The 72089-nt window shown below is 39.0% G+C and overlaps 1 long non-coding RNA gene across 1 annotated transcript; it reads left to right on the forward strand.

Annotated features, from left to right (window-relative positions):
* The first annotated feature begins 33402 nt into the window (after positions 1-33402).
* LOC131506539 (uncharacterized) lies at positions 33403-52579 on the forward strand. The gene is made up of 3 exons (XR_009259007.1): positions 33403-33541; positions 45684-45793; positions 52516-52579. It is a non-coding gene; the product is annotated as an uncharacterized LOC131506539 (long non-coding RNA).
* The last annotated feature ends 19510 nt before the right edge of the window (positions 52580-72089 follow it).

Consider the following 72089-nt stretch of genomic DNA (forward strand, 5'->3'; position numbering starts at 1 on the left):
GATGAGACTAAAGAAAAGAAGGTGGGAGTGTAGAAATCACTGGACCTCTCAGGGAAATGACAAATGATTAGGTGGACACGATAGCATTTTATTAAAACCTCCCATCTCGGCTTCTTTACATTACTCTCCATGAGGGAAGACTTTTTTTTTAATTTTTAAAAATGTTTTTATTTTTGAGACAGAGACAGAGCATGAGCAGGGGAGGGGCAGGGAGAGAGGGAGACACAGAATCTCCAGGCTCTGAGCTGTTAGCACAGAGCCCGACATGGGGCTCGAACTCATGGACTGTGAGATCATGGCCTGAGCCGAAGTCAGACGCTTAACCGACTGAGCCACCCAGGCACCCCCATGAGGGAAGATTTTATACAGGGGTTTACTGCACACCCGCTTCCTGCCTGGATGGAAGACCCAAAGATACCTGGGTGTGGATTTCTCCCACCAGCTTCTATGAACATTTTTACTTTAAGAGGCGTTTTTCGGATTAAAAGACATAACAAACATCTTCGATCATTATTTGGATGTAGTGAAATAAATCTATAGAGATTTCTCACCTTCAGAGAATCTTGGAAGAACTGTGAAACATGTTCTCTGAATTCACCTGATCTTTGCTGAGAAATCGATACTTTGAAATTTTGTTGTCATACGTATTGGTTAGGTTGTAAGCAATAGGATCTGACTTAATTGACACAATGTGCGGTGGCCCACAGCCCACAGAGAAGTAGTAGTTGAAAAATGGCCTTTGAAGGTAGTGGGAGGTCCAGGAGAACCAGGTAGCAGGAATAAATGAAGAGTGTCAGAGACACCACTGCTGCTGGGTTGAATCAACTCTAATCACTTGTTTTTCTACCCATCCTTGCAAAAAGTTCCCTGAAAATTCCAAGTCCTGACCAATGATCTCTGGCTTTATTGGGACCATGTGCAGTTGGCTAGAGGAAGACAGCATGATTGACCACACAGTGAATGAAAGGCAATCCCTCCAAAGGATACCTGGATACTTAGCCAGGCTTCTCTAGAGAAATAGAACCGGTACAGTAGATATAGATATAGGTATGTAGATCTGTATGAGGAGATTTACTATAGGAATTGGCTCATGTGGTTATAGGGGTCAAGAAGTCTGCAATATAAAGAATAAGGACGGGTAGTGATGTACTTAGGAGGAGAATGAGGGAATTGATGGTATGAGTCTTGGTCTGAGTCTGACAGCCTGAGAACTAGGAACCATGATGTCTGAAGGTGGGAGAAGATGGATGTCTCAGCTCAAGCAGAGAGAGCAAATTCAATCTTCCTTTGCCTTTTTGTTCTTTTTGGGCCCTCAACGGTTTGGATAGTGCCCACTGCCACTGGATATGCCCTCTGCTTACTCAGCTCACCAGTTCAAATGCTAATGTCTTCCAGAAACCTCTTCCACAGATACCCCCAGAAATACTGTTTTATCGGCTCTGGTCATCCCTTAGTCCAGTCAGGTTGACACATGGTACACCATCCTAGTACTGTCACTAGAGAGATATGAAATAGATGCTGAGCAGGCCCAGACAACAGATGTCCACTAGAGTCTATGTATGGAGCACCCACTAGCTATGTGTGGTTATTTAAATTTAAGTTAAAATTAAGTAAAAGTCAAGAAAATTAAAAATTTGATTCCTCTGTTGTAGTAGACACATTTCAAATGTTCCAGTCCCATGTGGCCAGTGGCTTCTGTTGGGTAGCACATATATAGAACATTTCTATAGGCATAGAAAGCGCTTTTGGACAGCCCTGGTGTATATAGTGATGGTAATAAACCTGCATTAATCTTTAAGTACTTTATAGTAATTTTCAATACACTCTCACTTTCATTGCATTATTTAACTCCCGTTTCTGCCTTTTGATGTGGATAGAGAGTATAATATCATTTCAAGAGAAAACTGAGGCAGGAAAGGTTGAGCGACTAGCAGTAAAGATCACCCAGCCAGTACAAGGTCACATAGCCAATAGTGGCACTAGGGCCACCTGTCTCCCAGCACAGGGACCCTCATACTGATCCTAATGTAGAAGCTCAGATACTGCATAATTTGGTGTGAAGTCACTTCTCAAGCTGTTAGAACACAGGAACAGTCATTTTTGTTGTCACAGTTTGAGTCATTGTAAATTTCCCCATCAAAGAAATAACCATGCAGCTCTAGCAAGTTATCTTTTATGGGGGGCTTTTAAAGTCTCCTGAACTAAAGGGAACTATATACCCATAACATAAATATGAGGATGGATTGACAGGAAATACTTTATCACAGACTGGAGAAAAATGGGGGAAAGAAATCCCCCCAGGCTGCCTTCCTACAGTGACATGGATCCTGGAAGTACGCTGTCCCAGAGCATGCACTGAGTCGTGTCGCCCCGGGCCCTTGGGTCTTGCAATTGTTGGGAGTAGACACTTTCCCAGGGGTGTGATTTAAGATGGAACTTGTAGGCTTATAAAGCTTAAGCTCTTATCACCACACTGCAGAGCCCTTATAATGCAATTATAAAGACATTAGACTTGTTTCTATAAGCTGTACATAAGTTCAGGCCCTCTGAGTTGTGGGACCTGGGGCAAGACTCTGAGTGTGATCTCATTCCCCTTATGTCTAAATGTTTCAAAGTTACAAATCAAGAATGGCCCAAGGCCTGAACCATGGTCCCACTTGGCTCAGGTGGGTGGCTCCTTTCATAATTTCTTGAAGGTCTACAGTGAAAGGAGCCTCGCCCTCCAGACCATCCCTGCTACCTAAGAATCTAAGTGGTCCCAAATCTGCTGGGTCAGAGAGTGGAGGGGGCTGGGGGCAGTGAGCTGGGTCTAGCTCAGCTAGGCCTTGGAGGTGATCCTTGGGGGTGACCAGACACTCCTCCATCTGGGACAGACTGACTTAGTCAAGTGCCTCAAAGGACCCAGGTGTAGTTCCTTGCCTCCACAAGTTGCTTTTCTCATTAAGGGTTTCCAAAAAGTTTTAGGCAGTTTTCAAACAAAACTTCTGGAGCAAATGAAGGGAACAAACTTCTTATGTTGGAAATACAGCTGTCCAGACATCCACTTCAGGGTGATTCGGAGCAGTCACTTTTTCTCATTTCCCTGGGACAGGAGCTGCCTTTTCTTTGCTCCCTTATGTGTCCTTACCCCAACACACATTCATCAGCTGTCGGTCTACCACCCTCTGGCCTGCCGGACCTCCTTATCCTCTGTCCCTCTCCCATAAATTCTTTTGCTCACTAAATACTGAACTTGCGAAAAATTTCTTATAAGGCCAAACCAAACCAAAGAAAGGATGTAACAATCACCTGGTATTTCAGAGGTTGTATTATGTGGCACCTGAGGGAAGGATCACTTCAGCTCTCTTTGGTCCAAGGGCTGAATTGCTCAAAAGCTGTTTCATTGCATTAAAATATATTGCAGGACACTTTAGTCTATCTGTGACTTGTCATTTTGTAGTAAATACACAGTTTTATTCTTGTTAAAACGGTGCTCTGTCTTCATTTGAGAATGAAGATCCTGCTCCCTACTAAGCTACGTTCTAGACATCAGCCAGGGCACCTCTGATTGCTACCTGTCTGTAGCTCAGCCTAACTGTAGGCAAAGTAGCAGAGAGGAGAGCACCAGCACTCCTGAAAGGAGGGGCTTGTAGCCTAACCCCAGTTCTGGCAGTTGTCATTCTGGCAGGCCAATTCCATCTGCACAGCATGGCCCTGGACACCATTCACCACCTTTACTTCAGGATAATTTAAAGTTCAGCTGTTCAGATAGGCTGATCTTAGAGACCATGGGGTCCACTGCTGTATTTATCAGAGGAAGTGAATGAAGTCTGAAGGTCACGCAGCTAGTTAGCAGCAATTCGAACCCTCTGTCAGATTGTCTGTTGCCAAGTGTCTTAGCTCAGGCTGCTAGATTAAAATTCCACAGAACGTGTGGCTTAAGCAACAGATATTGATTTCTCACAGTTCTGAAGGCTGGGAAGCCTGAGATCAGGATGCCAGCACAGTCAGGTTCTGGTGCAGGCCCTCTCCTGGCTTACAGTCTCCTCACTGTGCCCTCCGATAGCAAGAGAGAGAGGGCTCTGGTCTCTTCCTCCTCATATAAGCACACTGATCCCATCGGTGGGGCTACACCCTCATGACCTCATCAAAATCTAATTGCCTCCCAAAGGCCCCACCTGCAGATACTATCACACTGGGACTAGAGCCTCAACATTCAGTCTGGAACACCAAGTCAGTCTTGATTCTAGTCTACCACGTGGCTGAATACACCCTGACTCAAGCCTTTGAATATTAACTTCTAACCATAGCCTTTATCATTTTATCACAATAATTTTTTGAATTATAAATGCGATGCAAACTTGTAGTAGATAATGGGAAAAAAATGAAAATAAAACAGTATCACCAACTAGAGATTAATAATTGGTTTATTTTCTTCCAAACACATATGTATGTATAAATATATACATCCATAACATTTTTAAGAGCAAACTTAGATTCGTAATGTAGTTTTTTTAAGAATTTTTTTTCATAATGTAGTTTTTAAAATCCTACTTTTTTACTTTAAAAAGTCTTTCCCATTCCCTTAAAGTGTATTGTTTGCTTTCTCTCTTTTTAATGTTTTTGACTATCTGCATCATTATTTGCATTTATGTATTGTATTATTTGGAAGATATGTGTTTACTTTTAATCTTTTCAGTTTGTAACTTCAAATTTTTAAATGCATTTTTATTTTTCTAGTTACCAAGCCAAGAAAGAAATACTGTATTTTTAGTTCTACCTACATTAGATGAATTTAGTACATCTTTCCTTTCAGTACAGCTTTATGAGGAAATCTTGGTTTTGAGGGCTTTATGATGCTGTGATTATTGTTAAAAAATGGATATATGGACATAGGAAATTATTAAGCATGTAAACCATTCATTTTGTCACAGAAAATTTAAATTGGCAATTTTTCCACATCATACTAATTGTTTCCACAAGGTGGAAATACAGAGGATTGGCCTGGGTCCTGGATTGCATCATCCTCAATCAGCCCCCAATGTTCTTGCAGGTTCTCATGGGAAACTCTTCCCATTATTAGTCTAAAGCTTTAGATTCTAATACCTGTAGAGAATCTTGGCCCCAGTCTAGCCCACATGGAGCTGGGGCCCTATTTTGTCCCCTGTCTTTTGGCCATGTCCGGAACAGACCTCCCTCGTTCCGATTCCAGGCCAACGCCACAGGAAGATAAATCCTTGAGGAAGTGCATCAAGTGAATGAACATTTGTCCCTAATGCCTAGGGCTCTTGATCTCTGTCAACCATTTCAGGCCTCTTTTCTGCTTGGTTCCTTACTTGTTTCTGCTTGGGCAAGATACATGAATTTAGGACAGAGATTCTCAACTCATGTGCTACATTAACTGTTGCATTATGAGCCTTTGATTTATTTTGGCTACAACTTCAGATACATTTGAAAGGTTGCTGTTCATTGAGTGAATCACTAAGCTAAGCAAGACATATAATGGGCATGAATGTTAGCACCTTATCAAACTGGTGCCAGAAAAGGATTAGGCATTTAGTGGAGCATGTGAGGACTTTGCCACTTTGCCTCCTCCTCCTCCTCCTCCTCCTTCTTCTTCTTTTTCTTTTCTTTTCTTTTTTTTTTTTTTTTGAGAGAGAGAGAGTGAGCACATGCAAACAAGCTGGGGAGAGGGGCAGAGGTAGAGAGAATCCTAAGCAGGTTCCACACTAAGCGTGGAGCCTGAGATGGGGCTTGATCCCACAATCCTGGGATCATGACCTGAGCTGAAATCAAGAGCCAGATGCTCAACCGACTGAGCCAGGTGCCCCATGAGGACTTTGTCTTCTGACAGTGTGGTTCTGGCTGTAAAGAGGATTTTAAAAAGTAACATAGTATTGAAGTGTGACCATGTGAATAGTGCAATAACTAGTTGCTTTCAAAGAGCATGAGATATTATTCTCTAATAGTATTTGTGTTATAATTATTCCTGGCTTGTTTAGCGTTGGTGTTTTTGGAGTGCCAAAAATTACAGCATTCAAAAAAACAAGGTTGAGAACTACTGATGTGGAAGCTTTTTACTGTTGCCAGAGACCATAGCCAAGACTTCCATTGTCTGGGAAAAAGGATGGTCAGAGAAAATAGCCAACCAAAAGAGAGAAAAATAAATTTAAGATTTCAGATTTGCTAGCATACCAGGAAATCCACTTAAGTTGTTCTGATTCTACTGCTTTAAACAGAACTCTCCCATCAATAGGTTATCTGTGATACTAAAATTTCCATGTTTTGGAAAAACATTTATTCACCTACCATGCAAATTGCCTTCTCTCGTGGAATTCATGATAGGGAACTACAAGCATACAGACTTTTCTGAGGAGCCTTTCCTTCTATTATTGGTCATCTCATATATTTATAGCTTCCCAATGGATTTTTTTCCAACTCTATTAACTCCTGTGTTCTCAGATCTCCAATCTTCAATTAATTTTGGGTTCTTTCCACAATTATAGATTTTAACTCTCTTGTAGGTGGCACAGTACCCCACATTTGTTGTGACCTTGCATTTCCCAGCCCCAAACTCTTCTCATTTCTGTATGTCTTCAGACCAGCGGACTTGGAAGTTCTTATCACTGCTTTTGCTCTTTGTGTGTCTCAAAGAGCACTGTCTTCTCCCATCCTCTTCAAAACTTTACCATACTTCTACCTGAAGTCCCCAGGCCCTTATTTCCAGAAGGGTCTATTTCTCATTAACTTTGAGTAACATGGCATTCTCTTAGCTGTGTCTGAGAAACAGATTGTAGAGGAAGAGAGGATTTAGAATATTTTTTTTTTTTTTAATTTTTTTTTTTCAACGTTTTTAATTTTATTTTTGGGACAGAGAGAGACAGAGCATGAACGGGGGAGGGGCAGAGAGAGAGGGAGACACAGAATCGGAAGCAGGCTCCAGGCTCTGAGCCATCAGCCCAGAGCCCGACGCGGGGCTCGAACTCACGGACCGCGAGATCGTGACCTGGCTGAAGTCGGACGCTTAACCGACTGCGCCACCCAGGCGCCCCAGGATTTAGAATATTGACAATCCACAAGTGCCAGATGTTATCAGGTAAAAAAAATATGCTCACCCAAACTCTGGATTCTGATATACAAGCCTAACTAGTTCCATAAGACCAGTCATCACTGACCCCATGAAGAGGTTGCCCACAGGCCATGTAACTGGACTCCTTGGTTTCTAGTGGCATAAGACAATTGAGCCACAGATTGTGCTTCTCAATTATTTCCATTGGTCAGAGAGCTAGTAAAAAAATCCTTTTCAATTCTTTACTTTTAGAATCTCAGTGATAATTCCTGGCCCCTAGTGAGTCTGGGTAGAATTTTGCCCTGCTCATAGTAAAAGAAATGTCGTTCACCCAGTGCAAGGTTTGTGATCTCTTATTTTTTAGCTATTCACATTATACATCAGTAGTCACCTAGATAGGTAACTATTTGTTTTGCTGGTCTCTTTGCTCACTTAGAAGTCTGCACATAATTCTAAGAGTGTGGAAGATTATTGTTTGATATTCTTAGTTTCCAATGTTGTTGTGATTTAGTGTCTTTTTTTTTAACCTTCTTCAGCAACTTGTAAGCAGAAAAGTCAGGAACTGTGAGCCACCTGCTATCTTAATTTGACACCTGGTCTCACTGCTTTCAACTTCCTCTACTTCAAAGCACTTTTACAAGTGAATCACTGTTGTTATTTGTGTCTTTGACTAGAAGAAACTTCGACAACCTGGCTTAAAACAAGCAAAGCATGCTTAGTACATGCTACTTGGTCAAAATCAAATAAACAACCCTTGTAAGGATTGGGTTATATTTTCCATAGCTAGGGAATCTGGGAAACAACTATATAGCTCATTCTTCCGGGTAGTTTGAGAACAACTCCATTAGGGCAAGTAACTGAATGAACAAATAATAACCAGCTGTATTTTAAACCCTACTTTCTCTGAAGGTAACCTCTCAAGAGGTTCCTTTCTTCTTCAGCCCGGGATCTGACATCACTTCTACACTAAAGTGAAGATGAAGTATCTTCAGATCATTAACACAAATAAATTCCTATTAATGTATAGCAGTCTACTTTCAATTACCCATTGGTGAAGAGAAATAGAGTCATTGAAACAGCACTATAGATCTCCATTTTAAACAAAAGTTGCAACCTTTTTTTCAGAATTATCTTAAAAGCTGTCTTATTGCTATGAAATAAATCTTTTTTTCATTTCTCCCTCTTCTTTTGGATCTGCTAAGGAGTAGTGAAATAGACCAAATGGAAACAGCAGAAGTGAGAAAAAAAAAAAGGATTAGGAGATAAAAGAAATCTGTTTCTTTGGCATTCTTTAAAATGCAGAGCAGTTCCTGGCATAGAATATATGCTCAATAAATGTTTGTCTCATTAAATATATATCCCAAATCTTCAGAATAAGAATTTGGGTTCTTTTGTTTTGCCTGAACACAGGAGCTTTTACTTCTAGAAAATTTGATTGGCTAGAGTAGAAAACTTTAAATGCATTGAAGGAAAAAGTAACTGGTGATATGTTGCTTATAACTGGAGGCTGGTACAAGTCTACCTCATGATAGGGCTAGGGGAGGGATATTACTTGGAAGGGGCAGCTGGTATTGATGATAGATAAGGACAATGAAATAGTAACCAAACAGGTCAGTCAAGCAAGAGGATGGGCTCCATTTGGCTGGAGCCAGCAGATAGACACTGTTAGACATAAACCTTGTCTACCTTTCAGATTGCCTCTCACCCTCCTTTTCTCTTTATGTGTTGGTGTCACACATGTGCTGACTAGCCTGTCTACTTCTAGATGTGAATGGAAGAACACATTCTGGATGTTAGGACTTGGTTTTGAGATTTCAGGGGACTGGATGACACAACCCAGAAGTGTGTTTGAAGAGAGAAGCTTCCTGCATGTAAACTTGACCAAAGAGAAATGGGAGATGGGACTCTTCCCTGCCTCCTTCCTTCCAAGGATTGCTCCGAGATGACATTGCTTTTTGCATTTTTTCTTGACAAGTCCTGTGTGCTGGGCAAACATTGCTGCTGCCTGGCCAGTGCTACTTTTTCTCCTCTTACATTCACTGTTCTGGTTTTTCATTTCCCAACTAAAGGATCAGCCTTTCAATTCTTTTTTCAGGCTTTGCTCTCTAAAGGATTAGGATAAAAAAGTTGAGTACCCTAAAGCTTCCACATTCTGGCTCCTTTTCTGAACTCTTTCCTTTTAGTATTTCTGGCTCTAATCCAATGACATAAAGACAGAAGTCCTTCCTTCCTCAAAGATCATGCTCTTCTCTTAACTTTGTATCTCTAAATAACTAATACTTATTAAAGTAGGAAAAATATTTCTCTAAGGAAATAGGTGTGTATGTTGGGGGAGGGGTGTATAAATTGTATCCTGAACATCATGATTTCCTGTTTGCATGTGAGAGCTGTTGGACAATAACAAGTATTCTAACATACGTGGAATTGGAATCCAAGAAGGAGAAAAGAGAGATAGTCCAGAAAAAATGGCTGAAGAAATAAATGACAGAAACCAAACCACAGATCCAGGAGTCTCAGAGAACACACACACACACACACACACACACACACACACACACACAATACTGCCCCCTTATCTAAATATACACACCTATCCACATCATAATGAGACTACTGAAAACAGAAGACAAAGATAAAATTCTTAAAGGCAGAACAAAAAGGAGCATCACATATAGAGGAACAAAGATACAGAGAACAATTACAGTGAACTTCTCAGAAACTATGCAAGCCAGAAAGTAATGGAGGAACATATTTAAAGTATTGAAAGAAAAATCTCTGTTAATTCTGTTCCCCTGAAAATGCATTTCAAAAAATAAAGGAAAAATAGCATTGCTTTTTTTTTTCAGACAAGAGGAAATTCATCTCTAGAAGACCTGCTCCATAAGAAGTAGTAACATATATTCTTTATGCAGAGAGACAATCAGAGAGGATGGCAACTTGGACTTACACAAAGAAATGAACATGGAAAATGGAAGCAATGATGGTAAACTTAAATTTATTATTTAAAAATTTAGGGACACCTGGGTGTCTCAGTCAGTTAAGCGTCTGACTTAGGCTTAGGTCGTGATCTCACAGTTTGTGAGTTCGAGCCCCACATTGGGCTCTATGCTAACAGCTCAGAGCCTGGAGCCTGATTTGGATTCTGTGTCTCCCTCTCTTTGCCATCCCCCACTACTACCCTTTCTCAAAAGTAAACATTAAACATTTTTTCAAAAAAATTTAAAAAATTGCTCTAAAGCAGTGTTTTTCAACCAGGGGTTATATCCTTCTTTTCTCATCCCTCAGGGACTCTGGCATTATCTGGAGACATTTTTGGTTTTACCATTGGGGTGGTGGTACTGATATCTAGTGGGCAGAGGTTAGGAATACTTTTAAACACTCTACAGTGCACAGGAAAGCCTCACACAACAACTCTCCAGTCCAAAATGTTAATGTGGCTGAGGCGGAGAATCCTTGTTTTGAAAGATAACTGTCTAAGGCAAAAAAAATAGTAACAATGCACTGCGTGTTTATAGTATATGTAAGTGTAGAAGGTACAACAGCAATAGTACAAATTATGGGAGAGAGGGAATGAGACTACAGTATTGTAATGTCCTTATACCACACAGGAAATAATATTCAAGGTAGACTTTGTTAATTAAAGATGTATATTTAAATTGTTTTAATGAGAGAGAGAGAGAGAGAGAGAGAGAAAGAGAAAGAGAAAGAGAGAGCACAAATAGGGGAGGGTCAGAGAGAGACGGAGACACAGAATCCAAAGCAGACTCCAGGCTCTGAGCTGTTGGCATAGAGCCTGACGCAGGGCTCGAACTCATGAGCCATGAGATCGTGACCTGAGCTGAAGTTGGACGCTTAATGGACTCAACGACTCAGGCGCCCTTAAAGATGTATATTTTAAAACCTATGACAACCCCTCAAAAATAATGGGGATAAGTGGAATCACAAAATACACTCAATTAATAAAGAATAAAGCTGAAAAGGAGAGAAAAATTACAGAACAGATGGGACGTGTTTGCACGATGGTAGATCTGAATCCAGCCATTTCAACCATCACATATCACAACCATCACCAATCACATTTTATCGGCCCTCCATTACCTTCATATTAAAACTAAACAAAGACATTACAAGAAGAGAAGAACTTTATGTTAAATCCCTCATGAACATAGACACAATTATCCTCAACAAAATATTATCAAATTGAACCTAGCAATATTTAAGAAAATGATAGTGTATAATCAACTGGGGTTTATCCCGGGCATGCAATACTTGTTCAATACTGAAAAAAAATTAATCTATGTAACTGAGCATGTGAATAGTTTAAGGAGAAAAACCACATGGTTATATAAATAGATGTAGAAAAATATTTGACAAAATTCATCATCTGTTCTTGATAAAAAGTCTCAGCAAACTAGTAATAGGGAAAAGGGCATATATAAAAAACCCCACAGCTAACATTATTCTTAAGGATGATAGACTGAATTCTTACCCTGTAAAATCAAGAACAAAGGAAGAATGTCATTCTCACCACTTTTTTAATTTAGTACTAGATGTCTCAGCCAGAACAATAAAGTAATAACAAGAAACAAAAGTTATACAGATTGAAGGAGGAAAGAAAACTTGTCCCTATATGTGGATAACATGCTTATTTATAAAATCTCAAGGAACTTGCAAAAAGGTTTCTAGAACTAAGTGTATAAAAATTGTAGGATACAAAGTCAACACACAAAAATTAGCTGTATTTCTATATGCTAGCAATAATCAATTAGGAACCATAATTTAAAAATGATATCACTTTCAAGACAGTATGTACTGGCACAAAAAAGAATACATAGAACAATGGAACAGAATTAGAAGACCCAGAAGTGAACCTGCAACTATATGGTCAATTAATTTTCAACGAAGCAGGAAAGTATATCCAATAGGAAAAAGTTTCTAAAACAAATGGTGTTGGGAGAACTGGACAGCAATATGCAAAAGAATGAAACTGGACCACTTTCTTACACCATACACAAAAATAAATTCAAAATGGATGAAAGACCTAAATGTGAGATAGGAAATCATTAAAATCCTAGAGGGAAACACAGGCAGTAACCTCTCTGACATTGGCTGTAGCAACTTCTTACTAGATATGTCTCATGAGACAAAGGAAACAAAAACAAAAATGAACTATTGGGACTTCATCAGAATAAAAAAGTTCTGCACAATGAAGGAAACAGTCAACAAAATTAGAAGGCAACCTATGGCCTTGTTAATTTTAATGGATAAAATTAAGAACACTGGAAACAACAGGAATTGGTGAGGATGCAGAGAAAGGGGAATCCTCTTGCACTGCTGGTGGGAATGCAAACTGGTGAAGCCACTCTGGAAAAAATACAGAGGTTCCTCAAAAAATTAAAAGTAGAACTACCCTATGACCCAGTAATTATACTGCTACCTATTTACCCAAAGGATACAAAAATACTAATTCAAAGGGACACATGAAGCCTGATGTTTATAGCAGCATTATTATCTATAATAGCCAAATTTTGGAAACAGTCCAGATGTCCAGTGATTGACAAATCAGTAAAGAAGATATTGTGTATGTGTGTGTGTATGTGTGTATTATATGTATACAATGGAATATTACTCAAGCACAATAAAGTATTAAATCTTTCTATTTTCAATGATGTGGATGGAGCTAGAGAGTATCATGCTAAGTGAAACAAGTCAGAGAAAGACAAATACCATATGATTTCACTGATGTGGAATTTAAGAAAGAAAAAAAATGATCAAAGGGGGGAAAAAGAGGGAGAGGCAATTAAGAAACAGACTCAACTATAGAGAACAAGCTGAAAGTAATGAGGTGGTGTTGGTGGTGAGGGAATGGGTTAAACAGGTGATGGGGATTAAGGAGGGCATTTGTGATGAGCACCGGGTGTTGTATGTAAGTGCTAAGTCACTAAATTCTATACTTGAAACTAATATTTCACTGTATGTTAACTAGCTGGAATTTAAATATAAAATCTTGGAAGAAAAAATAAATAAAAATGATATCTCTTACTAAAGCTCCAATAAAATGAAATACTTAGGTATAAATCTACAAAAACGTATAAAATCCATTCTTGAAGCCTATAAAACACTGATGAAAGAAATAAAAGAAAACCTACATAAATGGAGAGACATATTGTGCTCATGATTGGAAGATTCAACATAGTAAAGATGTCAGTTCTCCCTCAAATGATCTATAGATTTAATGAAATACTAGTCACAATCCCAGCAGGATATTTTCTGCAGATATAGACAAGCTGATTCTAAAATTTATATGTAAAGACCGTGCAACTAAAATAGCTAAAATGATTTTGAATAAGAAGAATAAAATTAGACAAATCTTGTGACCAAATTTTAAGACAATAATTATAGTGACGTATTAGATACGTAAATCAATGAAACAACAATAGAGCTACACAAATATGGCCGTTTGATTTTGGTTAAAGTGTAAAAGCAATTCAGTGGAGAAAGGATGGTCTTTTCAACAAATTGTGTTGGAAACATTTTTCATTCACATGCAAGAAAAGGAAATTTTACACCAGGAGAATTAATTCAAGTGGATCATAGATCTAAAGGTGAAACTTAAAACTATAAAACTTTTAAAAGAAAATATAGGGGGCTCCTGGGAGACTCAGTTGGTTACATGTCTGACTTTGGCTCAGGTCATGATCTTGCGGTTCCTGAGTTTGAGCCCTGCATTGGGCTCTGTGCTGACAGCTCAGAATCTGGAACCTCCTTCAGATTCTGTGTCTCCCTCTCTCTCTCTGCCCCTTTCCCCCTTACGCTCGCTCTCTCTCTCAAAAGTAAATATTTTTTTTTAAGAAGAAAATGTAGGACTACAGGATCCCCTTTTCTCTGTTGTTCTTTTCAGAGGGAAGTATTTTCTCTCATACACCATTGTTGTGATGGTCAGGCTAGCTCAAGCCTAGCAGCTTCCTGACTGGGGCTTGTCTTAGCACCAAGCAGGGAGAATAAAAAGAGGAAAAAATTGGGTATTCCCACATTCTCCATCCCAGAGGGGGCCCTCTTCCCAGTCTTGTAATTAGAGAGAGAGGGTTTCTTTTGGAGCTTTTTCTTTCCACACTTGCTGTGCAGTCACAGGACTCAGGTTGCCCTGGGGCCTCAGCTGGGATATATGGAATGGAAAAAACCAGGAAATTTGCCACCGTCTGGGTTGGTTTTCAGGATTTGATTTCCCTCACAAGTATGCCTCTTATTTATTATTTACTTGTCAGAGTTCCAAGAGGCTTGCTTTATGTGTCCTGTCCAAAGACTTATAATTTCTGAGGTAGATAGGATAGAATGTTCTTATTTCATCTCCGTGGAACTGGAACCACTAATTCTGCCCTCTGTTTTTTTTTTTTTTTTTTTTAAACCTAAGAAGTTTCATTTTGCTGGTGATTGGTAAGAAGTGTGAACCAGCACCGAGATCTATATACAGAGACATAAGGGGGCATTTACTTGAGGCTTCAGGGAGAGTGCTTTCTCCCTGATAAAGAGAGAGAGTCATGGAGAAGTTCCACTCTTCTTGTCTGCCATTGGATGCTGTTGTATAATGGTGCCTGGAATCATGGCTGCTATCTTGCATTTCTGAAAGAAAAAAAATTATACAGAAGCCAAATTGCAACCAACACACGTCATGAGGCAAATAAGCTGGGCCTGGGACATTTATTTATGTGGGATCATAAATTCCTAATTGTGAGTTGATAGCTTAGTTATTGATTAAAAGATTTGACATGTAGGAAAGACTGATGTTATATTTTAGCACTGTAAAGCCAAAAAATGAATATATAGCTTCAAAAGAAGTATGGATTATAATAGAATTATTCTTGGTTCTTTTGTGGACTTGGGGATATGTTACAATTCTATTCTTTATGTTCCTTTATTCACTATTCAAAAATATTAATAGGGTCCACATTACATGCCAGAAATTTGTTCTGGATACTTACAGTACTAAGATAAGCTAGAAATAATTGCTGCTTTTCAGTGGATTACAGTCCACTAGGGGCTACAGATGTATAAAAGCAAATGCTGTGGTTAAAATGCAGAGGGATACAAACTAATACTGTATATGGAAATATACCAAATTATTTAGGAGCATAAAAGATCTATTTTTGTGGTATAGTTTTTCTGTTTTCTGATAATGTATTTTTCTCATATTTGAGTACATTACATTTGTTTCAGTTTTAGATTATTGGGTAGTATACTATGCTTTAGGTTTGATGATGTGAAATTTTGAGGGAATATTTGCTCTTTTTTTTTTTTTAATTTTTTTTCAACGTTTTTTATTTATTTTTGGGACAGAGAGAGAGCATGAACGGGGAAGGGGCAGAGAGAGAGAGGGAGACACACAGAATTGGAAACAGGCTCCAGGCTCCGAGCCATCAGCCCAGAGCCTGACGCGGGGCTCGAACTCACAGACCGCGAGATCGTGACCTGGCTGAAGTCGGACGCTTAACCGACTGCGCCACCCAGTCGCCCCGGAATATTTGCTCTTTAGAAATGAGCCCATGATGGACCCTGTATATTGCCTTCTATAGTGTTAAAGCCTTCACAATGAGTTTCGACTATTAACTCAAAGCCAACTCAAATTCTTGTGTATCTAACTTCTTTAAGTGGAGCTCGAATAAGCATATTTTCAGCCATTTATAGCCTGCCGACTTTGCGTGCCCTGTAAAACTGCACCCAGCATCTGCTAGCTGTAGATAAAGCCAACCATGTGGTTAGAAAAGACCCCAAACTGCAGCTGCCCTTTTGAGCTCTCTGACCCAGAGACCTCCCACTTTGCTGCCGGGCAGTATCACCTAGTCACATCTGCCCCCTCATCAATTCTCCCCTCCCTTGTCCTGTTCCCCTTCTGGGAAGTGGCCCCACTCCACTGACTTTGGAAGGTCACCTGCTGTGAAAAATTTTCCCTCCTCTGCAGCACTGTATCTTGTGGTTCTGTTTTTGCCTTGATAAGCCCGCAGATCCTCAAACTTACCACGTTTCTCTATTATTTTTATTTTCGTGTTCCTTTTTAAAGGTGTACTCTTTGCAGTTCTCTTCTTTGTATATCCACTGGGCAAATCCTCTCGTTCTTCCTTTCCTTCTGCCCCCAACTCTCCTCCGTGAGTCCTTCCATGACCTCATTTTCTGATAATGCAATCTGCTGTCCTTCCTCATCTCTCTGCATTTCCCAATCTCCCTATTTTGTTATATTTCATTATTTCTCTAGTACTTGTCACCTTCTAATATGCTTTACTCGTGTTTAATGTTTATTGTATGGCACACTCTGTTAGAATATTTCTTCAGAATTTGAAGATTTGTTTCATTGTCTTTTTCACTTTTAGTGTTGCTGATGACAGAACAAGATGATTCTCATTCCCTTTTAGGTAACCCGGTTTTGCCCCCTAATAGCTTTAAAACAATTTTTTTTAATGTTTGCTTATTTCTGAGAGAGAAGAAAGAGACAGAGCACAAGCGGGGGAGAGGCAGCGAGAGAAGGAGACACAGAATCAGAAGAAGGCTCCAGGCTCCGAGCTGTCAGCGCAGAGCCTGACATGGGGCTCGAACCCAGAAACTGTGAGATCATGACCTGAACCGAAGTCAGACACTTAACGAGCTGAGCCACCCAAGTGCCCTGCCCCTCCCCCTAGTAGCGTTTAGATTGTTTTCTTTATCTAGTGGAGTTCTGAATTGCACGGCGTTTTTTATAGTTTTGTTCTTTCTTCCTGCTTAGTACTTAGTAAGAATTTCATTCTGAAGACTTGCGTCTTTTTTCAGTTGTGGAAGTTTTCCGTATGTATACACACATACACATAATAATACAGCATGCACATACACATACATATTCTCTATGTGTAAATACGATACAATACACACACATATATAATACATACATGCATCATTTTCTCTCCATGTGAATATAATGTATATCCCCATTCACATCCCTATAAAATTCTGTGTATATTATATATACTTCTTTCCTCCCTGCCATTGTAGAGCTTATAGATCTATTTCCCATGCAACTCAAGCCTTATCTCATATTTTTCACCTCTTTTCGGTTGTGTTTATTTTTTTTAATGCTTTATGGAAGAATTCTTTAGTTCAGTTTGATTTTATCTATTATACTATTTTGCCTATCTGTTGAGTTTTAAAATTCATATTTTTAATTTCTTGGATCTCTATTTGTGATAGTTTCATAGAACCCTCGTCTTATTTCTCTGAGGATATTAACAGTCCTCATTTAAAAAGTTTCTTTTCCTTTGTGTTTTGGGCTATTTGTTGAGTTTGGCTCTTTTCTTTTATGAGTATTGATTTTCCTCAAATGTTCAGTGATTCTTATTTAGTTGCTCATTTTTATTTGAGAGTCTCTTTTTTTTTTTTTTTTTTTTTTGCCTATTTGTGGCTTTGCAAACAGAAACCTGTACTCAGGTGTTTGGGGGAAGATGGGGTGTGTAGCCAGGTAGGTTGTGTGTGGCCATAATCTCAGGTGTTGTCACTCAGGGATTATGAGTTATGGTGGAGTGTGGTCATACTTGCTGACTGAGCCAAACTTGAGTCCTGGATCTCCTCGTGAGCTGTGCTCATGACTTTTACTCAAACCAGAGCCATTTGCTTCCTTTCCGTTCTCTTCTTCCATTGTTGTCTATGTGGAAGTTTAGCATTACTTTGCTCTCTGCTCCTCTGTTTTCAGTTCCAACATTTCTACTCAGACTGTGATTCTCAACTTTGCACACTGGAATCACCTGGGTAGCTTTGTAAACCACTGAAGACTTTGTCCTACCCCAGAGATCTTGATTTATTTGGTCTGGGGAGCAGCCTGGCCATGGGGATGTTTTTAAAGTTCCCCGGCTGATTCTAATTTACAGCCAAGGTTGCTAACCATGGTGCAGGGAAATGGTGTCCTGCAGATCTTCCACGTAAGTGTAGAAAAAGGTTCTTAATGTTTATCCTGGGGCAGAAACCTTTCTTATCTGTTGCTCATTGAGAAGCAGGTAGGAAGGAGACTGTCTATATGGCACTTTATGACACATCTCTTTAATTTATCATCTTGTTAGTCCCACAGCCCCTTCTTTTTTGGCTTCTGTTGACTTTAGCCTAACTTGAAGCATTTAGAATTGCTTTATGTCCATGGTTGTTTTTATTTTTTCTTAGTTGTTTTCAGCTAGAGTTTCTCTGTCCTTTTACTCTGCTGTCAGTGATGCTTCATTTCTCAAGATTTTTCAAAATTTCTGGTCAACTGATTAACACTATGGGTTTTTCACCACTGTTGTAAATGTTTTAAAAATTATTTTTATTGTTATTTTGGTGGATTTGAAGAGGACTGGATAGATCATGTTGAAAATTCTATCAAATGTATTTTGTCTTCCAGTTTCACTCTTTGTCTTTTCCCCCTAATAGATCTATAAAATGAGGAAAGAGATGTTTTGCAATCTTGCACAGTAATTCTATTTTTGTTTTACATAATTTGCTCCTTTTATACAAAGCATAAAGGGTTCATGGTTATTACAAATTTTATGTAGATTTTGCCTTTTATGAATATAAAATGGCCCTCTTTTCCATGGGAACCTTTTTGCCATATATTAAATTTTGTTTGAAATAAAAAGGGTCACACTGCTGTCTTTTTAATTTTATTTATCTTATAAGCCTTTTTTTAGCCTTTAAAAACATTTCTTGTCAACTTAATATGCTTCTTTGAGCTTAAACAGCATATGACCAGATTTTAAAAATCTTTTTTTAATGAGGAATTGAAATAATTTAAATTATCATAACTTGTACACTTGGTCTGGCCTCTGTCATCTTGTTTTATATGTTTATATTTTATTCTTATTTTTTTCTGGATTTATGTCTTCTACTTTGAGTATTATGCTTTGTTTGATTTTACCTTTTTCCAGTGTTCTGAGAGATAAACATCTCTTTTAAAATTTTTGTCTCTTGTCTTTTGGAAAATGATACTTAATCTATTATTAATCATTTTTTTCAATCAGTTCTTATTTGTGAATAACTGAAACTGACTTGGGTTAAATTAGGCAGAAAAGGGATTTTTTCAGAAGGAAGAGGAGGTGTTCACAGAATTTTTTTTTTAATGTTTATTCTTGAGAGAGACAGAGCATGAGCCAGGGAGGAGCAGAGAGAGGGAGACATAGAATCCGAAGCAGGTTCCAGGCTCTGAGCTGTTAGCACAGAGCCCGACGCGGGGCTCGAACCCACGAACCAGGAGATCATGACCTGAGCTGAAGTTGGACGCTTGGCTAACTGAGCCACCCAGGCACCTGGAGGTGTTCACAAAATTGATGGGAAGGAGGACAGGCACGCAGGAAGGATCCACTGGCACCCAGTCCACAGGGCAGGCCACACCCCAGAACCGGTAGCCTTCTGAATGCCTCTGCTGCTGGTACATTCTCTGTGTTTCCTTAACACTCCCGCCACACACTTCCTCACTTACCTGTACTGCTACCTTCAGGACACTAGACTCTCCAGCTGCCTCTGCCAAATAACTTCCTGGTGGCCTCTGCTTCTGGGCATTGTTTGCTTCACATTATTGTCCTAAAGAGGAGCACACGCTGGGCTGAGCTTAGCTCTCCAGGCTATCACAGAGCTGAAAGATGTTTGAGAGGGAAAGTTCTGGCCTTTTTTGCTCTGTGCAGAGGCAAGGTCCTGCTTACACCATTCACCATGTCCCAGAAATCTGGGATGGTCCTCTTCAGTTTTATCAATGTCTCAGTATTTTGTAAATGATGACCAAACTAAAAAGTTAATTACTGCTTATACACACTTCATGAAATACAGGGGTAAAGAGAGAGGAAAGGAGGGGTGCCTGAGTGGCTCAGCTGGTTTAATTGGTTAAGCACTGGACTCTTGATATTGGCTCTGGTTGTGATCTTGTGGATGCAGTCTTCTGGTGGTGAAATTGAGCTCTGCATTGGGATCTGTGCTGAGAGTAGAGTCTGCTTGGGATTCTCTCTCTGCTCTTCCCCTTCTCATACCCTCTCTCTCTCTAAATAAACTTACAAAAAAAGAGAGAGGAAAGGAAAAGGAAGCTGGTTAAAATAAGGATAGAAATTATGATTTTTATTTCATTGGTTGGTCTTACGACTGTAGCTCAGCACTGTCCACTATGAGTTTCTGTAACCGCAGAAATGCTTTTTACCTTAATTGTTGAATACAGGAGCCACTAGCCACATGTGGTCAGGGAATACTTAAAATGTGGCTAGTGGAGCTGAGCAACTAATATTTCAATGTATTTGATTCAAATTAATTTAGATTTAGATAGCCATATGTGGCTGATGGCTACAACATTGTACAGCACAGCTATAAATAAAATTATGTTCCCTTTCCCTTCATCCATACCTGAGTGAATTATTTGGGCTCTTTCCCAGTCCAGCTCTTTGTCTAATTTCAGGATAACCCTGAAAGCTGGCTACTCTTGTCTGCGTAGGGTTTAGTAGTCATCCACTTAAAACTGACCATGGAACATGTTAGGAAAGGGTTCAACTGTATTCTTCTCTATACTTATGGAGAAAGACCATTCTTACTTGCTTTTTATCATTAGTGTCAATTACCAGGCAATACTGTAACAACTTACTTTACCTATTTATCCAGTGGCATAGGGAGGACAAATAGCCTGATAGTAATTTAACAAGATGGTTATCTCTTTCCTTGCAAACAAACATTCAATACTGTGGGTAACAGAGTTATGAGATGAGAATGTGTCAAGTTTTTGCAAGTACATTATTCGATATAATTCTTGGAGGTACAATACCTGCCATCCATGCTAGATGTTATGACTCTAGAACATCTAGAACATCATCCATGTTCTGACTCCAGAACAAACAGCATTCATGATATCCTTAAGGACTACGCTCTAACCTGGCAAAGTATTGTCTCTCAGCTGGAGTGACTCAGTCTTCCACGGCTCACTACAGTGTTCTGTAAGCTCAGCTGTTTTCAGATGATGAGATACCAGTAGTTGTTTTACTGCTTTTTTCCTTCACTGTAAAGAGAGTTCCTTGCTCTGAAACAACGTTGTGTGGGACGCCATGTTTTTTATAAGGCATTCATTAGGGGTAGTACTTGTACAAGTATAGGAAGGAGGGAAAACCAACCCAAATCTTAATAAGTAACATCAAATTGGTACCTTTACCAGAAAGGAAGTTTTCCAATATAGTTTACCTTGTATGAGGCAAATGGCTGGCCCATGTGTATAGTATTATACTGGGGACTCAGGCTTGGTCTTCTAGCAGGATAGCTGAGCAAAGGATAGCTGGTCAGCCTTTGTAATGGGAAGTCCATATTGATGGACCCACACATAGTTTCATATGTGCTACCATAAACTGGAGGTGCATTTAAGTGGGAAGAGGGGGCTGGCTGTCTACGTGATCATTGAACGGATCCTTGACAGTGGACACTCAGGCTGAATACAAATACTCTCCCCTTCTGGGCCTTTCCTGAAACCCCTCTAGAATAGCAAATGAAATTAGAGTTAAATCTGCTTAAGTTTTGATAATCTACTTTAATTCTCTAAGCCCCAGACATCTTCAGCAGGGTCTTCTTTCTCTCTTGCTTCCTAATATTACTACCATGCCTCTGGAATTTAGTGCCCAGTGTGGCCTCTGTCACCCTCAGATCTTCCAATTTTCTTTAAAATTAGGAAACTTTTTTTTTTTTGCGTCATCTTCCAACAGTCTCCTTGCTGCATAAAAAATGTGTCTTGCATGCTTCTCTGAGATGCTTATATTCCCTTTGCTCATGAATATCTTGGGGTCTTTGTGAAGGGGGTGTCTTCTGGGAGCTATCAGAAGATGGAATGATGCAATGAAAAGGCAGGTTACCCATTTTAAAGGCTTTCAGCATTCCACTTTTCAAGCTCCTTGAATTTCTCCTACATCATACCAAAGGAATTTTGAGGTCTCTCAAATCCATTTGTTGAGCATCCACATGTGAGCCTAGAGTTTAGTTGACAAAATAGGCAAATAACTATGGAACCATTCAGATGCTTAAGCTATTATTACCAAGACTACAGAATGCCAGTAGTGATAACTATGTTAATAAATACAGCCTGACCCAATGTCGTCTTCCTTCTTTGTCCAAGTAGTGTCTAAATCCATTTCCACATATATTCCTTATTAAAAAAAATCAATTTAAATAGGCAAAGTCCTGCAGTGTGTGGGTTGTGTTTGGAAGCAAGCAAGTTCCTCCTCGGCTTGATTTTGACTTTGTAATTAGATCCCTAGGACATACTTAGATATAATTCATATGAAAGGCCTGGGGAACCTGAGGCAAGGGAAATACACCATTTTTTAAATAATGTGTGCAGAGCTGTATCAAACCAGACACTGAGGGTTCTTCTGTCTGGCAAAGAAGGGTTGCCGTAAGTGAACGATTCTGAGTAAAGAGTTCTCTAAATAGTTCCACCTGTCACCATTCCAGGTCTTGAGACTGCAGAATTTCTTGACCTATGCTTTAATTTTACATAAAAGAGATAGTGACACTGAGAATTCAACCAATAACTGTATTTACAGCTTTTGGGAGCAAACTGTGTTTTGTGTTTTATGACCTTTATATCACAGCCACAGGAAATAAGAGATTCTTTTAACACAGTAACAGAATATCTCTAAGTTTCATAAGAGTCTTAATCCAAAAAGTTAGATTGTCATTCTCTTTCTTGACCCCATTAGGTGCCACCTGAAGCCATTTTAAACTTTCCCTTCTTTGTGTCAGTTTCTGCAGATTTGAAGTTCTGAGAGGGTGCAAATGATTGCCTCAGTCCACAAGGTAGCCGTTACATTCTAGAGAGAGCCAACAACTTGCCTTCACATCTCCTGCCGTGGGAGGTAAACTCCTATTTCTTCCCGCGTATGGATTTCCTAAGCACAGAGAAAATGGCTTAGTTGTTGGAAATCTAAAAAAAATTCAACTACTTTTATTTATGAAAGTTAGGAACAAAACACTATTTCTGGTCTCCCCTGTAAACCATGAAGAACACTAATTATTACTGTTCTTTACTTTGTCTCCTCCTTTCCTAAATCTGGGTTTAAAATCAAAACTGTTACTACTGAGTTGTTATGTTTTTAAAAAACTAATTTCCTGGGGCGCCTGGGTGGCGCAGTCGGTTAAGCGTCCGACTTCAGCCAGGTCACGATCTCGCGGTCCGTGAGTTCGAGCCCCGCGTCAGGCTCTGGGCTGATGGCTCGGAGCCTGGAGCCTGTTTCCGATTCTGTGTCTCCCTCTCTCTCTGCCCCTCCCCCGTTCATGCTCTGTCTCTCTCTGTCCCAAAAATAAATAAAAAACGTTGAAAAAATACCCTAATTTCCTTTAAGGATATATTTGGATATTTCTATTAATTTTAAAAACAAATTTCAGAGTTTGAGTGTGTAAGTGGTTTCAAAGCATATGGTGATTGTTTTATTACACAACTTCTCTTCTTCAAGCAGTACATTTAATTAACCTTTCAGTCAGTACCAATAAATCTGTAAGCAATTATTATTATTTTTTCAATATATGAAATTTATTGTCAAATTGGTTTCCATACAACACCCAGTGCTCATCCCAAAAGGTGCCCTCCTCAAAACCCATCACCCACCCTCCCCTCCCCTCCCTCCCACCCCCCATCAACCCTCAGTTTGTTCTCAGTTTTTAACAGTCTCTTATGCTTTGGCTCTCTCCCACTCTAACCTCTTTTTTTTTTTCCTTCCCCTCCCTCATGGGTTTCTGTTAAGTTTCTCAGGATCCACATAAGAGTGAAACCATATGGTGTCTGTCTTTCTCTGTATGGCTTATTTCACTTAGGATCACACTCTCCAGTTCCATCCACGTTGCTACAAAGGGCCATATTTCGTTCTTTCTCATTGCCCTGTAGTACTCCATTGTGTATATAAACCACAATTTCTTTATCCATTCATCAGTTGATGGACATTTAGGCTCTTTCCATAATTTGGCTATTGTTGGGGTACAATAGCCCCCTATGGGGTATTGTTGAGTGTTGGGGTACAAGTGCCCCTATGCATCAGTACTCCTGTATCCCTTGGGTAAATTCCTAGCAGTGCTATTGCTGGGTCATAGGGTAGGTCTATTTTTAATTTTTTGAGGAACCTCCACACTGTTTTCCAGAGCGGCTGCACCAATTTGCATTCCCACCAACAGTGCAAGAGGGTTCCCGTTTCTCCACATCCTCGCCAGCATCTATAGTCTCCTGATTTGTTCATTTTGGCCACTCTGACTGGCGTGAGGTGATATCTGAGTGTGGTTTTGATTTGTATTTCCCTGATGAGGAACGACATTGAGCATCTTTTCATGTGCCTGTTGGCCATCCGGATGTCTTCTTTAGAGAAGTGTCTATTCATGTTTTCTGCCCATTTCTTCACTGGGTTGTTTGTTTTTCAGGTGTGGGGTTTGGTGAGCTCTTTATAGATTTTGGATACTAGCCCTTTGTCCGATATGTCATTTGCAAATATCTTTTCCCATTCCGTTGGTTGCCTTTTAGTTTTGTTGGTTGTTTCCTTTGCTGTGCAGAAGCTTTTTATCTTCATAAGGTCCCAGTAGTTCATTTTTGCTTTTAATTCCCTTGCCTTTGGGGATGTGTTGAGTAAGAGATTGCTATGGCTGAGGTCAGAGAGGTCTTTTCCTGCTTTCTCCTCTAGGGTTTTGATGGTTTCCTGTCTCACATTCAGGTCCTTTATCCATTTTAAGTTTATTTTTGTGAATGGTGTGAGAAAGTGGTCTAGTTTCAACCTTCTGCATGTTGCTGTCCAGTTCTCCCAGCACCATTTGTTAAAGAGACTGTCTTTTTTCCATTGGATGTTCTTTCCTGCTTTGTCAAAGATTAGTTGGCCATACATTTGTGGGTCTAGTTCTGGGGTTTCTATTCTATTCCATTGGTCTATGTGTCTGTTTTTGTGCCAATACCATGCTGTCTTGATGATGACAGCTTTGTAGTAGAGGCTAAAGTCTGGGATTGTGATGCCTCCTGCTTTGGTCTTCTTCAAAATTACTTTGGCTATTCAGGGCCTTTTGTGGTTCCATATGAATTTTAGGATTGCTTGTTCTAGTTTCGAGAAGAATGCTGGTGCAATTTTGATTGGGATTGCATTGAATGTGTAGATAGCTTTGGGTAGTATTGACATTTTGACAATATTTATTCTTCCAATCCATGAGCAGGGAATGTCTTTCCATTTCTTTATATCTTCTTCAATTACCTTCATAAGCTTTCTATAGTTTTCAGCATACAGATCTTTTACATCTTTGGTTAGATTTATTCCTAGGTATTTTATACTTCTTGGTGCAATTGTGAATGGGATCAGTTTCTTTATTTGTCTTTCTGTTGCTTCATTGTTTGTGTATAAGAATGCAACTGATTTCTGTACATTGATTTTGTATCCTGCAACTTTGTAAGCAATTATTTTCAAGAAGGTTTTTTTTCCAACTTTTATTTTTCGAAAACTTCAATCCCATAGATATGCTGAAAGCATGCTCCAGGTGAATACCTAAATAAATTTCACCTTGATTCACCAAATTACCATATTTGCATTCTTTCTTTTTTTTTAAGTTTATTTATGAGAGACACGGACAGCATGAGTGGGGATGGGCAGAGAGAGAGGGAGACACAGAATCCAAAGGAGGCTCCAGGCTCTGACCTGTCAGCACAGAGCTTGACCTGGGGCTTGAACTTGCAAACCACAAGATCATGACCTGAGCCTAAGTCAGATGCTTAACCGACTGAGCCACCCAGGCGATCCCTGCATTCTTTCTTTCTATATGTGTATGTACATATATGCACATAGGTTTTTTTCCTGAGCCATTTGAAAGTAAATTGGGTCATCATGATACTTTACTCCTAAATACTTAAGCATATGCATCCAGTTCCTGAGAAATGCAGTTCTCCTACATCCATAAAATGATCACATTGGGTGGTATATGTTCTGACCTCTTGGACATGACTCTGGTTGTGGTTTGATAGATTTTGATGTGGGTTAAAAAGGGTTTACCAGGGAGACCAACTTTTGACAAATACCATGAGAAACGCCATGGACCTGCTCCCAAGTGAAACTGGTGAAAATTATTAAAACAATAACAACAACAGCAACAACAAAACAACTGTAAATTTTCTGAAAATGATCCTAAGGACATACAACTAATGAATACACAGCTATTCAGTAACGTTCTATAAAAATTCAGTAAAAAAAGGTGAACGTCTGTGGTATTTGGACCCAGATCCTTTTCTTCCTCCCCCTCCCTGCTCAGTGAGAGGGAAACTCCACTCTGGACCAGTGCAGCCAAAACATAGGGCTTCCCGCCCCCCCCCCCCCCCCCCCCCAAGCATCCAGTGAGAGGGCCTTACCTGTTGCTAAGTTCTGAATGAGTGTGGAGAGAGATGGGGGTTCCCTTCTTATGCCAGCCCTAACTCATAGAACAGAGTCTCTATCATAAGTGAGTCACCCCTGAAAGCACTGGGGCCTGATTTTCCTGTGTCCTAGTGTGTAAGGGAGTGGTTCTATGCTCAGAGGGTAAGCAGAGAAGTTGGGGTTTACTGCACAGTTGTGCATAGCGTACCTGCCAAATGCTTAGTTCCTAAAGTTGAGTCACTCAGAAACACATCACTGTCTCCACCCCCAGTTCGAGGTCCCTGTGTCAAAGAGAGAAACAGGTCATAAAAGAGACACCTCCTGGTCTCTTCCACAAGGAACTGATTTCATTTGGGGAATCATGAGGGAGACACAGAATCGGAAACAGGCTCCAGGCTCCGAGCCATCGGCCCAGAGCCTGACGCGGGGCTCGAACTCACGGACCGCGAGATCGTGACCTGGCTGAAGTCGGACGCTTAACCGACTGCGCCACCCAGGCGCCCCGGTAATTACAGTTCTAATTAAAGTTTTTGTTCAGATAAATATCTAGTAGTGGAATTGGTAGGTCTTATGGTATTTCTATTTTTAATTTTTTGAGGAACTTCCAAACTGTTTTCCATGGTGGCTGCACCAATTTACATTCCTTCAAACCGTGAATGAGGTTCCTTCTTTTCCACAACCTTGCCAACACTTTTTTGATAATAGTTATTCTAACATGTATAAGGTGATATCCATTGTGGGTTTGATGTACATTTTCTTGATGATTAGCAATATTGACAGTTTTTCGTGTGTCTGTTAGCCATTTGTCTTCTTTGGAAAATGTCTATTGAAATCCTTTGCCCTGTTTTAAATTGGATTGTTTGGGTTTTTTTCCTTTTGAGTTTATGAGTTTTTATATTTATTTTTTACCTTTTAACTTTATTTTTTAATTTTTAAAAAATATTTCTAATATTTACTTATTTTTGAGAGAGAGAGAGAGAGAGAGAGAGAGAGACGGAGTGAGCAAGTGGAGGAAGGGCAGAGAGAAAGGGAGACACAGAATCTGATGCAGGGCTCGAACTCATGAACCATGAGATCATGACCTGAGTTGAAGATGGACACTTAGCTGACTGAGCCACCCAAGTGCCCCCCCTTTTAACTTTATTTTAAATTCAAGTAAAACATACAGTGTTATATTAGTTTATTTTGGATTATTAATCCCTTGGATTAATCCCTTACCAGATACATGATTTCCAAATATTTTTTCCCACTCAATAGAGTGCCTTTTCATTTGTTAATGGTTTCCTTTCCTGTTTGTGCAGAAGCTTTTTATTTTGATGTCATTTCTTTTGTTTATTTTTGCTTTTGTTGCCTTTGTTTTTGGAGTCGGATCCAAAAAATCATTGCCAAGACTGATGTCAAGGAGCTTACTATCTATGTTTTCTTCTAGGAGTTTTATGGTTTCACATCTTACATTCAAGTCTTTAATCCATTTTGAGTTAATATTTGTATGTGGTGCAAGATAGTAGTCTAATTTCATTCTTTTGCATGTGGCTGTCAAATTTTCCACTACCATTGATTGAAGAGACTGTCTCCCCCCCCCCCCCCCCCATTGTATTTAGACAGAGCGAAAGAGAGAGGGAGAGAGCACCCCTGAGTGGGGGAGAGGGGCAGGAGGAGATGGAGAGAATCTTAAGCAGGCTTCATGCTCAGCACAGAGCCCAACGTGGGGCTTGATCTCATGACTGTGAGATCATGACCTGAGCCAAAATCAAGAGTCAGATACTCAACTGACTGAGCCACCCAACTTCTTGGTATGTTGCATTTCCATTTTTTGTTTGTCTCAAGATATTTTTTGATCCCATCATTGATCAATTGGTTGTCTGGTAGCATGGTGTTTAATTTTGACATATTTGTGATTTTTCCAGTTTTTTTACTGAAGTACATATACAGTGCTATATTAGTTTCAGGTGTACAAAATAACGATTCAACAATTCCATTACTCAGCACGGTAACTCTTCTCTCAGTCTTCTTTATGTAATTCAGCATCCCCCTTCCTACGCCTGCCCTCTAGCAACTACCAGCTTGTTCTCTGTATTTAAAAATCTGTTTTTTTGGTTTGTTTCTTTTTTCTTTCTTCATTTTTTTTTGTTTCTTAAATTCCATATATGAGTGAAATCATATGGTATTTGTCTTTGTGTGACTGACTTATCTCACTTAGCATTATACCCTCTAGGTGCATCCATGTTTGCAAAATGGCAAGATATTCTTTTTTATGGTTAACTAATATTCTATTGCATATATACACCCCTCATCTTCTCTATTCATTCATCTATGGATGGCCCCTTAGGTTGTTTACACATCTTGGCTATTGTAAATAATATTGAAATAAACATAGGGGTGTATATGTCTTTTTGAATTAGTGTTTTCATATTTTTTGGGTATAAATATCCAGTAGGGAAATTACTGGGTCATATGGTAATTCTATTTTTGATTTTTGGAGGAAACTTTATACTGTTTTCCACAGTGATTGTACCAATTTGCATTCCCACCAACAGTGCATGAGGGTTCATTTTTATCCACATTCTTGCCAACACTTGTTATTTTTTTATATTTTGGTTGTAGCCACTCTGACAGTGGAACATGGTATTTCATTGTGGCTTCTTCTTATAGTTGATTTCTACTTTCATATCATTGTGGTTGGGAAAGATGGTTGATGTGATTTCAGTCTTCATAAATGCATTGAGACTTATATTGTGGCCTAACATCTGACCTATCCTGGGGAATTTTCCATAGGCACTTGAGAAGAATATGTATTCTGCTTTTGGATGGAATATTCTCTGTATATCTACTAAGTCCATACGGTTTAATGTATCCTTTAAGACCAGTGTTTTCTTGTTGATTTTCTGTCTGGATGATCTATCCATTGATGTAAGCAGGCATTATAGTCTTCTGTTATTATTGTATTACTGTCAATTTCTCGCCTTTGTTCTGTTCATATTTGCTTTATGTATTTAGGTACTCTTATGTTGGGTGCATAAATATTTACAAATTTTGTATTATTTTATTGGATTAACTCATTTGTAATTATGCAATACCCTTCCTTGTCTTTTATTACAGTCTTGGTTTTAAAGTGTGTTTTGTCTAAGTGTAGCTGCTTCTGTTTTCTTTTGGTTTCCATTTGCATGGAACATCTTTTTTCTGTCCCTTCACTTACAGTCTGTGTGACCTCTGTTTGATACTTTCATATGTTTTCTCTTTGTTGAGCTTCTCACTGTGTTCATTCTTCTCCTAAGTTTGGTGAGCATTTTTATAATCATTACTTTGAACTCTTTTTTAGATAAATTATCTGTTTCATGAAGTTTTTTACCCTGAGTTTTTAATCTTACTCTTTCATTTGGAACATCTTCCTCTGTTTCCTCATTTTGCATGACTCTCTGTGTTTGTTTCTATGTTTTAAGTGGGACACCTACCTCTCCCAGTCTTGGAGGAGTGGTTTTGTGTAGGAGATGAAGCTTGTTGTTCAACATTTTTGGTTGTTTCTTGAACTTTTGTGGTGGTCTAAGCAGTCTGATTTATTTTTGATCTGTCCTGGGTGTTGCGAGTCGGCGGAGACCTGTCTGTGTTTCAAAGGGAGGGTCTTAGCACCTAGTTTCAGGCTGATCAGAAACCATACCCTCAGGTTGCAGCTTTTAAAATATGCCAAAATATGTAGTCCTGTTGGACTGCAATCCTAAACCCTGTTGGCCTCCCCTCCACGTTATCTGGAGGTGTTTCTAGGTGACAGTTGCAAAAATCAGGGCTCCAGAAGAGTGTATAAGCTCCTTTCTGGGAGGCACCAGCAAGCTGTAGTGAGGCCAAGGGAAAGCACAAAGATGATGTACCTGGGCCTACCTACATTCCCTGAGAGAACCTCCATAGGTTCTAGATTTGTGGCAAACCTGAAGCCTGCTTCTCAGGATAAAACTCCAGGACATGTGAATAGGCCTTTTTCCCAGGAAGGCTGGGGTGTGTTCAGTCTGTTATCTGTGTCGTGTCCTGGAGGTGGGAGCCTGCCAAGAACTCTCTGATTGTTACAGTCCTCTGGGACGTTGGAACAAAAACCACCTAATCACCAGAGCCAGGTGATTTAGGAGAGGCCCTTTTGTGGTTTGTGCACACCTGTAGGCTTCTGTGAGGTAGGTGGGGAGTGCAGGAACTGTTTGGCTTTAGCAGATCATCGGGAGAGTGAATGAATTGTGTGCACCTGCTGGCGCTGATGTACAGAAAGTGCAGAAATTATGCCAGCCAGCACCTCCATTCTCAGGGGTCCTGACAGGCTCTTGCCCCTCTGGCAGACACTTTAAGGATCTCCTTCACAAATAGGCTAGGGATCTTTCAAACGGCTGCTTTGTGCTGTGCCCCAAGGCAATTGAGTCTGCATGTAAGCACTTTAAGAGAGGTATATTATTTCCCTACAGTATTTTGGGCTTCCTAGATGTAAGCCCCATTGTTTTTCAAAGTCAGATGTTTTGGGGTCTCATCACCCTGATGCAGATCTCAAGGGTTGAGGTGACAGGTTGGTGGCCAAATCCCTTGCTCCTCAGGAAGAGGCTCCCACATTTGGAGATCCCTTCTGACGATGGGTCCCTGCACGGGCTGGTGGGGGGGGAGATGGGATTCTCTCAAGACTGCATCTCTGCCTTTGCTACCCATCCCACCATGGCCCTTTTGTCCTTTGTTGTTAGAAAGCTGCTCCATATGTAGCTGTCAGTTTGGTATGTCCATGGGAGGAGATAAATTTAGGATCTTCCTAAACTTGCCAACTTGGACCATCCCCTCAAGAATTAAATTTGGAATATTTCATGGCTGGGCAATTTTTGGTCTGTCTTTTGTGATGAATCACTGACCATTCAACAATACAACAACTTCTGGCTATTTTATGTTCCCCAGCAGCAAGTTTGCCAAACAGCACTTTGCATGACAAACCACATTTTATCTATGTGCATCTGAGCTTTCTAAATAATCTTTGCAAAGCATCTATTTATACCGCAAAGTTTCCAAATGTTTGTTTCAATTGTTGAGGGGAAAAGTATTGGTTTGGAGGGCAGTAGAATTGGTCATTTTCGCTACCCATTTTGCATGTGTTTCACTCCATTAAGTCTAGGCTTGTGACATTTAGAAAAGGATTTATTTGTCACAATTCAACTGCAAATAGGACATTCCCTTGTGAGTGTTTTTGAAAATGTATGGCAACCCCTCCAGTGCTTCATTTGGCTGTGTAGAGATTGCCAAAACCCATTGCTTTCAGATTTTTGCTGAATGCATTCAGCAGGACACCTTCTCTTTATTACTGAGCATTTAAAACTCATGAGAAAAAATGGAAGGTCCTGGAGTGGAGGTTCTATGCAGGTGTGGGGAGGAGGCCCTAGATAGAAGCAAGATTCTTCTCCCAATTTGGGGTCAAAACAAGTGACAACTAATAAGACAGAAAACATATTTATGCCTGGTATCCTATGTTTGATCTATTTTATTAGATATATTGAGTCATGTTTGTAAGTAGGCAGAGAAAAATCAAGCTGTGTGTGTGTGTGTGTGTGTGTGTGTGTGTGTGTGTGTTTACTTAGAGATAGCTTTTGTAATGGGGGATTTTCCTCATTCTTCCCATTAGTAACTGGGAGAGGAGACTGCTTCTTCTCTGATTCTGAAGTTATTTTTTGTTTTGTTTGTTTTTCCTGTAGAGTTCAATTAGGTTAACTTTGCCCTTCCCTCATTCTATCCTGATGAGCAAATTAGATTAAGTGTAATTAGTAACTAGGTTAATTGTGTATGTTCTTTTCAACTCATCTTCTTGGGAGGGAGGAAGCCCTGATCTGGCAAATGTTCTCCTCTGCTCTCTCTTCCCACCAGACTATGCCTACCCTATATGGTAGGGCCCCATGTGTGTCTGATGATGGAATTCAGTGAATGTGTCTTCCAACCCTGCTGTTTCCCTATAAAGGTTGATATTTCATTTCCATCTACAGTCTCTTATATTTCAAATTGTTCAGAACCCTGTTTGGGAAGAAGGTTGATATTTATTGGTGCCACCTCAGAGACTTCAACTGCAACCCAAAGGGCCGTTCTGTGGAAGTAGAATGCAAAAATCCAGTTATCCACCATCACTACACGAGAGAGACTCAAGTTCAAGCCAATAAGCAAAAATGACAAATTGCAATAATGATTTATCACTGTAAACAATGTCTGCATAAAGAGTCTGGCAATATCAATGTAACTAACAGAAAGCTGGTCAGCATTAAACCTATAGAAATGTCTGACCAAAAGAAACCCATATGCCAGTGATAGGGACTCTGATCTCTTTCTGAGAAAAAAACAGACTAATGTGTCTCTTCCTTTTAAATGGTTTACTCTGATATTGCCTCAGCAATGAACAGTCCCACGTAACAATTGTTCTCTTAGCTTTCAACTTCCAGAACAGTAGTTGTAATCATTAAGCCTTACTTTGTGTGTGTGTGTGTGTGCGCACATGTGTATGTGTATGTTTTAATTTTAATTCCAGTATAATTAATGTACAATGTTATATTAGTGTCAGGTGTACAATATAGTGGTGATTCAGCAATTCTATATATTACTCAGTGCTCATCATGATAAGTGTACTCTTAATCTCCTTCATCTATTTCACCCAACTTCCTCACCACCTCTCCTCTGGTGACTATCAGCTTGTTCCTTATAGTTAATCATTGTAGTTTTGATTTGCATTTCCCTGATGATGAGTGATATTGAGCATCTTTTCATGTGTCTGTTGGCCATCTGGATGTCTTCTTTGGAGAAATGTCTGTTCATGTCTTTTGTTCATTTTAATCAGATGATTTGTGTTGTGGGGTTTTCTGTTGTGTAAGTTATTTATATATTTTGGACTAACACCTTATTGGATATATCATTTGTAAATATTTTCTCCCATTCAATAGGTTATTTTTTTTGTTGTTGAGATACCTACCTAGTAAAATGAAATAAACCAACAAGGCACTTTTTTACAGAATATATAGTTGTCAATTGAATGGCTGTCTGAATGAGGTTGAGTGGTAAAGACAGATGGAGACCATAGTGACCTGAGGCCGGCCGATGAAGACTTGGTTGTTGGTGGTTAAGGGATGTGACATGTGAGTGAACTGGATATGGGGTGAGTAACACAGTAAATATATGAGTTTTCTTATCTACATGCAAGAAATTGTGTGTTTGGTTTTCTCTTGTGCTCAAGACACCAGAAATTGGTCTGTTTTCCCAAATCCACTGAAGAATAATGTTTACATTTGCAGTATCTTTATTCTAGAGAGTTGTATTCCCCTGGTCAAGATACACATTGCTGATTTCTCCCTTGTTCAGCCTGTGAAATTATGGTCAGCCAGGTGGTCATCATGACTTATTTTACTCGTTATACAAGTAACATTAACAGAAACGAATGCCTAGCCTTTCAGTTTATGCAGTACAGATGTTGGCTAGTTAAGCTTGCCTATAAATCATATTTTTTCCACAAACTCCAGCATACTCTATTTAGAGTGAGAAACTAATAGAGTTAACCTCTTAACATGCATTAAATCCAGGGTGATTTCAATTTTTAGCCTGATCAGAGTTTTATCTTTATCTTAATGGCTTCATTGAAGCACAGACAGATATTGAAAAATTCTATGTGCCTTATAAAAATGAACATTCCAAAAGAGTTCTGATTTGCTGAATGCAAACAGCATAAAGACTTGGCTCATTAGATACCAGCCTTCTGTTTTGAACAATGCTTATAGTGAAGTGATACAAAATAAATGGATACATATCCAGACTGTGTGGTTTAATATTCTAATTCTTAACTCTTGGATTGGGGTCCTATTGAATTTTGAAGTGTTGATGGAGAAATGGTATTGATGCAGCTTGGAATGAATAGGTGCAGAAAAGTTTTAATAGGAAGGACTTCTATCTTTATTTCTACAAAAACATACCCCCAGGAAAAAGGATCAGGGTCTATTAACCTAATCACCATTTCCAGACTGTGAGAAGAAAATAGGGCATTATTTTTTAATTTTTTTTTTTTTGCCACAATGATTAGTTTAAGCTCTCACACTCTGGGTTTCTGAGATGTGGTGTCTGTTTCTATGGGAACAGCAGTGGCAGTCAGCCCCTGAGTTGTCAGTCGCTTCTAATAACCTGGGGGAACTCCTGTCTGAGTGCTGAGTACTGGCCAACTTCTTCCTCTAGAATCTTTGGTCATTTAGTTACAAGTGACCTCTGAGCCGATAGAAATAACTTGAGATATAGGTTGTTAAAATACTTAAGTTCTGTTGAAATGAGTTATTTTGAAATCATATAGCATATATAAAATATGAGTCATATTGAAATATATAGCATATATATAAATAGTACACATAGCATATATATAAATAGTATATATAAAATATAAATAGTATAAAATATAAAATATATGATATATGATCCATATGTTATATAAATATGTAATTTTTATGGAAAATTATTTGGAAAAAAATGATTTAAGGAAGGCCATATAGTGCAAACAGAGCTCCTGCCCTTGAGAAACTTAAAATTTATCGGATAGTCAAGTTTCCTATATTCCATGCTCAAAATGTAGGGTCTTAGAATATATAGGGAATGTTCTAACCACATGCACTTTCTTTATTCCTGATGTGAGCTTCTGCTCTGAACTCTCTTTATTCTACTGTGAACGGGGATATATAAGATAGAAACAAATGTAAATATCTCTGCTTTAAGTCCTTAAGCGTCTCAAGTTTGGGAAAATCCTTGAGTGGCTAGAACTTTGAGTTCTCTCCTCTAAGCCTTACCCGGGCACTCCTGTTGCTAAGAAGGAAAGCTGTCTCCCCCAGCATGCCCCTCAAACACATCTTGACCCTAAAGAGCCTCTCAGAACTCCTCACCAAAAGGCCTAATAACACTTTGCACTGCGAAGACTCTTTAGATTTTACAGTACTCTCATGTAGAACCCCCACACATCCATTTAGATATTAATAAATAGTGAGGACCTGCTATGTGCCAGGCTCTGTGCTAAGAGTGTGGTAGAGACGAAGTCTCCCTTCATGAAGTTTAGAATTTAGTGGGGGAAAAGCTATTACAGAAGCAGACAACACAACTCATTACACAATAGAGGGACCCAGTGTATTAGGAGATTCCAGGCGTGAGATCTGATTTATAATGGGCGTGAGTTTCATAGGAATTATTTCCTACAACCAAGATACAAATACTGAGTCTGAAATGTGTGGGTGGAACAGATTAGGGAGATGATGTATCCTGGTTTATGGCCTTTCCCCAATTTGTCTCACCTCTTTCTGCCTTTGCTGTCACCTCTGTTGGATATCTTTATGGTGGCCCTTTAGTGCTCTTTCACCACTTTTTGTCATTAATTGCTTAATATATTCCTCTTTGAGGAAGGTGAGGACAGTGGGGAGGGTCTGGCAGCAACATATAGGCATCCAGCAAGAAAATAACAATCCAAGGGCATCCGCACATTAAACGAACAGCACAGGTGGCAAGGATAGGTGAGGTCAGTGGGTTGAGGTGGCTAAGGAGGGCTTCATGAGAGAAGGACTTGGGCTGGGCCAAGAAATTTCTTCTGCACCCAGCTTCATGCTCTGAGCCAGCAGCTGCCAAGCCCACAGCCCTTCTACCTGAACTTTCTTCTAGAGAGTGGCAAGGCAAATGTGGTGTTGAGGGTAGCCTGGCTACTGGTCACTGACTGAGAAATCATCAGATGATCCCTGGCAGGTGCATGGCAAGTAACACACTTAATCACATTTTTCCGTGGTAAGTCATTGCATGTGCCACTGGAGAGGATTAGCTCAGCCTGGGAGCTAGCCAGTGTCCCTCCACTTGTCCACACTGATTAACAATTTATGCTGGGTGAGGAGAAATTAATTTTTACCTCATTCACTTTATTGCTTGTGAAATCATGGCAGTGACTGTGGACTTTTTGTTTAAACATTTATATTTGTAGGTATTTTTATGTTATCACAAACTCTATTAAATGAACAGGTATATTTTAAATGCTAACATACAGTTGTTAATGAATTAATAATCCTGTGTCTCCAGAAGCCAGATATCTGTTAGAATTAGCTATATAAGCACATGACTCATGAATCCAGGTATTCAGTATTAGAGCTTGGGAATCATCATTTCCATTGGGCTGAGGATTAGCACTGGGAACAAGTTTTCCTTTTTTCCTTCTTTCCTTCTTTTCCTTTATTTATTTAATAACATGTGCCCTGCTAAATGCCAAAGTACTTGAAGGATGTGAAGGATATATATATATATGTGTGTGTATATATATATATCTATATATCTATATATATATCTATATACACACACACATACATGTATCTCCTATATGTAATTTTATATACTTGATATCTCTCTATATAATGTATTTATAGCATAATATGTAAATATATGTAACATAAGTATGCATTATTAGTTGTAATAGATATCTATCATCTATTTATAGAAAGACCTCTATATTAACAAGTTAATAAGCAATAGTAATTTAGTGGTGAGTGTTATATTGGGGCACACACAGGTGTATAGGGGTATAGGAAGGAAGGTTCTCTGGGATCATGCCATTGAAGCGGAGTTCAGAGGGAGATGTAGGTATTAGCTGATGATCTCTGTGTATGACAAGGCTGGAGAAGACATGAAGTAGATGGTCTTTGGGCTAGGGGGAGAATTATATGCCAAGTGTCAAAGGCAAAGGAAAGTATATATTCTTTAACTGTTTATCAGTCAGGATTGAGTTAGGAAGCTGACTATAAATGAGTATTTTAAACAGAGGATACTTGGCATAGAGAATTGGTTTCACAGGTATTAGAGTTCTAAAAGAGCAAAAAATGTGACATTGAGGTGGTTCAGAATTAGAAATCACAACCTGTGAGGTTGGTACAAGAGAGTAAAGCAAGCCAGAGCCTAGAACATGCAGGGAGAGGGCTGCAGTTTGGAGGGACCCACTTGGTCCTGATGTAGTATCTGTTTTATATGTTGCTGGATTCACTTTGCTAATAATTTATAGAGGATATTTTATGGATTTTTCTGAGGGACATTAGCTTGTAATTTCCTTTGCTTGTCAGATTTTGAATGAGGTTAAGCTGGTTTCATAAAATGAGTTGGGAAGTTTTCCTCCTGTTTTTGGAAAGCGTTCAGAGGAATGGTATTATTTCTTCCTTAAATGTATTACGGAATTCATCAGTGAAGTCACATGGGCCTGGAATTTTCTTTGTGGGAATGCTTTTGATTAATAACTCAATTTTGCTAATAGATAACAAACTAATATATTTATTATTTATACGCGTTTTGGTAAATATTCCTGTTCAAAGAATTTACCCACTTTTTTAAACATTTTTTTTCATGTTTATTCCTGAGAGAGAGAGAGAGAGAGACAGAGCTTGAGCAGGGAAGGGGCAGAGAGAGACAGAGGGAGACACAGAATCTGAAGCAGACTCCAAGCTCTGAGCTATCAGCACAGAGCCCAATGCAGGGCTCAAACTCACGAACCACAAGATCATGACCTGAGCCGAAGTCAATGCTTAACCCACTGAGCCACCCAGGTGCCCAAGAATTTACCCATTTAATCTGTGTTGTCAAATTTATTAGCATGAGGTTGCTTCCAATATTTCCTTATTATAATTCTAATATCTAACATTTGTAATGAAGTCCCTTCTTTTATTACTAATGTTGGTTATTTGTATTCTTTTTCCTTAACTGATCTTACTATGGTTGTGTCACGTTTATTAATCTTTGCAAAGAAGCAACTTCTGGCTTTGTTGATTTTTCTCTATTGTATGTCTACGTTTTACTTACTGATTTTTGCTGTTATTTTTGCTACTTGCTTCCCTCTACTTCCTATAGGTTTAATACTGCTATCTTTAGCTACATTCTTGAGTTAGATGCTTAAATCATTCATTCTGTTTTTCCCCTCAAATGTCTGTTTAAAGATAAAAAGTTTCCCATAAGTACTTCTTTAGCTGCATGGCACATGCTATTATTGCCCCTACTTCATTTTAATTCAGTTTAATTCCAGTGTGCTCAGAGAATATATTTGGTATGATTACAGTTCTTTGAAATTTGTTGAGACTTACTTTAGGACCTAGTATCTATTTTGGTAAATGTTCATATGGATTTGAAAAGCATTCATTTCTTATCCAGATTTATTGAGATATAACTGACACATAACATTGTGTAAGTTAGGGTATAAAACTTGCTGATTTGATAAACTCATATACTGCAAAAATGATTACCACCATAGTGTTCACTAACACCTCTATCACTTCACATAATCACCACTTCTTTTTTTGTAATGAGAACATCTAAAATCTGGTCTCCTAGAAAATATAGTATTATTAGCTATCATCACCATGCTATACATTACATCCACAGAACTTATTCATCATGTAACTGGAAGTTTGTACTCTTTTACCAATCCTTTGACCTCCTCATTTCCAACATGACCCATCTCCTGGTAACCACCATTAATTACCTGTTTCTTTGAGTTTGGCTTTTTTAGATTCCACATTTTGTTTTCCTTTGTCTAATTTATTTCACTTGGCACAATGCCCTCAAGGTCCATCCTTGTTGTCACAAATAGCAGGATTTTCTTCTTTCTCATGGCTAATATTCCATTGTGAGTATACAACATCTTTTTTAGCCATTTATCTATTGACAGATACAGGTTATTTTCATATCCTTCTTGGCGATAGTGAAAAATGCTGCAGTGAACATGGGAATACTGATATCTTTTTGAGATTGTGTTTTCATTTTCTTTGGATATATGCCTAGCAGTGGAATTGCTGGGTATGGTAGTTCTATTTTTAAATTTTTGAGGAACCTCTATGCTGTTTTCCATAGTAGCTGTACCAATTTACATTCCCATCAACAGGTCACAGGGGTTTTCTTTTTCCACATCCTCTCAAGCACTTGTTATTTCTTGTCTTTCTTTTTTTTTTTTACTTAAAAAAATTTTTTTTAACGTTTATTTATTATTGAGAAACAGAGAGCATGAGCATGGGAGGGGCAGAGAGAAGGGGAGACACAGAATCCGAAGCAGGCTCCAGGCTCTGAGCTGTCAGCACAGAGCCCAATGCGGGGATCGAACTCACAAATCGCAAGATCATGACCTGAGCTGAAGTCGGATGCTTAACCCATTGAGCCACCCAGGTGCCCCTTCTTGTCTGGCCAGTCTAACAGGTGTGAGGTGATTTCTCACTGTGGTTTTGATTTACATTTTCCTAATGATTAGTGTAGTCAAGTGTCTTTTCCAGTTTGGGACAGTTCTCGGTCATATTTCTTTAAATATACTTTCTGCCCCCTTTTGCACTGTTCTCCTTCTGGGAGTGCAATAATTTGTACATGTTAGTTTTGATGGTATCCCATAGATCATGTAGACTTTCTTCACTCTTTGATTCTTTTTTGTTTTTGTTGCTCTGATATTTCCAATTGATCTTTCTTCCAGCTCACTTGTTTTTCCTCTGCTTGGTCAATATGCTGTTGAAACTCTCTGTTGTTTAGTCATTGTATTCTTAGTCATTCTTTTGTTTAGTCATTGTATTCTTCAGCTCCAAGATTTCTGTATTTTTTCCCCAGTGTTTTCTATATCTTTGTTGTTAAACTTCTCATTTTGTTTTTGTATTATTTTCCTCAAATCATTAAATTGTATCTATGTTTTCTTACAGTTCACTGAGCATCAGTAGAACAATTATTTTGAATTGTCAGGCAATTTCCTGCAGCTTCATTTCTTTGGGCTCAGCTACTGCAAGTTAACTCTATTCCTTTCATGGAGTCATGCTTCTCTGATTCTTAATAATCCATATAGCCTTTCTTAGGTGTTTTACACATTTGAAGAAGCAGTCACGTCTTCCAAACCTCAAGGACTCACTTAGGAAAGGGAAGATTTTTACTTGTGGGTGGAAGCATGTGGGATCATGCTAAGATATTGGGTCTAGTGGTACAGGGCACTCAGTGTGTGGTGGCACTGGATCTGAGAGGTGAGATGTCTCTCTTTTTAAAAATATTTATTTATTTTGAGGGAAAGAAAGAGAGTGCATGCATGAGTGAGTGAGCTGGGGAGGGGCAGAGAGAGAGGGAGAAAGAGAATCCCAAGCAGGCTCCATGCTCAGTGTGGAGTCCAACACGGGGGTCGATCTCATGACCGTGAGATCACAACTTGAGTTGATATCAAGAGTCAGATGCTCAATCAACTGAGCCACCCAATTGCCCTTGGTGTGACATCTCTTTGGGTCAGGCCACTGAGGTCTACGGCATCAACAACTCTGTAGTCCTTTGTGAGTACCTTGTGGTGTTTGCCATGGCTGTAAGTGCTGTGGTCTCCTCAGTGGGGCCTTCAGGTCCGGTAGGTAGGGACCAGAACAGGTAGTAATAGTGGCCAGATCCTGTGGTAAGCACATACTTTGCTGTGGACACCAGCAGGTACCTGTGTAGAGGCAGGGGCCAGTTATAGACACATGTTATGATGGGGGCCAGGGCAGGCAGCGAGAGCGGGGCCAACTATGGGCACTGAGAGCTGTTGAGGGCAGTCACCCCTGGGCATGAACATTGTGAAGAGCATCAGGCCAGTGATACGCAAACACACATCCCTCTATGCTGAGTGCTTGCACATTGATGGGGGTCTAGGATGATGTCAACTTGTACAGGTACAGGGGCTGGGACTGGCTGCTGGGCCATTTCTGCGGTTGCAGCAGGGACTAGAAGGAGGGAGTAGGGAGAGAATAAGGAAGGCTGGCATCAGAAAAAGAGAATACCTGTATGGCCAAGGCTGGTGAAATCTGCTGGGGTCCATGGCGTCAGTGCTGGCTCTTGTTCTCTTCAATGGCAAAAGTTGCTGTATGTGTTTATAGAGCAAGGTGATTGTTCCTGCTGCATGGCTGCTACTGGTAGTCCCTGCTTTTCTTCCTTATTCTTAGACATTTCTATACACCTCAGGTTTTCTGATCTGGGTGGTTGAAATTGAAGCATGGTGGGGCGCCTGGGTGGCTCAGTCAGTTAAGTGTCCGACTTCGGCTCAGGTCATGATCTCATGGTCCGTGAGTTCGAGCCCCGCATCGGGCTCTGTGCTGACAGCTCAGAGCCTGGAGCCTGTTTCAGATTCTGTGTCTCCCTCTCTCTCTGCTCCTCCCCTGTTCATGCTCTGTCTCTCTCTGTCTCAAAAATAAATAAACGTTAAAAAAAATTAAAAAAAAAAATGAAGCATGGTGCCCCACAAGCCTGGGGAAGCTGATTGCTCAGTCTGATCTTCCTCTCCCTGTTAGGGAATCTCTTTCTAGCTGGGGAGTTCCTTTTTGATGCTAAGCAGTGCTGGCTTGGGGGAGGGGATGATGCAGGCAAAGTGAAGCTGTCCTCCTCCTCTTTTTGTGTGACTATTCTCAGAGTTTTCATTCTATTGTGTGTCCTAAATTTCTTGAGTGGAGCCCAGAACTCTGGTTTTGCTCATGATTAGCTGTTTAATTGTTGTTCTTTGTGGGGTGTCAGGGGCTGGGGTCTCTACCACCTTGGTAATGTTACTTGAAAAGTATTCATTCTTTAATTGTTAGATTATCTATTATCTTAGGTCAAATTGGCTAATTATATTGAAATCTTTTATGTTCTTGCTGAATTTTTGTATTTATGTATTTTGGAGCTAAATTCATGTATATATTGTTTCTTTTTTTAATGTTTATTTATTTTTGAGAGAGAGGAAGAGAGAGACAGCATAAGCAGGGGAGGGGCAGAGAGAATTGGAAGCAGGCTCCAAGCTTTTCAGCTGTCAGCAGAGGCCATGTGGGGCTCAAACCACCCGACTGTGAGGCCATGACCTGAGTCAGCCACTTAACTAACTGAGCCAACCAGGCACCCCTAAATTCATGTATATTTAAACTGTGTTATTAACTGTGTACAAATTCAGATTGTGCTTTCCTTTGTAATTTCTGTTGTGTCACAAAAGTATTGCTTTTTCTCTAGCATTACTTCTTTCTTTCTATTTTGACTGAAAAATAGTATAACTTTAATGAACCAAAACTCAAAGATGTCTTACATACTGGGATTAACAAATGATATAGCCCATGGACTGGCCAAATCTAGCTAATTTTTGCCAATAAAGTTTTATTGGAACACAGTTACACCCATTGGTTTGTTTATGGTCTTTGTGGCTGGTTTATAGTACAGTTGAGTAGTTGGCAACTGAGTCCATACGGCTCACAAAGCCAAAATCATTTATCACCTGACCCCAATTCAAAAAGTCCATAGACCACTGCAATATACAAAGAACAAGCTTAGTAGAATTTTTTTTTAAATTTAAGCTTGCTTATTTACTTATTTACTTACTTATTTATTTATTTATTTATTTATTATTTATTTTGAGAGAGACACAGAATGCAAGAGAGAGAGGGAGAGAGAGAATCCCAAGCAGACTCTGCACTGTCAGCCCAGAGGCTGATGCAGAGCTCAAACTGATGAACTGTGAGACCATGACCTGAGTTGACGTTGGCTGCTTAACCAACTAAGCCACCCAGGTGCCCCACAGTTATGGATTTTTTAAAGCATTTACCTTGATTTGGATTTACTGTGTGTGTTTTTTTAAATCTGTTGTGATATTTTTCATCAGTTTTCAGTATTTACAGCTTTTTTTTTTTCTGCTTCATTCTTGTTCTCCTCTCTTTTTGGGGCTTTCTCTCTCTTTCTCTTATTTTACCTGATTCCCACACTTTATTCTTAAGTTTCCCCTCCCCACTTTTCTTTCTACTATTTTCTTTCTCTCTTTTTCAGTTTGGATTTTTTCTATTGATTTGTCTTGTAATTCGTTAGTATCTTTCTCATGTGCCATTTAGCACAAACAATGAAATTTAAATATCAGATATTGTATTTTTTAGTTCTAGAAAAATGTGTCTACTTGTTTCTTTTTTATAGATTCAAATTCTTCATACTTTTGTCATATTTTTACCTATCTCTTCTTTATATTCTTTCACATTTCCATAAAAGATTAAATATTTTTTTCCCAGCTTTATTGGGATGTAATTGACACATAACATTTTCTAAGTTTAAGATGTACAACATGGTGATTTGATACATTTATATGTTGCAAAATGATTAGCACTATAACATTAGCTATATACCTCTATCACATCATATAATTATCATTATTTTTTTGTGGTAAGAACGTTTAAGATTTATTCTCTTAACAACTTTAGAGTATGTAATACATTATTGTTAATTATAATCACAATGCTATGCATTAGATTCTCAGAACTCATTTATCTTCTAATCCGAAGTTTATACCCTTTGACAAACATCTCTGCATCCTTTCCTTTCCCCCCAGCTGCTGGTAACCACCATTCTATTATTTCTATAAGTTCATTATTTTTAGGTTCCACATATAAGTGAGATAACACAGTATTTGTCTTTCTTTGTATGACTTATTTCACTTATCATAATACCCTCACTGTTTATGCATATTGTCACAAATGGCAGGATATCTTTTTTCTCATTGCTGAATAATATTCCAGTATGTGTATGTGTGTGTGTGTGTGTGTGTGTCTGTCTTTTTGTCTCACATTTTCTTTATCCATTCATCCACTGATAGACACCTTGTTTCCATATCTTAACTACTGTGAATAATGCTGCAAAAACATGGAGTGCAAATACCTCTTTGAGGTTCCACTTTCATTTCCATTGGATATATACCCAAAGGTGGGCTTGCTGGATCATAAGGTAGTTCTATTTTAAAGTTTTTGAGGAGCTTCCAAACTGGTTTACATTCCCATCAATTTACATTTCCTTCAGCATTGCGCTAGGATCCTTTTTTCTCCTCATCCTCATCAATACTTGTTACCTCCTGTCTTCTTGATGACATCAATTTTAACAGCTGTGAGGTGACGTCTCATTGTGGTTTTGATTTTCATTTCTCTGATGATCGTTGATGATGAACATCTCATGTACCCGTTGGCCATTTATGTTTTCTTTGGGAAAAATACCTGTTTAGTCCTAAGCCCATTTTTTAATTGGATTGATTTTTTGTTACTAAGTTGTGTGAGTTCTTTAAGTGTTTTGCATATTAATCTCTTATCAGAAATGTGGCTTGCAAATATTTTCTCCCATTCTGTAGGTTGCCTTTACAGGTTGTCGATTGCCTCATAAAAGTATATTTTAAGTTTTTGTTTATTGTGATTAATATCTGAATTGTCTTCTTTTTTTTCTGTTTACTTGAAGTTACATTTCTCTAACTCTTCCCATACATAGCAAAGTTTTGTTGTATGACAATATGAGTTAAAGAACCATAGAGGCTGTAGATGATGCTATTTTCCATTAAAGAAAGTGCTCACTTTATTCTGTTAGGTAAATAGTTTGAAGGGCACATCACTTCAGTCTAGTCATGGATGATCTATGTTGGGATTGGGTTAGAGTTTTTCTAAGACCTAGTTTACCTGTGGTTTATCCCTGGGTTAAATCATTTGTGTGTCTCTGTCTCCTTGGTGTTAACATATTAGGAGGATTCAGTTCTGACCACTGGGTGTTTTGAGCATAGCTCTTTAAAAGGTTCTTGCCCTATACAGCTTCAAAATCTTGTAAATGTCTTAAGGGCAACAAGATAAGTCGTAGAATGTACTCTTACCATACTTTTAATCCAAAGAACCAAGAAATTGTGAAAGGTTTTCCTCTGCCTTTCCAGCTTAGCCCCTCCAGTCTTGCATGCTGCCTCAGAACTCCAGAACTGATGCTTCCTAAAAACCGATCTTCTATCTAGGGCTTCTCTAGTTTCTAATACAAGTGAAGCTTCAAAATTTACAACTTCTTTTTTTTTTTTTCCTTGATAGAATTCCTCTCCAGGAACCAGCCTTGATCCTCATGCCTGTTTTGGGACTATTAAGTACCTCAGGAAAGAAAATGGCTGGTGGTTGCCATCTCTCTGAGGAAAGGCTCTTTGGATTCTGAAATTTTAGTTCCAGTCCTTACTGACTCCACACTTGTTACAGTATTCTTATTTTAAAAAAATTTAGTTTATTTATTTATTTTGAGAGAGAGAGAGAGAGAGAGAGAGAGAGAGAGAATGAATATGCACAAGTGGGGGAGGGGCAGAGAAAAGGAGAGACAGAATCCTAAGCAGGCTCCACACTGTCAGTGCAGAGCCCGATACGGGGCTCAAACTCAGGAACTGCGAGACCATTACCCAGGCTGAGATCAAGAGTGGGACACTTAAACACTTGTACCACCCAGGCATCCCTATGATGTTTTAAACATATAATTTTTTGTAATTTATTTGTTTTTTTTTTCCCTAGTTGCAAAGAGGAACACTGACCTGCCATAATCTACTGGATCTTTCCTGGAGGTGAAGTTCATTTTCTGTCAAAGAGAAAAAGACAAGTAAATTCCACAATCTATAAATCCAGTAAGTTTAATTTGGATACCAAGCAAAATCTAGATCATAGTATTTATAAGGCAGATGGAGAAGTTATTATAAAGGGGGCACCATAAAATATATCTAATACAGGGTCATTGATAATATATTATCACTAAGTAGTTCCATTTCTTTTTTTTTTTGTCAAGGTTATAGGAAAAATAGTTATAGGCTATCTGAAATTTAGGAAGACATTTGACAGAGTTTTTTTTATGATATCCTTGTTGTCAAGATGAAGAAATACATTTAGATGGATTTGCACAGTTAAAGGATCATACCCTGTGACTCTGGATGACTTTCTTTTTTTTTTTTTTTAATTTTTTTTTATTTTGCATCTGGATGACTTTCTGAAGAGATCGGTGTGAGTTTGAAGAAATGTTTCTGTGAATACAGCACAAAGCTTGTTATCAAAAGCACTCAGTGGCTTTAAAAAAATCCTTTTTTTTTCAATGTTTACTTTTGAGAGACAGAAAGACCAAGTGTGAGCAGGAGAGGGGCAGAAAGAGAGGGAGACACAGAATCTGAAGCAGGCTCTAGGCTCTTAGCTGTCAGCACAGAGCCTGAGGTAGGGCTTGAACCCATGAACCATGAGCCAAAGTTCAACACAACTAACTGAGCCATTCAGGCGCCCCTCTATAGATTTAACAAAAAAAAATTTTTAATGTTTATTTATTTTTGAGAGAGCGTGAGTGGGGGAGGGTCAGAGAGATGGGGGAGACACAGAATCTGAAGCTGGCTCCAGGCTCTTAGCTGTCAGCACAGAGCCTGATGTAGGGCTCAAACCCATGAACCATGAGATCACAACCTGAGCCAAAGTTCAACACTTAACCAACTGAGCCATTCAGGTGCCCCTCTATAGATTTAACAAAAAAATTTTTTTTAATGTTTATTTATTTTTGAGAGAGAGAGCGTGAGTGGGGGAAGGTCAGAGAGATGGGGGAGACACAGAATCTGAAGCTGGCTCCAGGCTCTGAGCTGTCAGCACAGAGTTTGATATGGGGCTCAAACTCACAAATGGCAAGATCATGACCTGAGGCAAAGTCAGATGCTTAACTGACTGAGCCACCCAGGCTCCCCCAAGATCACCTGGTAGATTTTAATCAATGAATTTGATGAAGACAAATACAGCACACAGATTCTGTAAAATCAGAGTGAATTCCAGTAAACTGGAAGAACCAAAATAATTCCAGCAGGCTTCAACAAATAAAGCCTAATGGGTACAAATGTAATATCCTACATTTGAATAAAATAAAAACTGTTAAAATTCAGGCTAAGAGAGGCATGGTTTAACAGAAATACATGTTTAAAAATCACTTGGCGGGGGGGGGGGGGGGCGCCTGGGTGGCTTAGTCGGTTAAGCGTCCGACTTCGGCTCATGTCATGATCTCACGGTCCGTGAGTTCGAGCCCCATGTCGGGCTCTGTGCTGACAGCTCAGAGCCTGGAGCCTGCTTCGGATTCTGTGTCTCCCTCTCTCTGACCCTCCCGCATTTATGCTCTGTCTCTCTCTGTCTCAAAAATAAATAAACATTAAAAAAAAAATCACTTGGGAATTATCGTTGGCATGAACTCAGAATGAGTCAATGGTGTGATATGCTGCCAAAAAGGCCAGTATGATTTAGGGCAGCATTTAGTAGAATATAAGGTACAGAGTGAGGCAGCTGATGAATCCGTTGTACTGACTATTCCTTGGACATATGCTGTTGTAATATGTTCTGAGCATCATAGTTTCAGAGGGGAGCATATCTGAAACTCACCCAGAGGAGAGTAGTCAGAATGTAAAGTTGGGGAACATAAAGACAAAAACAGTTGAAAGATACAAGAGTGTCTTACTTGGGGAAGAGAAGGTTTGGGGAGATATGAGAGTTGTCTTCAAATGCATTTGATTGTTTTGTCTTTGAGGTTAGAAGTAGAACAGAAATAGAGAAAAAGCTTGTATTTCTAACATGAAGCACTTTTTCAAAACAGTTTTACAGGTGTCTGAATTTTGGATCAGGCTGCTTAGTGTAGCCGTGAATATCGAAGACTTCTGAATCAGGAAAAATCAGACACTTGGTCCTTTAAAAGCTCTGTGATTTTTTTTTTTTAATAAGCTCTGTGATTTTACCTCATCTTTCAGGCTCTCAGTTTCTTTGATTCTAGTCTGGGGACAATAATAATAATAGTACCATGTTTATAGCTATTAGAAGATTACAGGAAATAACTCAGATGAAGTGCTTGCCATGGTGTATGGCACATTTTACATGCCCAATATATGTGAACCGTACTAAGGTACTGAGATGTGGTAAGAAAAAGAAGAAAACAAACACCCACCTCTTATATTGGCCATGGTTTTACTTCAGGAAGTAGGAAACCAAGTTCTAACTCAGAAATTAGACTTACTGCCTGAAATGTAGGTACCAGGGAAACAGACTTTATCTGATGTTACCTGTAAGTCTACAGACCATGAAAGCTAATTCTAGAAAACTTTCCAGGTGTTATTTTTACAGGTCTTGTGCTTGGATAAACTCATACAGTGAGTACATGAAACATTCCTTCTTGTGGCCAGTGTTTACAGAACGGCACACATGTATGCAAATTTGCATCCTGCATTTTAGTATACACCCCATTTAAAATAACTTACCACTTTTTTTCCTCAAAGTATATCATGACACACACACATATAATATATAAGATGTGGTTGGAAACTACAAGCAGAATTTATCTATGTTGCAAGGTCTTGCTTAGACAGTCACAATCACTTTCTGTAAGAAGCATGGCTCAAAAGTACTGTGAGGTACCATTTTACACTTGTCAGCAAAGATTAATATGATCTTATATCCTCTGAAAAGGATACAGAGCAGTGGTAAGTTGAAATTCTGGTGGGAGTGTCAACTGATATTGATATAACCACTGTGGACATTCATTTTGTAATATCTGTTAAAATTGAAGAGGAACACACTCTCTGACTCAGCAAAGTGTGTATGCAGAAAAAGAAACTGATAGAATGTCCCTTGTAACATTTGATCTAAATGTTCACCAAGTGGAGATAGAATAAATAAGTTATGATTTAGTCATCTGAATGAAGACTATACCACAATAAGATGAGTAAACTAGAAATACATTTGTAAACATGGATAAATAAAAAAAAAAAAACATTGAGTGAAAATGCCCTTTGTGGAATGATGTGTACAATATGATTCCACTTATACAGAGATTTAACCATAAAGCATTATTAAATAATGTGTATCGTTATAAATATGGAACCAATATATACAGCCATTCATGATGAGGTTTGTTTTGGAGGAAAGTAGAAGAAGGGGGAGGGATAAAAGGGGGGGCTTAATTCTTTCTGTAATATTTTCTAAAAGAGGTAATTCTAAAGCAAATGTGGAATAAAGTTAATATTTCATAAAGCAGGGTTTTAAGTACATAGGAGTTCATTATATTCTTTTCTTATCTGTATGTTTAATATATGTCACAAAACTTTTTTTTTTTTTTAAGAGAAAAAAAAGCTCTCTTTTCCATGCCCTTGCTCATTTTTTCTTAAAATAGGTATGAGAAGTCCTAGGGGCCCATTGGGTGGGCCAAGAAAAAGAAAGAAAGGAAAATCGAGGTCAGAGTGCTATCTAGCAGTTATAAGTACTCAAAGGTCACTTATATATCTAGTGTGGTTTTAAGTAATACAATCGCATCATGTGTTAAGATTCAGAAAGCCTGGGGTGTCTGGGTGGCTCAGCCAGTTGAGTGTCCTACTTCAGCTCAGATCATGATCTCAATATTCAAAGAGTTTGAGCCCTGCTTGGGGGCTCTGTGCTGATAGCTCAGAGCCTGGAGCCTGCTTCCGATTCTATGTCTCCCTCTCTCTGCCCCTCTCCCTCTCACACTCTGTCTCTGTCTCTGTCTCTGTCTCTCTCTTTCAAAAATAAGTAAACATTTTTTAAAAATTTTTAAAAGATTCAGACAGCCTGATGCTGTTCACAGGGAGAGGTTTAATTAAGAATAAGTTTCTGTTGGGGAGGGGCATGAATGATACCTACAGACAAAGGCACAAGGAATGTCTCAGTGCGGGGAGCTTCTGAGGAGGGCCGTGGCAAGCTGGGGTCAGTGTACAAACACTGTGCACTTGGGGAGGTGAATAAAGGTGGTATTAAAGAAGGAATTGCAGATAAGAAAGGCAGGAAGGCCCAATTTGGCAACTTCACACTTTTCCTTGGAGTAATGTGATAAAAACTACTCTAGAAAATCCAACTATCCAAACAAAAACACTTCGAAGTGTGGCTTAATGATTAACAAAGCCCATACTACTTTGATCAGTAGAATTGGGCTTGCCCAAATGTCCAGATAGCAACTTGGTCTTTTCTCCCCAGGGTCCTACTGAGCAGAGAGGGGATCCTATTCTGTGCTCTCAGGCAGCTAGTGGAGTGAATGCATTCCCAAAGTCAGGGGCTGCAGTTTAATTAGAATCCTCCTTCTGGCTTTTAGTGAGTGACCTTCATTCACTGTCTAGTGCCCTGGGGGAATAATGTTCCGTATTGAGGAAGAAATTGCCCTCTTTTACATGTGTGAAGGGTTTTTGTATTTGAAACAATCGGTCTTGTATGTTTGTGTATGTGAAGCAGAGTGATCTTGAGGGCTCACGGTCAGTAGATCTTGTCATATAAAAGCATCATGAGGGGCGCCTGGGTGGCTCAGTCGGTTAAGCGTCCGACTTCGGCTCAGGTCACGATCTCGCGGTCCGTGAGTTCGAGCCCCGCATCAGGCTCAGGGCTGATGTCTCAGAGCCTGGAGCCTGCTTCCGATTCTGTGTCTTCCTCTCTCTCTGCCCCTCCCCCGTTCGTGCTCTGTCTCCCTCTGTCCCAAAAATAAATAAACGTTAAAAAAAAAAAAATTAAAAAAAAAAAAGCATCATGAGCTCTTAAAAAATGCTATCTAAAAATTAAACTTTTCCTTGGAGTGCCTGGGTGGCTTAGTTGGTTAAGCATCTGACTCTTGGTTTTAGCTCAGGTCATGATCCTACAACTTTCGAGTTTGAGCCCCACGTTGGTGCGGAGCCTGCTTGGGGTTCTCTGTCTCACTCTCTGTCTCTGTCTCTCAAAAATAAATAAACGTTAAAAAAAATAAAAAAATTAGACTTAAACTTCACCTTAAGTGGTAATGCTAGAGAAAGAAGCTTGGGAATTTAAAGCAGGATTGGGAAGCTTTAGAGTTTAGATGTTTTTCCAGTTTGTATATTGTATGTATGTTAATGTTTAAGGAGGAATGGAAGAATTAGGAGAACATGAAGAGAGCTACAGAGTTGAGGGGGAGTGAAGCTGTGCAAACAATGATAGTGTTGGAAAAGGCTCCTTCGTTCCCTGACATGGGTAGAGGTTTATGCTGTAAAGAATCCCCATGCCATTATTTCTTTTTCTGCTTTAAAGAAAATTTATAGCTTCTTTTGTTTAGCCTGTACTGCCTTCTCCTGGTTGGTCTTGGATTAGCAGCAAGATATAACCAAAATAAAGCTTGTGTGAATGAATCCAGGTGGAACACAGATGCTGTGTGCCAGATTACACTGTCTGTCCCTCGCTATTTGCTACAATGCTGGTAATATATCCAGGCACCAAGGTGCTTCCTTAGAACATGGTGGTCTTGTTTCATGACTCTTGTCTTTGTGATCCCATGTGTATATTAATAAAATGTCTACTCCAAAATTGAAGAGGGCACATGTATGCAAACTGAGGTGTCTATGAGTTGCTTACTTCTAAAGCAGAGAGTTATACAGAATGTTAGGCTCTATTAATATATTTAAGCTTGTGAAGGGACATTTCTTGTGTGCCCTCAGAGTGGATTCTAATTTTTTATCTATGACTTGGCAAGAGTGAAGTGAAGAGGCTTAAACTGTAGTCTCCAAAATCACAAAGAAAAGAAACCAAAAAAAGGTAATTAGTCCTTTCTCAGTGAGAATTATCCTGCTTAATTGTCAGACAGATTTTGATATTCTGAGAATTACACCTATAAAGTGAAAGAAAAGGGAGACTGAGAAAAAAAGAAGCAGAAAGAAAAAACTATTGACCAAAGCTTTATACATGCATGTGAACACACACATATTTATAACTATTTGTGTCTATATAAAAATGTAAATGTAAATTTACATGTAATGTAAATGTAAAAATGTAAAATGTAAATGTAAACTTATATAAATATAAATAAATAAATAAATAAATAAATAAATAAATAAATAAATTGTACCATGTAGGCAATCTACCTGTGAGGAACTTAAAAGATGGAAAGAATTAGGAAATGCTGACACAAAGAAAAATATTGGGGATGAGGAGTGGGGTTGAGGTTGTCTCTAGCCTTCTGTTAGAGCATCCATGCAGTCAGTTACAAGTGCATTAGAGCTAGTGCATGGATGTGGCTGGCCATGAATGAAAGTCTGTGTCCAAATAGTGGAAGCTTGAAAGCTTGAGCCAAGCCAAGAATAAAAAGCAGGTTGTGGCCAACTACACAAACTGAGGTAGAGTAGGAGCTAAGTAAACACTAGGAAAAACCGAAGTGGAAGTCAGAAAGCCAATGTACTTGTCATATGGGGAAGAAGCCAGTGGAACAGCAGAGAAATCAATCTGGTTCAAATCCCAGAGAAGACATGAAGTCACAGTGGGAGGAAAAAGTGCACACACTGGGTGAGGCAGAATTTAACTTCATAGTTTCTTGTATTTCCAAGTGACCCAAGTGACTTTTAATTCCTAGCCCCTTCATGCACAAAGGTTCCACTCCTGGAGAGCCTAAGGCAACCAATGTCTCCAAAGGAATGCATTATATTGTAGGAGTGTGTATGTGTGTGTGTATAAAATCATTATGTCCAAGTAAAAGGTTGGATCACTTTGGTTTGTTTTCGTTTCTTTTAAGTAGTTATTTTGTATTTAAAGTCTCAGAAAAGAACTCCACTCATGTACTTTTAAACCAGAAATAAAGGTTGACTTAGGTAAACTAGGAATAAACAATAGAGGCATAATAAGATAAGGTCCCCAGGATCAAACCTCAAACCTGGTGGCTCAACAATCTGATATCTTTGCTAAGAATTGGTTTATGATCAGAGACTATTTCCACCAAATAAATGATAAGGACAAAAAGGTCACCAAAGACACTCTACAGCAATGTGATTACCTATTATTCCTTAAAATACAAAGATATAGGGAAGACTCATCTGTAGTTTGGTTTAAACGAAGCCTAGAACTCAGTAAATATTAGCTGACAATGATGACATGAAAATCCTTTTGATTGTTCCAGACATAACAAACCAAACCTCATAGCCTTTCTTAGAGACAAAATGAAAGCTACAATAACTAATGAAGAAAAGTCAACCAAACAATGAAAAAATGATCCCAGTTAAAGTACATGACCAAGCAGGTGGTTTCAGTTTGAGTAGGAATATTTGGTAGCTAGGAGCAAGATGAAAATGGAGTATTAGCAATTGTCATTTTCCTTCATAGTTAAGATATGAGAAACCAATGAGATATTCCATAGCCAGAGAAGGCACAGCCTCTAATTCTAAGAGCCAATTTATTTTACTCTAATTGGAGAGGTTGGAAAGACTTGAGCTTGTTATTTTAAATGTCTTTTGCTATTAAACTGTGGTTAGGAAATCTGCTCAGCCAAAATGATGCTAAAAGAGCATTAAGTTTATGAGTCACGAAAGCCAGAATGATTCCAATTAGTTTCCTGCACTTTAGCATGATAGAAGTCTTTAATATACAATGGGACACTGCTTTAAAATTGATACAAGACAGGAGATCAGAATCTTGGCTTTTCTCCCCACCTTGATTATCGACCAAGTATAAGGTTAGATGAGCTATTGTGTTGATTTATTTGAAAGATTCTTCTTCTGTAGAATGAGGTTAACAATGGGCACATTTGGGTCTCGAGGGGCCACAGAGCTGGTTATTGTCTCTTCAGAGTGAAGTCTTTTATGTATAAGCAGCAGGAATGAAAGCAATGCAGATCTGACTTCCTCTTAGGCCCTTATTCAACTTTCCCTCTTCCCTCCCTCCCACCCTTCCTTTCTTCCTCCATCCCCACCCAATATTCCTAATCCTCCTCCTCCTCCTCCCATTTTTACCTTTCAAAATTATCTACAAAATGCAGTTTAACCTAATTCCACCTGGCCCCAATATTCTAAGTGGGAAATGGCATCATAGGCTATGGAAGGCTCATGCCTTAAAGGATTAATTTGTTCAAATTAAATACATGCATGGATTTCCGGGAGCCCTGGAGGTTATTAACAGTCTGTACTCTCAAGGTTTTTCCGTTTGTTTGTTTGTTTTTTTCCCTGTCCCACATATTATTCCACAGCATTCGGAAAAGAGCCTTGTATCACTGTGAAGCATCACTCAAGTGCCCAGGAGGGTATCTGGCTACTAGGCCAATGAGTCTTACATAGTACTTCTCTTAACAGAAAATTTAAAAGGCAAAGGATTTTCTTAGATCTCTGTCATCAGAGTGGAGGAAATGCAACTTTAAAAAAGAAAACTTTTGGGGCGCCTGGGTGGCTTGGTCGGTTAAGCGTCCGACTTCGGCTCAGGTCACGATCTCGCGCTCCGTGAGTTCGAGCCCCGCGTCGGGCTCTGTGCCGACAGCTCAGAGCCTGGAGCCTGTTTCAGATTCTGTGTCTCCCTCTCTCTGTGACCCTCCTCCGTTCATGCTCTGTCTCTCTCTGTCTCAAAAATAAACGTTAAAAAAAAAAAAAAGAAAAGAAAACTTTTAACGTTTATTTATTTTTGAGAAGGGGGGGAAGGGAGGAAGGGGCAGAGAGAGGGAGACACTGAATCTGAAGCAGGCTCCAGGCTCCAGCTGTCAGCACTGAGCCCACAAAAACCCGACGCAGGGCTAGAACTCACAAACTGTGAGATCATGACCTGAGCCGAAGTCAGATGCTTAACTGACTGAATTACCCAGGAGCCCTGGAAATGCATTTTTTAATGTGCTTTTTGCCCCAACTGTAAAAGCAATATATATTCATTTAATGAAATGTGTACAATGCAAAATAGTACAAAAAGGCAGAAAAGACCATTATAATCTCACAACTGAGGGAGAACCCTTCTTGATCTTATGTCATGTTTCCTTTTTCCAAGAAAAAGATTTTCATCTTTTGGGGGCACCTGGCTGTCTCAGTCGGTTACGTGTCTGACTCTTGATTTCGGCTCAGGTCATGATCTCACTGTTCATGGGTTCGAGCCCCGTGTTGGGCTCTGCACTGACAGTGAGAAGCCTGCTTGGGATTCCCTTTGTCTTCCCCCCCACCCCTCTCAAAATAAAGAAATAAAATCATTTTTGTTTTTTGGATAGAATCATACACTACACACTGGTATCTTGCTTTTGTCACTTTATATTATATATCAAACATTTTTCCTGTTATTAAAAATTTTTAGTAAATTTTATTTTTAGAGATAGTAAACAATTCCACCATGTAGATGGGTCATAATTTACTTATCCATTTTCTAATTCTGAATATTTAGATTGTTTTTATTTTTATATTATAAAAAACTAACCATTTTTATGCGTATATCTTGTGACATTACTGAGACTCCTATCTGTAAATGCAGACTTACTTGAATCAAAATTTATAAATATTAAGACTTTTGATACATGTTATCAAGCTGCTCTTAAGAAAGGTAGAAACATCTTTTTGAGATCTGTATTAACACCATGGTTTTTCACTGGTGTATTAATTTACAATTTTATTATTTCTAAAGTTGAATGTATGTTTTTTTGTTTTCATATATTTATTGGATCTTTTCATTTCTTCTTTTGTGAATTGCCTATTTGTATTCCTGACCCAATTTTCCTTTCGGTGTTCAACTTGTTCTTATTAATTTTGTAAGTCATTTATTTATCAGAGATAATATACTTGTTAAATACATATTTGTCTCAAATACGTATTGCCTCAGTTTGTTATAACTGATTGTTTTGGATTTTTAAAATAGTTTTTGTAGTTGCTTATAGGCAAATAAAAATTTACATATGTATGTAGTTGTCCTTACAAAGCCCTCCTCCAGCCCAGTGTTTGGCAATCATTAATCTAAAACTATTGACTTAAAAATAAAATGTTTATTTTGCGAGAGTAAGAGATCACATGTGCATGAGTGTGAGTGCATGTGAGCAGGGGAGGGACAGAGAGAGAGAGAGAGAGAGATACACAGAGGGAGAGAGGGAATCCCAAGCAGGCTCAGCACTCTCAGTGTGAAACCCCATACAGGGCTTAATCCCCCGAATTGTGAGATCATGACCTGAGCCAAAATCAAGAGCCAGATGCTTAACAGACTGAGCCACCCAGGCACCCCTAAGAGTATTGACTTTTGAGAAGAATGTTATGGCTTGATGTCTTAGATGGATATTCTTCTTTATATTACTAAAGTATTATTCTGTAGTTGGTTTTCAAGAATTTTATTAGGAAAAGAGATAATTTGGCCCATGCCTTTCTAGCATATTTGGAGATGCTTATATAGTTTTTCTTTTTTGACTTAATGATGTGGTGATTCAAGGTAATAGATTTCTCTATGTTGAAACATCTCGGCATTCTTAGAGTATACCTTTGCTTAATCACGATTCTTTTTTCTTTTAATATTCTTTGTATTTGATTTGCCAGTATTTTAATCTAAGATTTTCCTAGATATCCACAAGGAAATTGATCTGTAGTTGCTTTGTCAGATTTTAATATCTGGATAAGGAATATGTTTGTTCCATAAAGTGATTTGAGAAGACAGCCACATTTTTCTATGGTCTATAATTATTTTCTCCTTAAAATTTTTGATTGATGAAACAATTAGGTCAGGTATCCTTGGAGGGATGGATCAGGGGACAATTTTATACCTTTTCCACACCTCCAGTTTCTCCTGCAAATAATATTTTCAGGCTTCAATATCTTTTGGAGTTGGTTTTATTAATTATATTTTCCTCCCCCACCACCAGCCCCCCGCCCCACTTTATTTATTGGTGCTTTCAGCAATATTGATTACCTGTTTTGTACCAGACACTATTTGTGGTCAGAACAGTAGGAAGAACAAAGGAAGACAGAGGTGAACTGGACATAAAGAGTTCTCATTGCAGTTCTGGTTCCTTGGGACATGGACTCAGAGGAACCTTTGAGATTTGTGTGTGGAGTACACTGTGAATGTGGGGGCCAGTAACTGGGCAGAAGGAGGAATGAACTCCTTCTGATATAGTGGCAACAGAGGCTTCAGCTGATGCTCTAGGGTGCTCTAGGGCTGGGATGGCTCTTCAGAGTTTCCCCAGTTGACCAGTAATCACATGCATGTGCTGCCCCCAGGAAGGGGAGTGTGACTTTGGGTGAGGGGGCTCCTTTGGACCTTGCACAAATCCAGCTCCTGGACATGGCCTCCATATGCATTCATATTCCTGGCAGTGGGTGAGATGGGTGCCCCACTCCTGAAGGTGGGGGTGGGGGGGTCTCCTCCTTGATTCTATATTGATTGATGGTTACAACTGCAGCATTATTTGTACTGTTTAAGAACCCTCCTGTTTACTGTGATTTTGTCCCATTAACCATCCAATGTTTTGTTGTCTTTTCAGCCATTCTCTCTTTCTCTCTCCCTCCCCATCCTAGTCCTACCCCCTGCTTATCCTGCTTGGACGTTTGTCTATTTTATTGGTATTTTGGAATAACTGTCCAAAATTAGATTTATTTATCAATTTTACTAGATGCTGTATCTTTAAGATCTTCTTTTGTCTTTGTTATTTCTTTTTCCTACTTCATTTTCTTATTTCCCTCATATCTAGAGTTGAAAGCTTAGCTTATTTAATCACTTCACTTTTAATAAGAAATATGTTAAAAACAAATTTTCCTCTGAGTGCATTTTAGACAGTATTCTTTACATTTGTATAAGTATAGTTTTCACCATTATTTTTACATTGTGTACCCATCTCATTTCCTCCTCAGCCTTGAGAGTACTTTAGGAGGAAATTCTAAAATGTCAAAGTAATTCTTTTTCTGCTTTATTTTGTCACAGCCAGAGGAAGTGATCTGTAATATTTCCAAAGCTGGAGATTTCTTAGGATTTTCTCTATAGCATAATATGCTGAATTGACTACTGTCCTCTCAAAATTCATGTTATTAGGGACCTCAGCGTGTTACCTTCTTTGCAAACAGGGTCTTTGCAGGTATAATTAGTTAATATGAACTCAGATTAAGATAAGCCCTACATCCAATGACTAGTGTCCTTATAAGCAGACCAGTGAACACAGAGACACATAGGTAAGAAGGCCAGGTGAAGACAGAGGCAGAGATTGGAATGATTAACTAATAGCTATGGGGTGCCAGGGAATGTCACAAATGCTGGCAACCACCAGAACCTAGGAGAAGGCAAGGCAGAATACTCTCCTAGAGCCTTCAGAGATATGCTAAAGGCTCTTGCTAATATTATTTTTAATACTTCCCTTAAATGTGTAATAATTTTTTTCTTATACACAATGGTACAATATTATTTTGGTGCTTAACACTTAATGGAAATTGTATTTTTATTAGTGGTTATTATGGTTAGTAGTGGTATATGGTAGTTGTATTATTTTACATACTATCATTATCCTATACTTGATTTTGTCTCATGTAGTATTTACTTAGGATTACTTTTATCTGCCTTTACTATGTTTTGGTTGCTTCTATTTTATATGTAAGAGTTCACTCCCCATCTCCCCAATTTTGTAACCAAATAGGAGACTATTTGTCTTTTTATTGGGAAGCTCATATAATGTTCATTAACCTAATACCAGGGTCATAGCTGACATATTTGCTATAGTTGGTGTTAATTCTGTTTGTTTTTGGTACCTTAATAGAAATGCCTCCCTAGAAGTTTCTTTCATTTTCTATCTATTGTCCTTGCTTTTATACTGTCAAATGTTTTGAGAAGTCTATATTTCCATTCCACGAAATTCAAAAGTTTCCTCAAATTGTGTTTAATATGTGATACTTGAAGGGTTTTCTTTTGGGTCCTCCTCTTTGACATATGAAATCTAGGACACCTTTCTTTTCTCCAATTCCACAGCATCCACTACCTTCTCTGACTTCTCAGTCTTCTATACTGATGCTCCTGTATTTTAGACATTACCAATTGTACTCACATTATTTTTTAAATATCATATATCTTCTCTTTGAGGACGTATTTTGCTTTACAACTTTATATCCAGACTTAAAATTAGACTTCTTAGACTTAATATCTCTTTTTAACAGGCCTTAAGGGACCCTATTAGCTCTGTTCTCTTGGTCAGTTGGAGTGCTTCAAGGAATTTCTTTAGAGATGTGTGTTTTCTGAGTCTTTTTGCATGGCTGAAATGCTTTATATTTTGAACTTCAATGATAGCTTGAATTTTGCGTAATTTAGTCCTGACATTTAATATTGCAGAAGAGAAGTAAGAGATTAGGCTGATTTTTATTTTTCTGTAAGAGGTGGTGGGTGGTGGGAGGTGGGAAAGAGGTAAGAGGTGGTTAAATGAATTCTATCATTATCATTGTTCTTGCTGTTCTAAAATGCTATCACGAAATAGTTAGGTGTAACATTACTTTGATTTTTCTTGGAAAATAGTAGCCTCTTTTGATTTGCATATACTGGACTTCTGTATGTTTAGAAACATTTTCTTCTACTGGGTTGCTGTTACATTTTCTTCCTTTTGTTCGAGGTTCTTCTCCAGAGAAAACTATTTCTTTCTATGAGACATCTCTCATAGAAAGTACTATATGATGTCACCTTTCTCTTCATCTTTTATATTGTCCATATTCTCTACAATTATTTTAATCTGCTTATAGTTTTCTTTTGCATGCTGACATGTCTTTTTGAGTTTGGCTTTCACCTTTTTACCTTGAATTTTTCCATCTATTCTTAGTCCACTGCCCTCCGTGTGGGATTTAGTTAATTGTTTGTATTTTGTGTTTAGTTTCTTGAATGTTTCTGATTGTTTTTAAAAAGGTTTTATTTTTGAGACAGAAAGAGAGTGAGAGAGTAAGCTGGGGAAAGGGCAGGGGGTTGGTGGGGACAGAGGATCTGAAGCAGGCTCCACCCTGACGTCAATAAACCTGAGGCAGGGCTCGAACCCAAGAACCATGAGACCATGATCTGAGCCAAAGTTGGATGCTTAACCAACTGAGCCACCCACATGCCCCTCTGATTGCTTATTGAAAAATCCCTCAGTAAATCCTTATAATGGGCCTATGAAAAAGATATATAAATTATTCTCATAGATGATGAAACTGAGGAACAGACTAGATAAGTAAAGTGCCCTAGGTCACACAGATAGTACTTGATAAGAGTTGGGGTTGAATTCAGAGCAGACTGACTACAGAGCCCTTGTCTTAGCCACGGTCTGATTTTGCTTCTCTACTATTAGAGATACTATAACACATGACTTAAGTATAAGTTATATGGAGATAGAATGGGCGTAAAGGTAGATCTACAAAACAGTTTAAGAGTTTTGAGCATAATATAGTGATTCAATTTGTTAAATGTCCAGAGCAAAAGTGTAAAAATTGATAGAACATTCAAGACAGGGAAATGCTGGAATTAAGATTCAAAAGTTTTTGAAACAAAAGTTTCACTTTTAATTTGCCTGGTGGACCTATGTTTCCTACATGTGAGTTGTTTTAAGTTTCTGTAGCCCAAAGGATAAGATAGAGAATTCAGCTCAGGGTTGGGATATGGAAAGTTGAACTAGCAGGGAAGAAAAAGATCCCATAAGAAGCTCTGGGAAGAGCTTTTCTATCTAACAAGGTTAAAACTATTGGCTGCTATGTGAGTGAATACAGATTTGAGGAAAAATATATGCCCAGTGTTTACTTCTTTTCAGTTCAAGATTCCAGTGCTCTGTGGTGAAAATAACACATGTCTGCACTGAAGGGGCAGTCAAATGTAAAAGTCATTAATGCCTCTGGAGTGTGTGTGTGTGTGTGTGTGTGTGTGTGTGTGTGTGTGTCTGTTAAGCAGTGGAAGGAACTCAAGAAGAAAGCTTTGTTTGTGGAGTGTTTTACTTCACCTTATTCTATGTATTAAGAAATATGGAGAAGGCTACAAGCATATTTTGTCTTGTAGGTAATAACAATGTAATTCCCTTAGACTGGAATGAGGAACACTTGGCATGAGGAACACTTAAAAAAAAGAAATATTTAGTCTATTGGAGCCCATAATCTGATTACGACTAATTATATTATCAGTATAAATATAAACGATCATATCATTAGAAACTATAATTGCCTAATAATGACTTGTACTCATGCAGTGATTTTTGTTAAATCTGAGTTCCAGCTATAGGATTATTCTGCCAAATCTAGAGACAGAATTTAGAGTCAATTACAGTCAAGTCAGTGGCTCTTATTTTTTGGTGGCCCTGAGTAAATTTACCAGTACCATTTCTTCATGAATGGGGGGCCCTGGATTCCTGGCATTCTTAATGCTATGTATATTTTATATCAGCCCACTAAAAATTTGGGCACTTGTTCATTCAAATTAAGCTATCCATAGATGAGTAATAAAGGGAAATGACAATAGAGGTATATTAGCATGGAAATTATATTACTCTTCAACATTTTCACAAGGGCCAATTAAAAGAAACTTTCTGCAGATTGAAATTAATCCCCTCACCACCTCAGTAACATACAAACAAACAAGCAAACAAAAACAAAATAAACAAACAAAACCCAGGGACAGGATATTTTTTAGGAATCATACACAAAACTAACAGAGGCACCAAATGTCCTGACAACTTTGTAGCAAGCTCCTCACTAACATGCTGCTCCCCATGAGACCTCTTTTATCTCATCTGCCTCTATTTTTTTATTTGTATGTTTCCTGGAGGAAAGTCTTAGAGATCTTATTTGGGAGACCAGATGTACGGGAGTATTTATTCCTCAGTGAGTGAGTTGTTTGGTAGTACAAGAAGCAGGGGGAATAGTTAATTTCTCTCTGTCTTTGGAAAATTTGATGGCTAGCAGCCAATCCTTATAGAGAGGAAACAAATGATGTATAGTAAGTTCTGTTTGGAAGACTGCAATTCCCCCATTTTCCTGGTCTATTTATAATATTTTAGTGCTTTCACAGTGACCAAAATGAGATGGGGTCCATAGGAGCCTGACTGCTTGGAGGCATTCTTTGTTCCCAGGTTTTAGGTGTATGAGTTGTTAAAAGAAGACTCCCTGAGGATCTTCCATAATAAACCCAATTTGGAGGACATGCAGGATGAACCCATACATCGAATTCTGAATTAGAATGGGTAACATTATAGCAAAACTCCAGAGTATTTCCTAGAACATTAAATATTTTTGTCTGGCAGTCACATCGACAAAACCCCAATCTCGTTCCAGCCTGATAAAGCTATTTTTGCAGTTGATTAGCATGCCAAATATTTTCATTCCTACATGCTCAGTTCCTTTCCTTTCCCACTATTTGTAAACTGCTGGGGAGGTGTGTTAACAACATTGGATTTCAGTGTCACATGAAGTGTAATTAAGGATGGTAGGAGGCAGGAGTTGGGGGAAGGTTGCTTTGTATGTACACTTTTTAAACTCCGCTTTTGCTTTTATTTTTTTTTTTTAAATTTATTTTTTTTAACGTTTATTTATTTTTGAGACAGAGAGAGACAGAGCATGAACGGGGGAGGGGCAGAGAGAGAGGGAGACACAGAATCTGAAACAGGCTCCAGGCTCTGAGCTGTCAGCACAGAGCCCGACGCGGGGCTCGAACTCACGGACTGTGAGATCATGACCTGAGCCGAAGTCGGACGCTTAACCGACCAAGCCACCCAGGCGCCCCCACTTTTGCTTTTTAAAAAATTGTTTTTATTTATTTTTAAGTGTTTATTTTTTGGGAGAGAGAAGGAGAATGGGAGCAGCGAAGGGTAGAGAGAGAATCTCAAGTAGGCTCCATGCTCAGTATGGAGCTTGTCATGGGGCTTGATCTCACAATCACTAGATCATGACCTGAGCAGATATCAAGAGTCAGACGCTTAACCAACTGAGCCACCCAGGCACCCCTAAAATGCTTTTTAAAGAGGTAGATAAGTGTATGAGTTTTGGCTCTAAGTTAAATATTGTTTGAACTCCCATGATTCTGTGGTTGTGTTTTATCAGGTAAATGGTGAATTAGTTACCAAGGGTTGCTATAATGAGGTACCACCAACTAGGTAGCTTAAAACAACAGAAAGTTATCCTCTCAGAGCTTTGGAAGCCAGAGGTCTGAAATCAAGGTGGCTAGGGCCATATTCTTCCTGAAGGCTCTAGGGGAGAAGCCTTCCTGGCCTCCTTCCAGCTTCCAGGAGCTGCCAGCCATCCTTGGTGTCCTTTGGCTTATAGATAAATCACTCAGGCTTGCCTCTTTCCTCACATAGCTGTTTCCTCAGTGTCCAAACTTCCCTCTTCAAATAAGGAAACTGGTCATAAATTGGGACCCATCCTAATGCAATATGGCGCCATCCTCGCGTGATGACATCTGCTGGGATCCTGTTTCCAAATAAGGTTGCATTGTAAGATAGTGGGAGTTAGGACTTCAACATATTCTCGCAGGGGAGGGGGATGCAATTCAATAACAAATGGCAAAAGGGAGTGTTTTAGGTTTGAATTTGCTCAGAGAAGGGTCCCTGAGCGTTGTGGGATAGTTATCCATCATATTTAGCACTTTTCCCTAGAAGCCTCAGAGAGGTCAGGATGGATGGGCCTGTTTTGCCTTTAAGGTAGGCTGCTGCCCTCTCCCATCATGAAATCCAACACTTTCTAGTTGAGAAATGTGTTAGCCCAGAGTCTTCAATAAGTTGCAGAGTTCACACAGCTGAGGCTGAATGGCTGAGAGTGAAGTCCACTGTTGATTGACTCCTGGCCTAGGACTCTTCTGTTAATGCTAAGGGGGTGAGCACTGGGTGCACAACAGATCTGCTGATGACCCAGGAGAGCAATGACAGCTTGGGATGCGTCTTATCACACTGTGAATTGATGAAGTTTCTCTTAGTCCACTTTGTGGCTAGGCACCTCAAATGCTTCTCTGAAAGAGGTCACATATAAACAAGATGAATAAAACAAAAGCTCAGGCTGTTATCTCTTGTTTGGGACATGTACATTTTAACGGAACAGACTGGGCTCCATCCCAAACCTGAGGTATCAGTCTCCACATGAGTCTTGAGAGAATCTATATTTTAGAGCACACCAGGTAACTCACATGATAAGGGCATGTTTGGGAAATATTGGAATAGAGGAATCCTGACTTCTGAAACAGTAAGGAGCAGTATTTCATGCAGGGATTTTAGGTAAGAATCAGGTAGGATGTTGGGGGTGGGGGTGGGGAAAGTGGAAAATTAATTATTCAGTGCCCTCCAAGGATTGCCAGAGTCAGATGCATAATTCTCTTTGTGCTGAGTTTGAGGCCTGGTGTCTGCCTTAGGAGGGATCCAAAAGAAGCAAGTTCTCTGGGCTCACAGTTCTTGCATCCCTCTTAGGAGAAGAGGAATATATTTAGTCTGCTTATTAAGTACAGAGCCTGGGGTTTTTGGAGATTGGAGGACCAATTTCGTATTGAGGGAGGTTATCAGAGAAAATTCTAGCCTGCCTTTTCTCCTTAGTTATATTACCTGCAGTCAGTGGTTATGCACTCTCTTTTTGTAAAGAGTTGCTCATTATTTGTTTTGTACCTAAAGTTATAATCTAGTGTCTGTGACAGCACATTTGATTGCTTTTAAATTAAGGTGATAGGAAAGGCAAAGAAATGACTAGGGGAAAAAAATCTGGAGAACAGATGACAAGATAACAGTGTTTTTGATTCTCTCAAAATAAACTTAGTATTGAAAAATGATCCAAAATCATTTGCTTGAAAACCACACTTACTTTTGAGTAATATTTTTGTGAGATATTTTAAAATCTATTTTTCTTTGAAGGCTGGTATTCTGAAATTGATTTTGAAGGCTACTTAATACCAAAGCATGACATATTTTCTTTTGCCAGGCTTTCTTGTATTTTCTCTTCTGTTTAATTTTTACAAATTTAATTTTCATTATTTCTGCATCTTCAAGATAGAAATCCCCTGTGATTTGTATCTGAATGGGATCCCTAGTAAATAGTGATGCCTTTTCCTTTATTGTTTCCTTTTCTTTATATCTGCTGCCCTTCTTCAGTTTCATCCCATTTAATAACATTTATTAAGGGTCTCCTACATGCCAGCACTGTGCTGGGGCTGACGCATGAGGTGCTCTGCTAAGGAGCACCAGGTCGTGAATGAGAAGGGCCTGGAAAGGGATCATGTCAATGTATTTTGAAAGTGACATGTTGTGCACTTTGTTAGGATGCTAGGGGAGCACAGATGAGACCAGTTGGCCATAGCTGGGGGGCCCAGGATGCTTACTGGAACCAATTACACTTGAGCTGAAACATGAAGTATGGGTGTGGGTTAGGTAGACAAGTGGTTGGGTGGAACATTTCACCTATACCCGCTATAGGAAAGAGAAAAGCTTCCTCTACCTTCTTAGGTTCAGTGGTTAGGCCTGAAACAAACAAACAAGCAAAGACAAAACAAAAAACCAAAAACAACTAAAAAAGACAGATTAACAAGACAGAAATAGAATTTATTAACATGTGCACTGTGTTTACATGTCGGAGAACTCAATGATGAGAAACTTAAAGGAGTGGTTAGAATTTGGGCTCATACAATCTTCACAAAGAACAATTAATTTGTAGAGAAGTGAGAGACAAAGGAAGAATGTTCTAGGCTTCGAGGGGCAGCAAAACTGTGGGCAGGTTACTACATGGGGGTGACTAATGAAGTAAAATTTGTGTCTGTCCATGTCCCCACTGAGTTTCTGTCTTCTTTATGGCCTGAAGTTTCCCTGCAAGAGGAAAGTTATGGCAACCCTCATTTGGCAGATGTTTCTCTTCTTAGATAAGGGAAGCTCTGGGAAGACTTCTTTCTGTATCTGTCAATTTTTTTTTTTTAAAGTTTATTTTTTATTTGTCTTGAGAGAGAGAGAGCACGAGCAGGGGAGGGGCAGAGAAAGAGAGAGAGAGAGAGAGGAGAGAGAGAATCCCAAGCAGGCCCCATGCTGTCAGCATGGAGCCCAATGTGGGGCTCAAACTCATGAGCTGTGGGCTCATGACCGAGCCAAAACCAAGAGTTGGATGCTTAACCAACTGAGCCACCCAGGCACCCCTGTATCTGTTAATTCTCATTTGCCTCCTTTTCAAAATAATTCTTACACCCACGTGGCATATTTTGGGGTGGCATATTGTGATTTCCTACATCACATGCTCCACCTTGGAATTCATGCTGCGATGGATAATCTGTTCCTGTATAAGCCACACCCTCCACTGATTACATTCCATCCTATCCTCTTACTTTTTCAGAGACTTTGGTCCTGCAGTTGGTCCTTCTCCATCCTGCAGTAGCAATTCATACTACCTGCTGGGTCTTCTGCATAAGAATGCAAATATGGCACAATATCTCCTTTCTTTCAAGACAAAACAAAACTTTCTTGACCCACATCTTCCCCTAGCTACTGTCTCATTTTTCTGCTTCTTTTTGCAGCCAAACTCCTTTTTATACTTGATACTTATACTTTTTATACTTTTATACTGACACTGATACTAATACAGTGTCACCAACTACCTCCCATAAGGCCAAAGTGAATGGTCAGTTCTCAGTATCAACTTACTTAGCATCAGACGTTGCTGTAGTAGATCACATTTTGTATATATATTCTTTCCTCATCTTCCAGGATGTCATGTACTCTTGGTTTTTTATCCCGAGACTCAGGATGACCACTGAAAATCAGTCTTTTTTTTCTTTTTTTTTTTCTGATTTTACCTTCTGTTCTGATCTTAATGTGCAGTCTTGGCCTTCTCTACTCTATTTTATTTATTTATTTTTTTAAGTGAAGATTTTTAAAAATTTAAATGTTCATCTATGAGAGAGTGAGTGTGAGTGGGGAGGGACAAAGAGAGGAGGACAGAGGATCCAAAGCCGGCTCAATGCTGACAGCAGAAATCCCGATGTGGAGCTTGAACTCAGGAACCACAAGATCATGACTGAGCTGAAGTTGGACACTCATCTGACTGTGCCACTCTATTTATACTTATCTCAGTAACTGAATAAATACCGTCTCTGATGACAAACAAATATATATCTCCAGATGGTAGTGTGCTAGTTAATACTTAGTAACCAGCTCTCTAGGGAAAATAAAGCTCAAATTTGAAGCATTTGCCAATTACCGTGGTGTAAATACTCCCACCATGACAGATTTCAAGCTCCCTCCGTGATGACGCTGAATGGGGATTTGGGAAGAAATGTGAAGACACATAGATGTAAATAATCTCAAGAGTGTAGATCATAGCAAAATGTAGTAAAGTAACTAGAAAGCCATGAGTTTTGAGTATCTATTACCTATGTTTTTAATATAATTTAATTATAAGTTGATCTTAATTTTTTAATTTAAATTTATTTTTTATTTAAATTGAAGTTAGTTAGCACACAGTGTAGTCTTGGTTTCAGGAGTAGAACCCAGTGATTCATCTCTTACATAAGATACCCAGTGCTCATCCCCACAAGTGCCTGTCACCTATTTCCCATTTACCCCATCCCTCCACCCAGCTCCCCTTCAGCAACTCTTAGTTTGTTCTCTGTATTTAAGAGTCTCTTATGGTTTGCCTTTCTCTCTGTTTTTATCTTATTTTTCCTTCCTTTCCTATATGTTCATCTGTTGTGTTTCTTAAATTCCAGATAGGAGTGAAATCATATGAAGTTTGTCTTTCTCTGACTGACTTATTTTATTTTATTTTATTTTTTTTTTAATTTTTTTTTTTCAATATTTTTTATTTATTTTTGGGACAGAGAGAGACAGAGCATGAACGGGGGAGGGGCAGAGAGAGAGGGAGACACAGAATCGGAAACAGGCTCCAGGCTCCGAGCCATCAGCCCAGAGTCTGACGCGGGGCTCGAACTCACGGACCGCGAGATCGTGACCTGGCTGAAGTCGGACGCTTAACCGACTGCGCCACCCAGGCGCCCCTCTGACTGACTTATTTTACTTAGCATAATACACTCTAGTTCCATGCACATTATTGCAAATGGTAAGATTTCATTCATTAGTCTGGTTTCTCTTCAGATCATATAAATCTTTTGCCTTTTAATTTAATTTTTAAAAGTGGTTGTGTTTAACACCTGGTTTACAAAATTCTTTGAGAATTGGTATGAGTCCGCTTCTACACAGTGTTGTCTGGAGCCTCGTGTTTTTTTTGGGCTCATCATCTGTGAGGTGCTGTCGACTACTGTCTGCCTTATGTGACCACCTTGGCTCAACCATAGGCTTCTCAGAACTAAAATGTCACAAGTAAACCTCTGGGCTTAAAATCCCACATTTTAAAATCCTCCTAGTTCTAACAAACCAAAAGCTTAGAAATTTCATCCTTGAAATTTCTTTCTCACTTACACCCCCTTGTCAAATCTAAGGTAATTTCCATGGGTATTACTTTAAAACATATCCCAGTTGTGACTTTGTATCACATCCACAGCTCCCATTCAAGTTCAAGTCCACCCTCCTCCCCTACCCAGAGTACTAATAAAGACTTCTGAGTGTCTTGCTTCAGCTCTTTCCCTACAGTCTTGTCACTTCACAGGGGAGAGAATATAAATGTGATCATCGTGTTCCAGTGCTGAAAACTTCCACCTACCGATCTCTGCATTATATAGTGTGCCTTCCCCCTGTTTCGGTAGATGAAAACTTCATGCTCCCATGTGAAGCTGGTCTCTCTCCTTTTCTATTGGAACCTCTCCCTGTTCACTTACTCAAGCACAGTGCTCTGGTAATTATGTGATGTCTAATATTACCATTTTTCCTCTCTACAACATTAGCTTCACCAGCCTACAAACAAACAAACAAACAAACAAACATAAAGCAAAAGCAAGCAGTGACCAACTTTCTTGTTTATTTCAGTGTTGCCATAGGAATTGGCAATGATCCCTGGGACTATGTTTCTCTTCAGCTCATGTCGACAAGGTTCCCAAGACTTCTGTTCTCTGGGGAAAATGATTTGGGAGTTTGTGTCTGAATGGAATTGTCCCTGGGATTGTGTCCTAGAGTGGACTTGTGACTTCAAATACCATAATGGCCTTTGTGGCAATGCCATCTCCGGGGAAAAGTTTGCTAATGTGAGTCTTATTTTAGAGACTAGGCCTTGGTATCTTGTCCATGCTATAGCTTTGGGTTCCCAGCCTTCTCATTTGCCTTTTTAAGATGATTGGTTAAGAGGCAAGGACATGGTCTTTTGGCAAGGTGTAAGGTGGCAGGCAGCAGGCTGGGTCTAGGAAAGACAAAACCAGCAAGATCACCATTGCTGAGGGTGGGCAAGTGTGATCAGTTTGATATTACTTTCAGTCTTAACTCACAAAACCATTCCATTTGGTGGCTAAGTAGGGCTTCTCAATCTTGTTCATTGTAATCTTCATTATGTGTTTGATACAATTCTTTGGATTCCATATTTCCTTTCCCTTCTCAAAATCTAGTTAGACTTCAAAGTTCAGGTTATAATTTTTTTAATTATATAATGAAAGCTTTGTAACCATTGTTTTATTGATTACCACTTGAGAGGTAGCTAAAAGAGATATTAATTATCCTATTTTATTATCCCCAAATCAGAAAAAATTTAATTACATATAAATACATATAAATTACATATAAATACATAAAAATGTTTCTGGTGGCCAGTGCTGTTTCAGACTATGCTAGAATTGTTTCCTAGGAATAGGATTGTCTTTTAGGGTGTGTTTACATACAAGGCAGAAAAGCTATGTAACCATGGGCCACACCACAAGTACCTTCAAATCCTTTGAAGCAATGTGAGACAGCCACAGTTTATAATTTTGAAATAAAAGTTAAACTATACCACCTCCAAACTGTATTTCTCTCTCTCAGAGCCTAGACTTCTCTATTCATTTGCATACCAGACCTCTCCCCCTGGATATCTAACAGACTCATCTGAACTTACACTTGTGTTCCCTCCCCCTCAAACCTGCTCCAAACCTTTGTTCTTTCCCGTATTAGTGAATGAGGACTCCTTTATAGCTATACTGGTCTTTTTGCTGTTCCTCAGGCATGCCACACATCCTTCCTTAGGCCTGTATGCATGGCTGTTCTCTTAGTATGGAATGCTCTCTATCCAGATTTTATCATGGTCATTCTCTCAATTCCTCCCAGTTTTTGTCAAATATCACCTTCTTGGTAAGGCCTACCCTGACCACCCTATTTAAGATCATAGCTATTCCCCAAACTTTTTTCCAGTTTTTTTTACCCTACTTCTTTCAATACACTGCATAATTTACTTTATCCTTTATTTTCTTCTCTCCCATAGAAAGGAAGCTCAGTGAGGAAAGGAATTTTTTTCATTTTTTGCTTATTGCTGTATCTCCAGTGCACAGAACACCGCTCAGTAAAAATAGACACACAGTAAATATTTGTTGAGCTGAATGAATGAATGAATAAGTGATTTTTTCTTATAAACTAAACTAAAATTCAAACATGTATTACAAAGGCCTACATGATCTGACTTTGACATCCTCTGACCTCACTTCCTACATGCCTCTATTGGTTCACTCCGCTTCTTTTTGCTGTTCTCTGTTTTATTAAGGTAGTTCCTACCTCAGCTTTTACACTGGCTGTTACCTTTGGTTATGACTGGTGTATTTCCTTCTCAAAGTGGCCTGCTCCAGTATTCCCATCTAAAATGGAGCCCCTCCTCTTCATTAAATGCTATCGAACCCTGCTTCATTTTTCTTCACTGTGCTTATCACTTACTGAAATTACATTATTTATTTATATGTTTACTTATTTACTTGTACACTTGTTTTTTACCTTTTTCCCTAATACATTGTAAATGTAGTAAGGTCAGGGATTTTGTCTTTCTTACACATGAGGTCTGACACAAAGTCTACTTAGTGTTAGTGAAGGCATGAATGCTTTAATACATGAATTAATATATACACACAGAAAACAGAACTATAGAGAAATGGATGTAATAAGTTAGAACAATCTGATATGGACTGAACATTTGCGTCCCCTCCAAATTCATATGTTGAACCCTGCCCCCCAATGTGATGGTGTTAGGAAGTGGGGCCTTTGGGATGTGATTAGGATTAGATGAGGTCATGAGCAGGGCGCCCTCATGAATGGGATGAGTGCCCTTATATAAGTCATGGGAAAGCTTGCCTCCTGTCTGTGCTCTCTGCCATCTGAGGATACAACATGAAGTTGGCAGTCTGCAACCCGGAAAAGGCTCTCCCAAGTAACTTGACTATGCCTGGCACCCTGATCTTGATTTCCAGCCTCTAGCACTGTGAGAAATAAATTTCCATCATTCATAAGGCAGCCATTCTGTGTGGTATTTCATCATAACGGCCTGAGCTGTCTGGGACACAGTCTCTGAGGGGAAGTGCAAAGAAGTTTGTATTGTATTCCTAAGCACATGGGGACAACCGATTCCTGCTAAAGAGAAAATGGACATAGCCAAATATATAACTTAGTTATGTACTGTGACAAAGACAAGACTGAAAGAAGGAAGGATAATGCACTGTTTCATTGCCAGAGGAATAAGAGCTTTAATAAAGGCGAAGTGTTTTAGTGGGAATAAAGAAGAGTGGCTAGTGTTGAGAAGTATTTAGGAGTTAAATGACAGAAGTTGGTAGAATATGGAGGATGAGGAAGCAGGACAGGTCCAGAGGAACAACAAATTCTGATATGGCAGCTATGTTTACAGCTGGGTCATTACCTGAGATAAAGAATAGAGTAGGGGGCAGAAGGTGGTGAATTGGACTTTAGAAGTATTGAGCTGTTGGGGTATCTGGGTGGCTCAGCCAGTTAAGCGTGTGACTTCAGCTCAGGTCATGACCTCACAGTTCGTGGGTTTGAGCCCCACATCGGTCTCTGTGCTGACAGCTCAGAGCCTGGAGCCTGCTTCGAATTCTATGTTATCCTCTCTGTCTGCCCCTCCCCCACTCATGCGTGCTCGTTCTCTCTCTCCCTCTCTCTCAAAAATAAACATTAAAAAAATAATAAAAAGAAATGTTGAGTTGTTGGTGCCCAATTATTATTTCTGTGGTAATGTAGCTCAGGAAATAAGCTAGGGTTTAGTCATCAGCATTTATCAGTGGTTTCTTAACACATAAAAATGTATACAATTATCTATACAAAGATGTGAAACAAAGGGTATTCAGCCTTTGTTATTGTGGCACATTTTCAACAATTAAAATTTCTGGCAGTATACTTATATTTTTAAAAAGAGATATTGGCCTGTAGCCCTCTTTTTT

The sequence above is a fragment of the Neofelis nebulosa genome, chromosome 3 (genome assembly GCF_028018385.1).
Source record: "Neofelis nebulosa isolate mNeoNeb1 chromosome 3, mNeoNeb1.pri, whole genome shotgun sequence".
NCBI classification, from domain to species: Eukaryota; Metazoa; Chordata; class Mammalia; order Carnivora; family Felidae; genus Neofelis; species Neofelis nebulosa.